We start from the raw sequence: 71454 nt of genomic DNA, 5'->3' as shown, positions 1-71454 counted from the left end.
AAGACTCAGCGCAGCCAAAACAACAACCTTCAAAAGTTTCTAATTTAAAAAATTTTTAAAAAGAAAACTGAAGATTTAGGAATGAGATCATTAGTTGTATCCTTCTCCTTTTCTATAAATAATCTGCGTAAATTGTACTATTCTATTTAGTAAAATCAATCAGTACTCCTCTGTGGCATCGGAAACTTCCAGAGTCTCCCTTTTCCCCAGGCATGCCCGGGTCCTCATCTGTTATCTTTGATGACATACACGGAGAGGCTGCTGGCTGATGCCCGTGTCCTCCGTGCTGTGACGATCTCCCGGCGCCCGAGACAAGCACGGCGGGAAGGCAGGCACCCGAACACCGTGGGGAGCCTACAGCCACTGAGGCGGGCTCAGGCCTGTTTCTGCTTCACACAGCCACCAAGCTGTATTTTAGGGGATCAAGGCAGACACCTGGAGGTGTAAACACAGGAGGTTAAGGGCAGAACCACTGCCAAGAGTGAATGCAGCTGGCCAGTGGATCCACACTGGAGGGAAAAGGATCATTCTCAGGGGTACACTCTGGGGCTGGTGGAGACGCAGGCTAGAAGCACGGTACCTGATCTAACATATGTGCTGAAAACCTCAGAAATGCTACTAAGGAAATGGCAACCCACTCCAGTATTCTTGCCTGGAGAATCCCATGGACGAGGAACCTGGCAGGCAATAGTCCATGGGGTCGCACAGAGTCGGACACGACTGAGCTACTTCACTTCAAGTGTACTTTGAGGCATTCCTGAATTTGGGAAACACACTAAGAGGCCCTATGATAGCTGGAGCCCAAGTGACGACTTGTCTTATGTAATTCTCCTTAGATCAGTGAAACAGCTATACTTTTCCAAACCCCCCAAAATATAAGTACTTTAAAGACAAGCTAACAGTACAACATTCCTAAAAATATATATTTAAAATACTGTACTCAGCAAAGTGTAATACTCTACAAGGTGATACATTTTGGGTTGGAATTTTACAGTAATTAAAACTCTCCGGGATTTCCTTGGTGGTTCAAAGGTTAAGACTCATGCTTCCAATGCAGGGGGTGTGGGTTTGATCCTTGGTTGGAGAACTAAGATCCTACAAGCCACAAGGCGCAGCCAAAAAAAAAATTTTTTTTAATTTAAAAAACAAAACCAAGTAACTTCTTCCCTCAAAAGACAGAGTGAAATGATTACATTTATATAAAGAGCCCCAGTACAGGTCAAAACTTTAAAATTTCATGGATGTGTCCAAATCATAAGTTTTTTACACAGACCGTGGCTGTGAGCTTTATTCCCAGATACCAGGTTCAGATGCCCCTAGGTCCTCTCCACGGCCGTCATCTGCGCAGGCCGACGGCTCTGTTCCCCGCATCCCGCCCCCACTGACGCACGGTCTGGGCTGCGGAGCGCCGGGAAGGGCAGCGGCACCAGCGGGGCGTCCTGCGTCGTGTACGCGATTATACAGGAAACGTTTCCACACTTCCTCACTGAGAAGGATGCCTCTCTAGGTTTTCCGCAGACATTCTTTATTGGTGAAGCACATTTCCTGCTACTTGACATCTAAGATCATGGACACAGCTCGGTCACCTGTGTCCAGAACGAGCGAGCAAAGATCCTTTCCTCCCTAGAACAGAAGCTGTGGTTTTCTTTCAGCAACAGAAGCAGCTCATGCTTACTGAAGCCTTACCATCTAAGTGTTCCCCTTTTTTACAGACGAGGAAACTGAAACTCAGGAAATGAATTTCCCCAAACAGAAAGAAAAGAAGAAGAGCTGGGATTCGAAAGCAGGCTGAGCTGACGCCAGAGTCGAGCTCCTCCCCGTTGCAGACCCTCCCATAACGACTCACAACCACCCAGAAGGGTCCTTCTGGGCCCAAAGGGGGCGACCTTAGCGGCCCCGGTCTGCATCTAAGTCTGGCTTTCCAGGAACTCCGCCCTGCTTCAGCACAGCACAACTGTACCACAGATTCTGTAAGAGACCCTATGGTCATCAGAGCGGGATGAATCAGCAGGGGAAAGAGAGAGGCAGGATTAAAGGAGATGAGAATTTAATTCACATTATACAGGGTTTCAAGTTTTTGAGAAGCTGTGGCTCCAAGGATCTCCACGTGACTGATAAATATTTGAAAACACGCAGAAAATCAAGGAAGTCTAGACCACACCAAGAAAACAGCAGGTCAGCATAGATAACACGTGAAATAATGTAAGTTCCAGAAAGCCAGTGCGTTTAATCTGGGAAAGAAAAGCTTAACGTGCATCATCACTCTGCTCACCACCCAACCTCCCCACATGTGCACACTACACACGTGGTGGTGGGAGTCACCCCACACACATGCACATGCTATACACACGGTGAGGGGAGTCACCCCCACACACGTGCACATTTTACACACGTGGTGGGGGGAGTCACCTCACATGTACATGTTACATACACGGGGGGAGTCACCCCACACATACATGTTACACACATGGGGTTGTCTACCCCCCGACACACGTACATGTAACATACACAGTGGGGGTGTCAACGCCCCCCACATGTGCACATTACACACATGGTGGGGGGAGTCACCACACACATGTACATGTTACACACATGGGGGCTGTCTCCCCATACACATATGTACACGTTACATACATGGTGAGGGGAGTCACCCCCCACATTACATACACGGTGGGGGTGTCACCCAGACATACATGTACATGTTACATACATGGTAGGGTGTGCAGCCCCTCACACATGTACATGTTACAGTGTACATATGTACGTGTTACATATACAGTGGGGGTATCACCCTTGCACACACCTATGTACACATTACATGCACAAGAGGTGTCACCCCCTACACACATATGTACATATTACATAGACGGTGAGGGGGGTGTTGAGTGGAGTCAGAGACAAAGGGGAACAGCCCTATCCTGTATTTCTCCAGAAGGTCAACTGGTAAACCAAGTCACTCAAAAGCATTCTAAGAAAAATGCCGCCCTACTGGCCGCACTGTGCCCCTTCCCAGGACTGCCCCACATGCAGTGACTGACTGGCACGCATACGCGGCTCCAATCTGGGGCAACTGGAGCTCTGCAGCTCCCTGTGGCGGGAGGGGAGCAAGGCTGGGCTGGACCTGCCAGGCAGCCTGACGGCCCAACGGCCCGACGGCTCCCTTCCGCGTGCAGGTGCGGCGCCCTCGGGCAGGTCCGAATCCCCACTCTGCATGCTAACCTGTCTGCAGCTGCTTTCCAGAGCACCCGCCCACCAAAGGACTCACAAAGGAACCGAAGGCCCCATCAGTCACAGGCCCCTCAGCTGAAACATCAGAAACAGCTGCCACTTGGGGTAAGCTACTTCGTGCAAGACACCATGGGGGCACAGGCACCTTCAGCTGGAAGGCAGTGGTGGTGTGCTATCCAGTAATTTAAACAGCTATGAGAACGTGACTTCAGTACATGCATGAAATGATCATGCTCGCACATCATTCGCTCTGCAGAAAAGGCAGAATCCACGATTCCGCTCTATGGAAATGCTGTTTTATGTTTAAGAACACGAGTATGCTAACCAAAGTTCTAGGCAATGTAATCACTTTCAGTTAGTAACTCCTCTTCATTCTCTTACAACCACTATTCGTTTTTCTATCTACCTCTGTTTAGACGCTGTGTCAGTGACTGATGTCCTCAGAAGGAAGAGGAAATCTGGGCAGAGACACTCAAGGACATCACATGAAGGCAGAGGCAGAGACCAGACTGGTGTGCTTGCAGACCGAGAAACGCAGTCCCAGAGGTTGGAAGAGGGGCATGCAGCGGCTCCTCCCGCAGAATCTCCAGGAGCCAGCCCTGCCGAAGACAGGGGACTGCTGACCCCAGGACCGAGCAGGAGCATCTGTGGCTCGCAGCCGCCGGGGCGGTGGCGCCCTATTTCAGCTGCGCCAGGAAACACAGCCCGTCTGCGGCACGGCACCCCCTACGTGTGACACCAACTGCGCTTCTTCTCCTGCAGCTTTTATCCCGGTAAAAGGTGTCCAGGGAGGTGACAGGGGAAGCCTTGGAAGCACCCCATCTTCACGTTCAGAGAGCGGTCACCTGATCTAGGGCTGTTCAAACATTTCTCCAAGTGGTAGAAAGTGAAAGAGTCGCTCAATTATGCCCGACTCTTTGCAACTCCACAGACTATACAGTCCATGGGATTCTCCAGGTCAGAATACTGGAGTGGGGGACCCTTTCCCTTCTTCAGGGGATCTTCCCAACCCAGGGATCGAACCCAGGTCTCCTGCATTGTGGGCGGATTCTTTACCAGCTGAGCCACCAGGGAAGCCCAAGAATACTGGAGTGGGTAGCCTAGCCCCTCTCCAGGGGAATCTTCCCAACCCAGGAATCGAACTGGAGTCGCCTGCATTGCAGGTGGATTCTTTACCACATGAGCTATCAAGCGGTAGATCCCAGGACTAAATCTGACAGGGGCTGAAGGGGCACCGCCGAGGGAGGGGTGGGGGGCCTGCCCATCACCCCAGCCCTGGCCTCACACAGTAAGTCACCTGGGCTAAGAATTCTACCCATTCATTCATTCAGCAAACGTTTGAGCCCCTAAGTTGTACAGATCCTGCCTTCACAGCACCAACAAGCACCGAGTTCAGCCCAACCTCCTTGTCTTATGGGTTAAGAAACTCAAGTGAGCACTCAAGGTCCCAGGTTAGGACTGGGGTCACTATGGGCCTAGGTCCAAAGCTGTGTCTCTCCGCAGCACCGTTCGCCCCTCATTTGACTTGCAGCCTTGCCGGCGTAAGATTTTGGAGAGTCAAAGACAAGCCATTTCACTTCGCATCTAGCACGTCCTTCTTTATTAGCCTCTTATCTGGTTGTGCTGGGTCTTCACTGCTGCGCCCAGGCTTCCTCTAAGGTGAGGCCAGCAAGGGCACCTCTCTAGCTCCAGCGCCCAGGTTCCCCGCTGCAGCGGCTTCTCCCGTCGCAGGGCACAGGCTCTGGGGCTGCGGCTTAGGCAGTGGCGGTGAACAGGCTTGCTTGCTTCAAGGCATGTGCACCTTCCCGGACCAGGCATCGAGGCTGTGGCACCTGTGTTGGTAGCCAATGCTCACCCCACCCCACCCCACCCTCCAGCACATCTTTCTTAATCGTGGTTTCCGAATACGCTTCACTGTCCCCACAGGTCTGGAGGCATCTTGAGAAGCTGGGCGACCTGAGGCCGAGCCAGAAAGAAAGCGAGATGGGCCCTGCTCCAGTGCAGCCATACAGACGGCAGGGCGCTCCCTGAGCCCTTTCAAGGCTACGGCCCGCCTGCACAGGCAGGGCCTGAATATGTTCCACTTAAGATGCATTTCACTTCTGTGACAGTGTCTATCGCATGGTCAGTGAAAAAGCTTAGAAACACTGTTCTTTGATTTGCACATGTGCTTTTCTGGAAACAAGAGAATGAAATGAAGGGGGAAAAGTATAACATCTAAGAGCAAAAACACTCGCCTGATGTAAGTTGTTGTTTACTTGCTAAGCCGTGTCTGACTCTTGGTGACCCCATGGACTGCAGTACACCAGGCCTCTCTGTCTTTCACCAATCTCCCTGAGCTTGCTCAAACTCATGTTAATTCAGTTGGTGATGCCACCCAACCATCTCATCCTCTGTCGCCCCCTTCTCCTCCTGACCTCAATCTTTCCCCAAACCGGGATCTTTTCCAATGAACTGGCTCTTTGCACCAGGTGGCCAAAATATTGGAGCTGAAACATCAGTCCTTCTAATGAATATTCAGAGTTGATTTCTTCTGGATTGACTGGTTTTGATCTCCTTGCAGTCCAAGGGGCTTTCAAGAGTCTTCTCTAGCACCACAGTTTGAAAGCATCAATTTTTCGGCTCTCAGCCTTCTTTAAGATCCAACTCTCACATCCATACATGACTACTGGTAAAACCACAGCTTTGACTATACGGCTGTCTCGGTTTGTCAATAACTTTCCTTCCAAGGAGCAAGTGTCTTTTAATCTCATGGCTGAAGTCACCGTTCACAGTGATTCTGGAGCTCAAGAAAATAAAATCTGTCACTGCTTCTCCTTTTTCCCCATCTATCTGCCACGAATTTATGGGACCAGATGCCATCATCTTCGTTTTTTGAATGTTGAGTTTTAAGCCAGCTTTTTCTCTCCCCTTTCATCCTCATCAGGAGGCTCTTTAGTCTCTCTTCACTTGCTGCCATTAGAGTGGTATCATCTGTATATCTGAAGTTGTAGACATTTCTCCAGGCAATCTTGATTCCTGCTTGTGAGTCATCTAGCCGGGCATTTTGCATGATGTACTCTGTATAGAAGTTACATAAACAGGCTGCCAGTACACAGCTTTGACGTACTTCTCTCCCAATTCTGAACCAGTCCATTGTTCCATGTCCAGTTCTAACTGTTGCTTCTTATCCTGCATACAGGTTTCTCAGTAGACAGGTAAAGTGGTCTAGTATTCCCATCTTTAAGAATTTTCCACAGTTTGTCATGATCTACACAGTCAAAGGCTTTAGCGCAGTCAGTGAAGCAGATGTTTTCCTGGAATTCCCTTGCTTTCTCTATGAACCAGTGGATGTTGGCAATTTGATCTCTGGTTCCTCTGCCTTTTCTAAACCCAGCCTGTTCATATGGAAGCTCTCGGTCTACAAACTGTTGAAACCTAGCTTGAAGGATTTTGAACATAACCTTACTAACACGTGAAATGAGTGCAGTTGTGCGGCAGTTTGAACATCCTTTGGCACTGCCCTTCTTTGGGACTGGGATGAAAACTGACCTTTTCCAGTCCTTGTGGCCACTGCTGAGTTTTCCAAATTTGCTGGCATAGTGAGTGCAGTACTTTCAAAGCATCATCTTTTAGGATTTGAAATAGCTCAGCTGGAATTCTATCACTTCCACTAGCTGTGTTTGTAGTGATGCTTCCTAAGGCTCACTTGACTTCACAATCCAGGATGTCTGGCTCTAGGTGAGTGACCACACCATCGTGGTTATCTGGGTCACTAAGACATTTTTTGTATAACTCTTCATGTATTCTTGCCACCTCTTCTTCACCTCTTCTGTTTCTGTTAGGTCCTTACTGTTTCTGTCCTTTATTATACCCATCTTTGCATGAACTTCCCTTGATACCATCAATTTTCTTGAAAGGATCTCTAGTCTTTCCATTCTATTGTCTTCCTCTATTTCTTTGCACTGTTCACTTAAGAAGGCTTTCTTATCTCTCCTTGCTCTTCTCTAGAACTCTGCATTTGGTTGGGTATATCTTTCCCTTTCTCCCTTGCTTTTTGCTTCTCTTTTCTCAACTATTTGTAAAGCCTCCTCACTGTAGTCCAGTTGCTCAGTTGTGCCCGACTCCTCAGAACACCACTTTACCTTCTTGTGTGTTTTTCTTCCTTCCGGATGGTTTTGGTTACTGCCTCCTGTACAATGTTACAAGCCAGGCTCCTCCGTCCATGGGATTCTCCAGGCAGCAACACTGGAGTGGGTTGCCATTCCCTTCTCCAGGGCATCTACCTGACACAAGGATTGAACAGGTCTCCTGCATTTGCAGGCAGATTCTTTACTCTCTGAGTCACCAGGGAAGCCTGGTACACTTACTGACATATTGAAAAGAAGCCCCCAAGTGGCACCAGGAAATCCTCAGACCGCCTGCTGCCAGTGAAGGCCCAGGCATGCTCCTCAGCTCCAGAGCCCTGGGCAGGCCAGAAGTGGACTTGGGGGTGGGTGGAAATCACGCCAAGGAGGTACCAACCACCTGAGCTACCTGTAAACCAGAAAACCAAATTAGAGGTTTAGGCAGCAGATGGTAACATGGTAGCGAGGTTCACTCCGGGGCTGAGAACGGGAAAAGGAAGGCAACGAATTCTCACGGTCGTTTCATCAGGGGAAGATTGCAAGATGAGAGGAAGCCTCGGGAGCAAGGCTTTGAGGGTTACAGCCACTTGCCTGCGTGAACTGCGTCCAGTCCTCTGAATGTGGGCTCCTCCCTACTGCCAAGGGCTGCATCCGCAGAGGCTATGTTATAATTCTTGTGGGAAAGGCTGCCTTCTTCTCCTGATGAGATGCACTTAAAACACGAAAGCAAAACAGGGTAGGGAGAGAGCCCACTCGACAGCCCAGCTCCAAGCCTTGCTCACTCCTGGAATCACGCCCATCTGGGAGAGGGGCTCAGGGCGCCCTGCTCTTTGGCACTTTTCTTTCCCTCAAGCTGCAGAGACTACCACCATGCCCGCCCCCATGCCGCTCCTCCTCTGCCCTGGCCTCACTGGGGCTTCTCTATTTACACTCACTTCCTCCTATGGCACGATCCAGCAGCAAAACCCAAGTCACACCAATGTAATCTGAAAGTTCCTAGCAGCCATATTAAAGAACAAAAACAGATGAAATTCATTTTAGTAATATATTTATAACTCGAGAGACCCCAAATATTATCACTCCAATTATAATCAAGGTAAAAGTCATTAGTGACCTATTTTACGTTGTTTCCCCCCATACTAAGTCTTTGAAATCTGGTGCATACTTGACACAGAACATCTCAAGTCAGTCTAGCCCCATTTCACGCACTCCAAAGCTGCATGTGGCTCAGGCGGCTGGCTTACTGAACAGCCAGGCTGAGCTGATCTCCACTCCCGTGACTGTAAATATGTCTACACAGAGGCCACTCCACACTTCCTCTCACCTCCTCCTCTCTCTTGAATCCCAATATTATAAAGCCATCAAGCTACCAGACAGGTGTCTAATCGGTATCTCAACTCACAACATCTCTTAAAAAAAAAAAAGCCACAAATTCTTCACCACCACCACCAGCGTCCTTGCCATGACCTTCCCACCGTCAATCAAGGGCAAGTCCATATGTTCCTGCTACTCAAGCCAAAGGCTCTGGAATCAGCCTTGACTCCTCCGGTCCCTCTGCCATTCCACATCACCCAACCCATCAGCAAGTCCTCCCAGTCCTGCCTTCACGATGACCTAGGATGGGGGTCTCCCGCTTGCTCTGCCCTCCCGAGCGCTGCTCTGCCTCTCAGGTGGCTCCTCATCTGTCTCCCTGGTTTCCTCCAGGCTTCTGCTCGAGGGTCTTCTCACCAGGGAGCTGTTCCCTGTCCACCCTAAACCCACAGCAGCCCTCTGGCCTTACGTCTTCACGTGGCCTGTGTGTCTATCTGCTGACTCTCCCCCACCCCCAGCCACCGGCACAGGACGGTGTGGGGGGGCCATGGGTGGTCAGACAGCCCCCCGAGACCACCTGCCGTGGGGAGCCCAGCTGACCAGAGCCTGCGGCCGCTGCACAAGCAGTGTCACGAGGGCCAAGACATGAGGCCACGTGTCCCTCGCGCTGCTTGCTCCCAGCAGTGCTGACCAGGAGGGGGTGCCAGCCCTCGTCTTCCAACAGAGCCTGAAGCCTGGCCAAGGCTGACTCCAGACTGCCCAGCCCTCCGCCACCTCTCCTTCCTTCGTGAGCAGGATTGCACCGTGGGGAAGCCGAGGGCTCCTCCCAGCACCCCTGCTCCCTCCCTCGTCCCCTCGTGGAAGTCTCCCACACGTCTAACCATCTTGGCATCTACGCCTGGGACATTGTGAGTGCAGCCAAGTGCTGTGGAAACGAATGACTCTCCAGGAAGAGCCAGGCCGTGGAGAGGGCGTCCATTTTTAAGTTACAAAGACAGACGCTGGGGCTCCTGCTCTGCCATGCATCATGTGCTAACTTTAGGGAAGTGTCCTGAGACCTCCGTGCTCCAGCTTCCTCATCTGTAAAATGAAGACACCACCACCTCTCTCAAGAGCTGTCAGGAGGAGTACAACGGACAGTTCACCTAAGGTCCCCAACAAGAGGCCTCACGTGGAGGAAGTGTTTTAACAAGCGTGAGCTCACTCTCCTCTGTAGCTGCTTCTAAGAATCCCTTGCCTTCCTCCACCACCAACTCTGACCACTTGTCAACTAAATAAAGCCCCAAATGACCCTAAGCACCCTAAGGACTGTCACCCTCAGTGACAGACTTTATTTTCTTGGGCTCCAAAATCACTGCAGATGGTGACTACAGCCATGAAATAAAAAGATGCTTGCTGCTTGGAAGAAAAGCTATGACCAACCTAAACAGCATAATAAAAAGCAGAGACGTTACTTTGCCAACAAAAGTCCATCTACTCGAAGCTATGGTTTTTCCAGTAGTCATGCATGGATGTGAGAGTTGGACTCTAAAGAAAGCTGAGCGCCAAAGAATTGATGCTTTTGAACTGTGGTTTTACAAAAGACTCTTGAGAGTCCCTCAGACTGCAAGGAGATCCAACCAGTCCATCCTAAAGGAAATCAGTCCTGAATATTCACTGGAAGGACTGATGCTGAAGCTGAAGGTCCAATACTCTGGCCACCTGATGGGAAGAGCTGACTCACTGGAAAAGACCCTGATGCTGGGAAAGATGGAAGGTGGGAGGAGAAGGGGGCGACAGAGGATGAGATGGTTGGATGGCATCACCGACTCAATGGACATGAGTTTGAGCAAGCTCCGGAAGTTGGTGATGGATAGGGAAGCCTGGCATGCTGCAGTCCCTGGGATTGCAAAGAGTCAGACACCACTGACAGAATGAACTGAATTGAATCCTCACAACTACTTCAAAGAAGAAAATGCCCAGGCTGATGTCTAAAATTATTAAAACTAATAAAGCCACCAAGAAAATGTTTAATATGATAATTTAATTGATCATATTATTTATTAATGATCACAATCATTAATACTATAATTATGATTATGACAATTAACATGATCATAATCATTAATATTATCAATGATAATTTAAAGAAATTAGAAGCTTACTGGTTTGTTTTTCTTTTTTTAGGCTGCCTAGAGTAAGGGGGGTTTTTCAAGAAAGTTCACCAAAACATTATGTACAAAAATGTTCGCTGTGTTACAGTAACAACTTGGAAGTCCACTCCATCAACTAAATTCTGGCACATCCACAGCACAGAAAACCAGGCACAGCAAAGAAACCACAGTGAAGTGGATCTACACAGGCGGAAAGATACAGATGCTGACACGGAAAGCACTCCAGATGCCAGTGCACGTCACACTCTGCACGACGACTCCACAAGTCACACGTACAGACGCAATTTTTTTTCTATGACATCCAAGAAGTTTATCAATCGTTTTTCAAGATGAGTACAGGATGGGCAGGGAGTGAAAGAGGAGATTTTTCTAATCAACTTAAACTTACTGCTTTTTTAGATTTAACATGTACTTAAAAAAAAAAGGCTTAAAAAAATAAATAAACAGGTTTTAAAAGAGTTGTCTGTATTCAAAACAGGGGCTTCCCAGGTGGCTCAGTGATTAAAGAATCCACCTGCAAGGCAGGATAAGCAGGAGACTTAGGTTCAATCCCTGAGTCGGGAAGATCTGGAGGAGGGCATGGCAATCCACTCCAGTACTCTTGCCTGCAGAATCCCATGGACACGGGAGCCTGGCAGGCTACAGTCACGGGGTCGCAAAGAGTCGGACACGACTTAGCGACTGAGCACGTACGCATATTCAAAAAATGTTTTGGTAAATCACACAAAATACAGTTTTAATAAATTAAGTTTTATATTTTACAAAAATAAGAAACAGCTCTGATGATACTAACAAAAAATTAAAGTATGATCAGTAATCATTATCTAGGGTGGTGATCAAAGGAAGTAGTGCCAAGTCACCACCACCACCACCACCGGCCCAGAAATGCGTCTCTTCAATTTCAGCTTTCTCCTGGTGACATTCTGTTGATGTGTAAAAATAACTGAACCTCTAGTCATGCGACCAAACCTAATCCAGTTTTCTAAGTCGACTATACTTCAATGAAGTACTGTTTTCAACTTTTTCACCATTAATATCTTCAAGGAAGATGCTAACGAGGAGCAAAAGGTTATCAGACACCTAAGAAAAGGCTAGTAGCTGAAGGAAAAATGAATAAAGAGCTTGACCAAATGCCCAAACCTGGGCAAACAATTTTGCAGTAGTCCTGCGTCCTGGCTCTTAAGACGCCACAGGCACTTTGGGGAATGTGCTAGGGCTAGAAGCGGACTCCTGGCTGGAGGGGAGACAAATCCCTGCCCGCCTTCCACCTCTCCCCGGTACTGAGGTGAGCAACCGTTATCACCGGAAAGGAAATCTGAAGACATGCCGAGGCCGCCGCCTCCACACACGACTGGCTCAGGCGTGCACTGGGCACTGAGTGACCACTCCCGGTGCCGCACTACAGAGACCACACACACGCGCACCCACCCACCCACACACACACACACACACAGTGCCTGGCCTTGCTTCCTGTCACATAACCACATACAGACACGCACACGCGCACACACACAGAGCCCGCACTCCCAGGACGCACATTCTCTCATCACTCCGTTGACGAAGGACACAGACACAAAGCCACATGCCTGCAGTTCTGCAATTACGCGTCTTCTAAACTGTCCCACCGCTTTCAGTTCTAACTCATACCAGGCTCGTCCCCTGGGATAGACCTATCGCCCTCAGTTCTCTGGGTGGGTTTTAAGAGAGACTGATTAGGAATATATAGATTTCCAATGATTTTTTTTTTAAGTTCATAATCAGAAGTAAGGTCGAAGTAAGTAAAGTAGCAATCGACACACACACTTATGCTGCTGCAAGTTTAGGGAATTTCTTATTACAGAATCAAAGATACCACAGTGGATACAACCTGTCAAGCAGTAATGTGGATAATCTTAAAAATAGTAACTAAATGTTTAATTAAAAGTTTCAGAGTTACAGCTGGCTTTCAGCACCAAGCTTCTCCCTCTCCAGCCTGGGAGCAAGACTGCTGAGCAGACACGGGAAGAGACAGAGAGCTACGGAGAAGGCCAGGGGACAGGAAGGAGCTTCGGAGATGATGTCACAAACAGCTGTGATGACAGATACTGCATGAGGGTGGCCCTCTGGCTCAGTGGTTAAGAAGCTGCCCGTCAGTGCAGGGGCCGTGGGTTCAACCCCTGGTCTGCGAAGAGTGCGCACGCTGAGGGGCAGATAAACCCGGGCGCTCCACAGGCCGAAGCCGCAGTCCTCAAGCCCACACTCCGCAGCAGGAGGAGCCCCCCCGGTGATGCGCCTGGGCACTGCGACCGGAGCGGCCCCCACGCGCTGCAACCAGACCCCGTGCAGCCGGAAAGGAAAGCAGAAACATAGATCTAAGATTCTACTGCCAGACTACAACAAAAACACGTGCTCTACTAAAAAACAACAGAGGAGAAAACATGGCAATCCCTTTTCCACTTTCTTAAGCTCACTTACAGAAAGACTTACTCGGTCTTCAGAGTAATTCTGTGCAAAAGCTCCTTCCAACCCAACACTCGCTTTTTCGCTTATTCCCAAAACCAATGGAAGAGTGAAGGTGGGGAGACCAGATGATTATTTTTCCTTTACACAGGAGCCAGAAATAAATCTGGGAACACTAGTACAGTGACCAACGTATACACTCAATCGACATACCTACCCAACCACTAGTGGTCTCTACACCTGCTGCAATTAACAGGTGGAGGCTGCCACTCCCTGAGCACTGACTGCGCGCTGGGCCCTGCTCTGAGTGTCCCGTGGATTCATGAAGCTCGCACACACAGCCATCCCAACCCTACTCCCCTTCTGCCTAGTTCAGAGAACGGAGATTGCTCGAGTTCACTCAGCCCAGCATGTACACCGGTAAGAAGTGTGTGAGAGACCGTATGACACACTAGAGGGAGGCCAAGAACCTCCTCTCTCCCCTTAAGGAGTTTATGATCCATGGAACGAATAAACTAAAAAGTCAGAAAGAAAAAGCAGCCGAGTGGGGGCAGCCTCAAGCACCGTGTGGGCGGATACTGAGGAGTTGATTCTGAAAGTCAGAGGAAGCTTCTTTCATAGACGCAGCGGCACTGAAGTCAAGCCTTCGGTATTAAGGATTCTGCTAAGAAGGAAAAAAAGGCAAAAAAAAACATTCCAGAGTAAAGTAAAAGCCATTCCAAATAACCATGGAAGTGGCCAGAGGTCTAAGTGTCGAAATACCAGGTGGTGAGAGATGAAGCTAAAAGTTACAGTGATGCCAGATGGCATAGGTCTCAATGATTTCCTAGCCCTTTAACACTAATTCCCAGCTGGCCAGGTGGTGATGCCTCCGAGGTGAAAATCTTTGTGGGAGTAAGGCTACCAACAGAACTAGGTCATACCCCTCAGGTGTGATGGAGTGGAGGGAGATGTTGAGAACCTCTGCTATACACCTGGGGCGGGGGGGGGGGGCAGGTGTGCTATGACCTGATTTTACATATTGAATACTTCTGCTAACAGAACACAGGAGGACTCAGGAAAGGGAGGGCGGTCAGCAGGCCTACCTACAGGAACAACCTCCACAAGGACAGACAAGAGCCAGGGAGGGCAGGGACGGAGGGACTGCTGGGGGAAGGAAACAAACAAAAAAGAGGCTGATGGAAAAGACACACGGAGGCAGACTCGGTAAAAATCTCGTCGAGAAAAAGAAGACTCAAGAAAGTTTCCAGCCCGGGGGACGAGGAGGACGAACGTTCTGAGAAGTTATGCAATCCTTCTTACCTTTTATCTGAACGAGGCCACACAGTACACAAAGAACAGCCACTTTAAGTGACACCGCAAAGCAAAAATAGCACAGACTTCTCACAAAATAAAGAAACAGAAGTTCAAGAGAGATTTAGCTAACTTGCCCACAGTGACCCAGGGGTGAGGGATGAGCCGAGACACAAACCTGAGTCTTCCAAATCCGGACCTGACGGACTCTAAACAGGCACCCTCAAAAGCAGTTTACTTTTTATGAGTATAAAAATCTCCAAAAAATAAACCCACCAAAAACATTTTAAACAAAAAGCTGGTAATCTGCTGGGAATGTAATTATATTTCAAAGGTAAGGAATGTTTTAAAACGTGTGCTCCAATCCCCTCTCCCAAGAGACTGACTTCAGTCAGCAGTGCTGGCTTTGTGAACCCTGAAACTTTCAACACACAGGGCAGAGGTGGTTGTTTGTTATTTTTGTATAAAAATACCACTTGGTGTTTTATGAGGGGTCAAAAATAATTGAAAAGAAATATGCTCAGTATCTTTAACATCCTAAAACCTCATTCCCAGATTCCCAGTGCTGTGGTTGGTACTGATATTTGTTATTAAAATACTTTATAATAATAATATTCTTCATAAGGTGGATTACAGACTTTGGCTTCATTCAGCAAACATTTAGACATTCTCATGTTGGGGATAAAACAACGACATGGTCACCACAGCCAGAGTTTAACAAGCACAACGCGTGATACAGGCAATAATGAAAGTAAAAATAGAGGACTGTGACTGCAGAAATGAATAATTCACTTTGATAGGGTTTCCAAAGGGCTCCAGAGAGGACCTAAAATCAGATGTGGACTTTTAAAAAAGTGGAGTGGGTGGAAGTGAGACAGGGCATTCCAACTGGAGAAAAAGATTACAAAAGGGATGAAGCAGCTAGGCTGATCCAAGAACCGAGAGCCCTCGCGCAGGGCAGTGTGAGAAGGGAACCAGGACGACAGGTGAGGTTCAGAGCGGCTGGGGCCAGACTGCAGGGGGCCTTAAACGCGATGCTGCCGGCTCTGGATTCCGGTCTCCACACAACAGGCAGGCTTAGAAGCTTTCTGAGCCAGTGACTGACAAGATCCAATCTGTGTTTAGGAAAGATGGCCTGACAGCCGGGCAAAGTGCAGGTAGGAAGGGTCGGGGAGGAGCCTAGGAAAGCTGTAAGCCAGGAGAGGAATGGGAAGCTTTGACACATTAGCACTAGCTAATATTTTAAACAGGACTAAATCTTGACAGAACAACTTCACATCTCCCCTCACCTAATCATTCCAACCATCCTGTGAAACAGGTATCATTACTCTCCCCATTTTACAGATGAGAAAACTGGCTCAGAGGGCCATTAACTGCTCCAAGTCAAATGCTGCTACAACAGGGAGAACCTAGGCTCCGCAATGCTCCACACAAAGCAAAATAAAAACAATCTTACTGCTTTTGAAACTGCTACTGCAAAATAAAGCACAGAGTGATCTTTGACATCTTTAAAAGAGTTGCTAAAATTCCATTTACTTTTCTTAAAGTTGCAACTTGTGTAGCAAATAAGCTAATTATCCTTAAAATAGTTACAGATTTGCCTTGTGTTAGCCTCACAGTAAAGACCTGTACTTTTCCTGAAAAACAAGGCATCTGTACCTCTACTTCCATCTTCTGCAATGTTAAATATTTAAGAGTAATATTCTCTACTTCCTTCAATGTTTCAGTGGCCAAACTAGATGACACAGGCTTATGTAGAAACTTACATGTGCCCAAACTGAAACAGTAAATATTTTTTGAATTACTAAAAATTAATTATTTAGCAAGTACAGTAGCTTAATATAGAACACAATAAGTATTCATTGCAAGAAGCTTACATGTAAGTATAAATGTTAGTCGTTCAATCGGGTCCAACTCTTGGGGACCTCAAGGACTGTAGCCCACCATGCTCCTCTTGTCCATGGGATTCTCCAGGCAAGAATACTGGAGTGAGTAGCCATTACCTTCTTCAGGGGATCTTCCCAACCCAGGGATCAAACCAGATCTCCTGCATTGCAGGCAGATTCTTTACCACTGAGCCACCAGGGAAACCCCAATAGTGTATACCTACACACACATACAGGTATGTAAAGACACAATTTCAGGAATCATTTCTGTCACTAAGAAATGTCATCAAGAACCTAAAAACCACTTATGAATGGATTAACCCAAAATAACCGATGGAAGAATATGTGACCTTCAGGCTGCAAAGTGGGAGAACTCCCCATGTCGGATTCAGGCTTATGAAATGGTCAAGGTGCTCTGGCACCTAGCTAGCTCTAGAATTTGACTGTATAGTTAGTTTTACCCAGGACATTACCTATTATCAAAACTGCTTGCACCCAACTAACTCTTCACCGATTTTCTACCACTGTTTTGTTGTTATGTTTTGTTTTGTTAACAAGCAAAGACCCAGACACGTAAAGCTCCCTCTTAGGAACCTGGACGGAGTATCAAATATCTAAGTATCCTAGACATCCAGGGGGATTCGCTGGTGGCTCAGTCGGTAAAGAATCGCCCTGCAATGCGGGAGACCCGGGTTCGATCCCTGAGTCGGGAAGGTCTCCTGGAGGAGGGCATGTCAACGCCACCCCAGCATTCTCGCCTGCAAAATCCCCATGGACAGAAGAGCCTGGAGGGCTACAGTCCACGGGGGGGTCGCAAAGAGTCGGACACACGGCTGAGCACAGCACACACGCACGGGCTAGACATCCAAGCATCCACTCGCAAGTGATGAGCAGAAACCATATTTAGTTCTGTCCCCCCAACCCGCTAAATCTCCTACAGTTTTGTTTTTTTTTTGCTAGGTTGGCTTTCCTGAGCTTGTCTCTAAAGGACAAAAACTGAAAGGCGGCCAAGTAGAGAAATCGGAAACCCGGGTTCTGCCACGATTTTGGTGGTCTGCCCCAGGAGCCGGGGCAGGCCCGCCCCAGGAGCCGGGGCAGGCCCGAGTACCAGCGCGCGCCGCCCCGCTCCGTCCCGAGGCTCAGGCATCTATCTCTCCGGTGACCATCCCGCTGCTCGGGGCGCCGGGGTTCCCGGGGCGCAGGCATCGCTCCCCGGCGACCACCCCGCTCCTCGGTGGCCCCGGGGGGTACGCTCGCGCTGGCGGCCAGCGCAGGAGGCCGGCTCCGGCCCTCCGGAGCGCGCGCGCGCGCGGCCGTATAACCTTCGCCGGACCTGGCGCCGCAGGGCCCGCCCCGCACGCGCAGAGAGCCACAGGCCCGCGCGCCCGCCCCCGCCGGCCGCTTCCCTTCCCCGGGGTCGGCGGGGAGCCCCTAAAGAACAATGCAGGACGGGAGGGGGCCAGCGCCGCCGCGAGCGCCCACCCCGGCGGCCCGGCCCGGCCCTCGGGGCCCCGCGCGCCCCGCCTCGCCTCCCCGGAGAGCCGCTCCCAGCGCGGCCCATTGTGCGCACTCATCGTCCGGCCCGCGCGCCGCCGCCGCCCGCGCCCCCCCAGGCGCCGGGGTCCCGCGCCCGGAGCGCACCGCACGCTGGGGGCCTGGCCCCGCCCGCCCCGGCCCAACCCCGGCCCAGCCCCGGCCCAGCCCGCGGTACCTGCCGAGCGAGCGGCCGGGCGGCGCGGCGGCCGCGGCGGGGGCGCCTCCTCGCTCCGCGGGCTCCGAGCGGCTGCCGAGGGCCGGGCGGGCCGGGGCGGGCGCCTGACGTAAAGCAGCGGCGGCGGCGGCAGCGGCGGCGGCGGCGGCAGCGGCGCCACTCGGCGGAGGGCGGGGGGGGCGGTGCACCGCGGCCGCTCCGCTCCGTTACCCGGCAACCGGCCTCAGCGCCCCGCCAGCCGGCCGCGCTCCATATCCTTCCGCCCAGGCGCCGGGATTACATCAGCGCCGCCGCCCCGCCCCGGCCCCGCCCCTCCGGCCGACTCCGGGGCGCCTCCGGGGGCGCGCGCGCGCACGCCGGGGAGGCCTGCTGCTTGGTGGGAGCGATGCGGCCGCGGGTGGGTACTGGGGTCGCAGGCGGGGAGGGGGTTGGGGGACTGCAGGCGGGAGCCCCACCACCACCATCCCCGGTGTACGAGGCGTCGGAGCGGAGATGCACACCCCCTCCCCCGCCCCCGGGTGCAGGGGCGCGTGGGGCTCCTGAACTCCGTCACCGCCCCTCCGCGCCCCCGGGCCACCGCCGCCGCCCGGGTCCCCGCCTTCGCGGGCACACGCTCCACCTGTCTGGGCACCGCCCGCTCTTCCCCACCTCCTCGCCGCGTCCTGGGATGGCTGCAGTGGGCGGTTTAAAATACCGCTTAAAAAAAAAGAAAAAATCCAGAAGACAAGCTAAGGAAATGCGACAGGGCTCTTTTTATTAAGGAGGCAAAAATAAATTCTGGAAGATTCGGAAGTGGGAACCAAAAATAGGCACTAACCTTTGAAGCAGAGTCTCTTCACACCCACCTACTTTTCCTAAATGTGATTCCTAGACCTGTCCTGAAAAAAGGCACCAGACAGGAAGGAGCTCGAGAGGTTACCTGCTTAACTTCGGAGGGAGGGTGACCTGCCTAGACGTTATGGTGCCATGTTGGATTTGTTGAGCGCCTACTGGGTGCCGGGCTCTGAGCTTTGCTGTTCAGAACTTGCAAGGGCAGTTTCCCGAAGCAGCTCCTGGTGGGGGAGAAGCTGACCTGCGGGCTGAGATGGGGAAAACTGGACACTATGAGCTGCAGGTGCTGGAGAAACGACCATGAGCTATTGATACCTGCACAGTCTCTGCCAAGTCCTTCTCTGTCCACCTGGGTGTGCTCTTGAGAAGAATGCTGGATCAAGGCATGATCATCCCTCCACCTGAGGCTCTGAGAAAGCAAAGGATTCCACCTCAACCTCTGGCTTCCCTGATAGCGCAATTGGTAAAGAGTCTGCCTGCAGTGCAGGAGACCCCGGTTGCGTTTCCTGGATTGGGAAGATCCGCTGGAGAAGGGATGGGTTACCCACTCCAGGTTCTTGGGCTTTCTTGGTGGCTCAGCTGGTAACCAATCCGCCAGCAATGTGGGAGAGCTGGGTTCGATCCCTGGGTTGGGAAGATCCCCTGGAGAAGGGAAAGCCTACCCACTACAGTATTCTGGCCTGGAGAGTTCCATGGACTGTATAATCCATGGGGTCGCAAAGAGTCAGACACGGCTGAGCAACTCTCACTTTTACTGTTCCTGACTAGGTGAGGTTTTCTGGCTCCCCTGAACTGCACTCTCTTACAGGATTTGAACCCAGGCATCTGGCTCTAAGGTCTGGGGTCTGTCTGCTCCTTTACACAGCTCTCTCCCTTCATCAGCTTGCTCCCCCTTTTATTTCAGTTGAGTGTGTCAACGTGAATCGCAGTGCATTCAGCCAGTATCTTCTGAGCACCTATTCTGGGTCTGGCTGGAGGCCAACCCCGGGTGGCTCTGCCCTCTTGGAAATCAAACTCTGGAAAGAGGGAGAGGATGAAAGGGTGTGGGAAATCCAGGATGACTTGGGTGCAAAGAAGGGGCAAATAATGGAGTCTAGTTTTTAGGTGTCCCCAGACCCGGGATTTCACAGACCTCTGAAATTTCCTACCAATATAAGGGATTGGCAAAGAGTGGTCAGCTTTTAATTTTTGCCACACTGTTAACTTTGTTGTCATCTATACTGATTATCATCAACTCAGTGGACATGAATCTGAGCATACTCTGGGAGATAGTGGAGAACAGGGGAGCCTGGCATGCTGCAGTCCATGGGGTCGCAGAATTGGACATGACTCAGCAACTGAACAACAACGACATGCTCAGTATTTAGTGAAAAGGACTTGTTAACAGTAAAAAATAAAAATACAGTCGGCCCTCTGTATCCATGGGTCTGCCTCTACAGATTTAACCAGCCATGGGTCAAAAATATTGGGGGGAAAAAAATTCCAAAAAGTTTTATAAAGCAAGATTTGAATTTGCCACAACGATTTACATAACATTTACATTGTAATAACTATTTACATTGCATTAAGGATTATAGGTAATCTAGAGATTTAAAGTATGGAGGAGGGGAATATGCACGGGTTATATGCAAATACTGTGCCATTTTGTATAAGGAACTTGAGTATCCTCCAGTTTGGGTATCAAAAGGGTCCTGGAACCAACTGTGGCTGAACAGAGGGATGACTGTAGTAACAATAAATCTCAGAGATTCTCAGAAGAGAGAGAACATGGTTGGCAACTTTGTACACACACACACAGGGTTTACTGACGTTTTTCTCGTTTTGCCACAGAAAAGTTTTTATAAACCATGAGCTAGTAGAACCAGAAGTCTTCTTTGGTGGAAGAGGTATTTAAGCTGAGTAGGAAAGAACTAGGACCAAGTATGATTTTGAGGTGGCAGGGGAAGATTACAGGTGAGAGAATGAAAGCATCTTGTTTACTGTTTCCTTAATAGAAGTGCCCCCTTGCCTTCAGATTATTTGTTTTAAAAAAAGTTGTAGAAGACTTGGGTGACTCCAGCCTCGGACCTTAACACTTGCTGATTCCTCTTCACAGAACCCTCTCTCCCCAGATGTTTGCACAGCTGGCTCCTCCTTGCTCAAGGCTCAGCTACAGTGTCACGTGGGCCTTTATACTTGCTGATTCCTCTTCAAAAATCTGTCCTCTCTCCTCCTTGCTCAAGGCTCAGCTACAATGTCACCTGCTCAGAAACACCTTCCCTGTTCCCCACTTTAGAGAACCCAGCTCCCCAGTCACAATGTTTCATTTCGGCTTTTTTTCACAGCACTGGTCAGTATCTGAAACTATCTTGGTTCTATGTGTGTTTAGTCCTTAGGCTCAGCCTCCCTTCCACCCAAGACCCGTATCCTCGGAGAGCAGTCAGCTTGTACTTGATGCTCACCGACCCACCACTGGCTCTGCCAGTTTGTAGACGAAGGACTGAACGATCATCTGTAAAGTGGTCCAAGCGGACAAGATTGAGAAAACAGCTCTGTGTTCGTGGACGTGGTCGGGAACGGCGTTCCCAAGCACTAACCCACATCTTTTAGTGTGCCAGCCCGCCCTGGACATTCCTTACAGCCCCTGGGTAGAAATCAGCCTGGACAGTCTGGGGATTACCGTGGCTTCTCTGCTCTTGTGGGGCTGAGGTTCCCAGGGAGTGCAGAGGGGGCCCAAGAACTCTGGTATTAATGCACAGTTGGTGTGGAGTCAGAGGGGTCCCACTGCAGGCCTCTGTGTCTGGCTGCCATCATTCATTTCACCAGCCTCAAAACCTCCAGCCTGGGCTCTCTGACCCCTGTGTGAGGACAACGCAGCAAGAGTGCAATGTGACAACTCCAAGTGCCCTCTGACTTGGATGTTCGGGATGCCAGCGAGGATTCCCGCGGATGCCAGCTGGGGCGGCGCTTCTGCAGCCTGCGTGGGGACCAGGCTGAGTGCAGAATACTTGGTGATGCTCCGCTGCCCCACGCTGACAGAGAGCAGGGGCCGGTCCTCCTTGGCTCTGTGACCTTGGGTGTGTAATCTCCTGCTCTGGGCCTCAGTTTCCCCTTCCCAAGGGACTTACGCAAGATTTCAAAAGTCTCCTTTTTTTTTTTTTTTTTTTTTTTACTTTTTCCTTTGAACTTTGGAAACAAGGGCTTCCCTCATGGCTCAGCTGGTAAAGAATCCACCTGCAACACGGGAGACCTGGGTTCAATTCCTGGGTTGGGGAGATTCCCCTGGAGAAGGGAAAGCCTACCCACTCCAGTATTCTGGCCTGGAGAAGTCCACGGACTGTATAGTCCACGGGGTTGCAAAGAGTCGAACAGGACTGAGCGACTTTCACTTTTGGAAACAAAATTTCATTGAAGCTACCCTTTGATGAAAGCGGGAGGCTGGGGAGGGGTAACTGGAGGTGTGTGGGGTATTTCTGACCTTCCCACTGAATTTTGCTCTGAACCTTAAATTGCTCTAGGAAATAAACCCTGGTTTGAAAAGTAAAAGACTGTGTACACTCTTCAACTGGGTGCAACCCTGACACCACCGGTCCCTTTGCTAACACGCCTCCCCACCCCCAGCCGAGTGTCAGGTACCTTTCTCACAGCATTCCGACCCCCACCCCAGCCAGCAGAGGAAGACACAGCTAGAGCCACGCGGGCTGTGGAGGGGTTAGGTGGCCCCAGGCCACGCTGCTGCTATGTGGTGGGCACTGGAATTTGACTAGCCTGGTCTTTGCCTTGTGCTTCACTCTGTCCTGTGAGTCCATCCCAAGCCAGCTTTTATTAATTTTTTAAAGTCAATTTCTTAGTTGCAACATCCAGGATCTAGTTCCCTGACGAGGGATCAAACCTGGGGCCTCCTGCATTGGGAGTGCAGAGTCTTAGCCACTGGACCACTAGGGAAGTCTGAAGAGTCCGCTTTTGACTGAATGATCTCTGACCAGAGAAGCTCCCCGTGGACTCCCCCTTGTGTTCCTTCGCTTCCTATAAGATTCTCAGCTCGGACGCTGTCAGTCAAGGAGGCCCGCTGGGCCTACAGCCCCTCCCCACCAGCCATCCCTCCTCTAAGTGGCCCTGCATTCCTCTTAGGGGTGGCAGACACGCTTCCAGCCTCTGAAGAGTTGAGATTAAGCCCCTGATGCAGCTTCCTGGTACGATCTTGAGGAGCCCACAGATTTCACAGGGCTGCCCTTTCTGTGAGAAGATGGAGGGGTCGTGGACCTGCCCTGCTCAGCTGTTGGTTGTGTTCAAAGCCAAACAGAATCCGTGATGTGGTGTCCTCTACAGACTCTTAAGATACCGTACACATGTCAAGTCCATTATGCTTCCAAATTTGGTCCGATAGCTGCTGGCTTTTCCCTCATTCCCGCCCCTCTGCCCCAATCCACAGGGAACCTCAGCAGCGGTACCAGGGACCGTCCAGTGTAGATGTCAGGGACCACAATGGTTAAGCTGACTGGGTTGAAGCCGTGCTCCATCGCTCCACTGTGGAGTTTTCTGACATGCATGAGCTGTTTAGCCTCACCAGTTTGCTCACCTGCAAAATGGTCTCGTAATAAAATACCCAGTTGAGAGGGCTGTCGTGTGGGGGATGTGCGAATCCATGGAGAGGGTCAGGATAGTGCCCGGAGCACAGGAAACACTCTGTCCACACCAGCCCTTTTACTTGCTGCCAGCCCGTCCCAGCTCTGGCCTCTTCTTTCTCTGCCCTCCCTGCCCCCCCCCCCGCCCCACCTACTGCTTCACCCCATTGCTCAGCACACCCCTGGGGCAGTTTTATGCAGATGAAGGACTCGTGTGGCTCTCTCCTCACCCTGATCTCTGCCTGAGGCCTCAGACTTGCACCCTGCACTTGTCACCTTGCTGGTGGGGCCCCCACCCCAGCATGTCCACGGCTGACTCATCGCCTTCCCCAGTCAGCCAGTGCCTCTTCCCCTCGCCCGTCATGGTCCTATTAAATTTGCTCTGGCAATGCCCTTGCAGTCCAGCTCCAAGGTCCAGCAGACCAGAGTGGGAGCCCAATGCTGCTGTTTGGCCACGGTGCAACCCTGAGCAAGTTACTTCCTCTCTCCGAGCTGGCTTTCAAACCTCAAAAATAGAAGCACCCTCCAGGAGCAAGCACCGGTCTCTTGATGGGGCTGCCTAGGATCTGAAGCCCGTCTGAGATTGCGGAACCCCCCAGCCTTGTGAGTCTGGGTGGAAAAAAAGGCTGATATCCCTCTCCAGCCACCTAGAGGCTGGACATTGACTGCACTCCCAGCCTCAGCGCTGACAGTGTATTGTTATTAATGATGGGGGCTTCCTCTGCACCGGTTAGCTCTTCCATGCTCAGCAGGACCCTGCATCTGGGCGACTGAGACGCGAAGAGCTTGGGGGTGATTCTTAATCAAGGGATTATCTCAGCAGTTAGGAATCTGCCTGCAATGCAGAAGACCTGAGTTTGATCCCTGCGTCAAGAAGCTCCCCAGGGAAATTGGCCACCCCCTTCAGCATTCACGCCTGAATTCCATGGACAGAGGAGCCTGGCAGGCTACAGGCCATGATGTTGCAGAGAATCAGACACGACTTACCGACTAAACAGCAATTAAACTGTGAGTATAGCCTACCAGCGGAGAAGGCAATGGCACCCCACTCCAGTACTCTTGCCTGGAAAGTCCCATGGACGGAGGAGCCTGGTGGGCTGCAGTCCATGGGGTCTCGTGAGTCGGACACGGCTTGAGCTACTTCACTTTCACTTTTCACTTTCATGCATTGGAGAAGGCAATGGCAACCCACTCCAGTGTTCTTGCCTGGAGAATCCCAGGGACAGGATTCTCCTGGTGGGCTGCCCTCTATGGGGTCGCACAGAGTCAGACACGACTGAAGCGACTTAGCAGCAACAGCAGCAGCCTAGCCCTACCAGCAGCTTGCCAGCACCCAGGCTTTCTATAGGAGAGGATGCTCCATCCAGGTGATATTTAAGAGCCTGGAGCAGGTGAGCAGGAAAGTAGTCATCTCATCAGAGGGGCTCCCCAGCTGCTGTCCCAGAGGGAGAGGATGGGAAGTCATAAAGAGGACGCTGTTCAGAAGAGCAGGTCCCAGCCCTGGGAAGTCTGGGCAAACCCAAATTTTCCCCGTTTACCTCCAGGTCTTGGGCCGGCCCAGCTCTGCCCCATTCTTGTCAGTGCACAACAGGGAGGTGGTTCCCAGCCAGGCAAGCCCGACAGGATGTGGGCCCTTGACCTCCCAGTGCTCAGGGCACAGGGCCCTTACGAGGGCACCCTTGTGCTTGACTCCCACTTCCTGACTCTGGGGTCAGAGCCTCGCGACGAGGATCAGACCCTAAGGCGCTTTGAGGACTGCACCCTCCCCCTGGGCCTCCGTGTATGTAACAGAATGCGACAGAGTGGAAAAGGAGGAAGGCACGCTGACCTGACACTGGGTGAGCGCCTACTGCATCCACTGCCTAGCGCTGCTGTAAAAAGGACAGCAGAGATCTGTGGTCTGAAATCGAGGTGTCAGCAGGCCTGTGTCCCTCCAAAGTCCCTGGGGGAGAATCCTCTCTTGCCTCCTGCAGCCGCTGTTGTTTTCCAGCCATCGTTGGTGTTCCATGGCTTGCAGACCCATCAGTCCAGTGTCTGCTTTGGACATCACACGGCCATCTTCTCCACGTCTCTCTCTTCTTATAAGGATGCCAATTGTATTAGAGTAGGGCCCCAGCCTGCTCCAGTATGAGCTCATCTTTACTAATTATATCTGCAAAGACTGCCTCCAAATAAGGTCACTGAGGGGCTGAGGATTAGGGTCTCGACCTGTCTTTTTTAGGGAACACACTTCAACCCGTAACATGGGTTTGCATATTCCACACACTGGGCACATGTGCACGCTCAGTCGAGTCCGACTCTTTGCGACCCCGTGGACTGTAGCCCACGAGGCTCCTCTGTCCATGGGATTTCCCAGGCAAGAATACTGGAATGGGTTGCCATTTCCTTCTCCAGGGGATCTTCCCGACCAGGGATGGAACCCACATCTCCTGTGGCCCCTGCATTGCAGGCGAATTCTCTACCACTGGGCCCCCTGGAAAGCCCATTACACACACTATCTCATTTAATTCTCATAAGAAAGGAGAAACTATTATTATCTTTGTTTTATAGATGGGGAAACTGAGGCTCAGGGAACTGAAGTAATTCTCACAAGTTTACTGGTCCGCTGGTTCAGATTCAGGGCCAGGAAACAGTAGGTCCTTATCCACCCAAATCTAGTTCTCTTCCTTTTCATCTTTCTGTCTACTGAGTCAGCAAACCTGGCAGGCACTGATGGTAGTCACTGGTAAGTAAAGCGAGCATGGCTCCATGAAGCCTGCAATCTAAGGATGGAGATAAACCAACTATAAAAAAGAATACATAAATATACCATTACTAACTTGGACAATAGAAAAGGCTGAGGGCTGAAGAATTGATGCCTTCTAACTGTGGTGCTGGAGAAGACTCTTGAAAGTCCCTTGAACTGCAAGGAGATCAAACCAGTCTGTCCTAAAGGAAATCAATCCTGAATGTTCATTGGAAGGACTGATGCTGAAGCCAAAGCTCCAATACTTTGTTTGGCCACTTGATGTGAAGAGCCAACTCATTGGAAAAGACACTGATGCTGGAAAGATTGAGGGCAGGAGGAGAAGGGGACGACAGAGGATGGGACGGTTAGATAGCATCACCGACTCAATGGACATGAGTTTAAGCAAGCTCTGGGAGATGGTGGAAGGACAGGGAAGTCTGGTGTGCTGCAGTCCATGAGGTCACAAAGAGTCAGACACGACTAAGTGACTGAATAACAGCAACAACATGATAAACGCGACAAGAAGACCTCGATAGGGGGAGTCTACTTAGCCTTTTCTCAGCAAAAGGCTTCTGTGAGGAAGTGATATATGCCTTGAGGTTTGGAAAATGAAGAGAACCCAGGTCTTTCTTTGCAATCAGTATGGGAAGGTAGGTTGAAGAGAGCATTCCAGGAAGAGGAATAGCAAATACAAAGGTCATGAAGCAGGGCAGGTCATAGTGCAATGAGAGAGTGAAAGCAGTTTGGCACGGCTGGAGGATTCCAGAAGCCACTGGAGGTGTGTGTGTGTGTATGTGTGTGTGTGTGTGTGTGTGTGTGTGCCTGTGTGTGTATGAAGGGAGTGCAGGTCAAACCTGGCCTTGTAAGCTATGGCAAAGAGTTTGGAATTTATTCATAGTGCATGACTCTGTGATGAGTGTGCTAGGGAATAATTCATTCACCTTTTCAGTGCATTTAGATTGAGCCCATATTATATGCTTCATGCTATGGTTGGTTTAAAGCAGAGAAAAACTAGTTCTTGGGTTTGTGAGGAGTTTCTGGTCTCCCAGATGCCAGTTCAAGTATCAGTTCAAAAATGCCCCCATAACAAGGCCACCATTCAGGAGCTGTGCAGAGAAGAAATCTGGAGAAAGAGCCAGGTTTCCGAGTCTCACCAGCTGGCGATCCTGGGTGAGTTATGTCGCTTCCTGGGGCTCCTGTCTCCTCCCTTGCAGAGCTGTTTGTGGGGTGTGTTCCTAGAACCTCTGAAAGAGACAGAAAAGCTTCCTCTCAGTGATCCTCTGCCCTTGACTTCTAACCGTATCTCAGACTCCTGTGACGTGGCAAGTGTGTATCGTGCCAAGGGCCAGAATGTGGCCAATGCTGTCTTGGTGACCACTGAGCCTCAGTTTCCTCTTCTGTAAGAGAGGCTTAATAATATGTGCCTGGTGCAGAGAATGAGCATTCAGAACGCTTGCTACGCCTGGAATTACCTCCAGGAAGGCTGTACATATTTGGACTGTTGGCAATGGATGCTTTTACTGAGCACCTACTATGTGCACAGTCTGTGCAAAGACCGTTTGACTATACTATTTCCCTTCAGTCTCACCCACTGCCCCATGAAAGCCCCATTTTGCAGGAGAGGACACTGAGGCTCAGAAAGATGAAGTGACTGGTCCCAGGTGACTGGACCAAGCATCATAACCCATCTTCCCCTTCCTGGCGCTCCATTCACTTAAAATAGCCACGGGGGACTTCCCTGGTGGTCCGATGGCTAAAACTCCACGCTCCCAGTGCAGGGGGCCCAGGTTTGATCCCTGGTCAGGGAACTAGATTCTGCGTACCACACCCAAAGATCCTGCATGCTGCGCCTCAGACCCAGCACAGCCAAAAAACAAAACACAGAAAAAACAGAGTGGGTGTCCCAAGATGGGCCTGAGCTTCTGAGGGTTGGTGAGAAGCTTCTAAGTGGAGTGTCTGTATGCGGTCTGATCATCCAGCTGAGATCCTACAGGAGGAGCTACTGAAGCACTTGGTATGGGGTCTGGGCTGAATGAGCCCCAAGAGCTCCTTCAGTCCTGCAAGTTTGGGACAATAGGGTTGAAGACTGGCTAAAGAGAGCACCAATTAAGCTACAGCCTGGGGAGGAGGCAGAGAGGGTGGTGGTTACAGCTGGAGTCTGGAGGCCTGGGTCCCAATCAGTTAGGATATAGCCAGAGGCCTGGAAACTTCTGACACCAGAGAGGACACTGTCGAGTCTCCCGGATGTACCTGGTCACTTCCAAGGCCACGTGAAAACTCAGTGCAAAGGGTAATGGGCAGACGCCTTTGCCAGCTCACGCCTGTGCAAATACGTATCGACGCTTCCCCACCTCTGTCCAGTCGAAGCTAAATTGACACTCTCGCCCAAGTTCAAAGGACTGACTCCTCTCTTTGTCAGGTGCATGGCCTTGGGCAGAGTCCCTGCCCCTCTCCGAGCCTTAGCTTTCTCGTAAAACAGGTGTGAGGGTTGTCGTTTCCACTTCCTAAGATGTTATGAGTTTGGAGGGAGACAGATAATCTACCTAACTGCCTGCTCACGGTCTGGCTCCCGTGACAAGCAGATAACGTGGACAATGATAAGCAGGAAGGCTGGAGTCATTTCCCAGGGTTTGCAGGAGGCTTTGTTTGGCCGTAAGAGACTTTGGAGAGAAGGAGATCCAGTAGTCTGTCAGGGAAGCTCAGAAAGGAACTGAGAAGCATAAGGAGGAAAGCAGGGGCCTTGCTGGGCGCTGTGCCGCGTAACTGCCCTCTGTTTTCCCGTCAAAACTTCCATAAACCATAAGGCCTTGCGATGCTTTTGGAGTTGTGTTTGACTCGGAGCTCATGTCAAGGGGGCTTCCACAGCCCCACTCCCTCAGTCTACTCTCATCTCAGCTGCCAGAGTGGTCTGATGACAAATCACACCAGCTCATGTTACCCCTCCTACCCCGAACTCCCCAGCAGCTTCTCACGTCACACAGTATATCTCAGTCCTTTCCCCACCAGGCCGCTTCTGACCGTCTCTGACGTCTCCCCCCGCACCCCCCACACCCTCTGCTGTGGCCGTATCAGCTTTTTGCTGTTCCCTGATTCTGCACAGTCAGCCTCAGGGCCTTTGCGCTTGCTATTCCTTTGACCTGTAATACTTTTCTTCCACACACTTGCATGATTACTTCCTCATTGCTTCTGAGCCTCAGTCAGAAATGATGCGTGTCCCTCTGCTGTGTTTGAAGTGGATAACCAACAAGGTCCTACTGTACAGCACCGGGAACTCTGCTCAGTGTCATAGCCTGGATGGGAGGGGAGTTTGGGGTAGAATGGATGCATGTATGTGTATGGCTGAGACCCTTTGCTGTTCACCTGAAGCTATCACAACACGATTAATCAGATCAATGCCAATATTAAATAAAAGGTTTAAAAAAAGGGAGCTAATTACATCAAGAACATACGCACATACACACAAGTGTATATAGCTGAATCGCTTTGCTCTGCACCGGAAACTAACACAACTTTACAAATCAGCTACAGCTCAATAAAGAGAAAAATTTTAAGGAGAAGAAAAGAAATGATGTGTGTTTATTTCCTGTGGCTGCTGTGACAAATGATCACAAACGGGATGGCTTTAAACTGCAGAAATTGGTTCTCCCACAGTTCCGGAAGCCAGAAGTCCAAAGTCAAGGTGTCATCAGGGGCCATGCCCCCTTCAAGGCCTCTGAGGACAAGTGCCTTGTCTCTTCAGCTTCTGGGGGCTCCAGGCATCCCTTGGCCTGTGGCCACATTGCTCCAATCTCTGCCTTTGTGGTCACATGGGGCCTTTACATGGCCTTCTCTGTCTTCTCTTCTTCTTATAAGGACACTTGTCATTAGCTTTAGGGCCCACCTGGATAAGCCAGGATGAACTCATCTTGAGATTTGTATTACCAATTTAATTCCATTGGCAAAGACCCTTTTTCCAAATACGGTCGTATTCACAGTTTCCAGATGGACGTATCTTTGGGGGGCACCATCAGACTCACTACACTATGGCCCTAAAATCCTTCATGGTCACAAAATGGCACAGCCGCTTTTCCTCCCAGATGTGTCGTCTGGTTTCGTTCTTCACCTTGCTAATCATATGTGCTTTCCCGCACATGGATACGTGCATCTCTTGTTTTTTTTCTTTGTTTTGTTTTTAAATTTTTGGCTGGCTCGTGGGGATCTTAGTTCCCTGACCAGGGGTTGAACCCATGCCCCTGCAGGGGCCACGTGAAGCCCTTACCACGGTACCTCCAGGGAAGTCCCCAGGGCTCTGTCTATGCTGAGCACGGCTGCGTTCCCTAGCAAAGGGCCCTCCCACACAGCAGGTGCTCACAATAAATACCAGTTGAGCAAATAAATAAAGATTAGAGGATGCCAAAGATTTACAGTCCAGTTCAGGTCAATCCTAAGAGACAGAGCTGTCCCTCACAGCCCATGTGTTTACAGGGGAAATGAGTGTAATTGATGCCTGTTAAAATGGATATGATATTACAGCTTGTGTGCCATAATTATGTCACAGTCTGATGACAATGCTTAAGTACCCTTAGCAGAAGCTGGCGTCTTCCAGAAAGTGGTGACCTGAGGTGAGAAGATACGTCAGGTTAGGCGCTTGGCACACAGCCTGCTGCAGAGCAAGCCGCCAGAGGCAGGGGTCTCCGCGTCTCAGAGCCTCTGCTTCCCACGTGGACAAGTTGGACCGGGCGGCAGATCCCCGAGGCCCCTTCCACTCAGCCTGGGAGACCTCGGTAGCAGGAGGTCCACCGGCCCTGCCTGTCCTGACCCCAAGCGTTTGGGGGGGCGGGCACTTCTCAGCTCTGATGAGCACATCCATCCTCCAAACCTCGGCTCACGTGTCTGTTTGCCCAGGAAGCTCTCCCATCAGACGGTCTGCCGCCTCCCCCGTTCCCGCCCGCAGTTCTGCAGCAATGCGTTTGTTGCCATGTCTGTCTGCCCCGCAAGACTGGGCCCCCGACGTCTTTATCTCTCGCACGTCCGGTTGGCTGGCACAGTCTGTGCTCAGTACGGGCTTGCGGAACCAGGTTTAAAGTTGGGGGCTCAAACGCCATCTCCTCCTGAATGCCTCCCTGGGGCCCCAGGGAGGGCCGCTTCCCTCCCTAGGAGCTCTGCTGGCCCTACCAATGAAGACACCCTGCCGTCTTATTCATCTTTGTTTTTCATAGACCTGATTTCTGTTTATTTGTTTATCTAGCATCTGTTCTCCCCAATAGGACACCAGCCCCAGGGCAGGGACCTGGCCCAGAATGGTGCTTGGTATTAATGGATGGCAGGTTCCCCCGGGGGGAAGGCAGTCTCCGGCACCCAGCAAGGACCTTCAGGTGGGGTGGGCACTCAGGCCTGCTGTATCTGTCAGCATGTCCCTGGGTGTCTCACCTCACTCCTCCCTAGACCTTAGAGCTGGACCCATCCGGATGCCCTGTGACCTAACCCTCATCCAGAAGTGCAGATAGGGTGAGTGGTGTGCCCAAGCTCACGCAGAAGTTGGCTGACACCCACCCTCCTCATGTCATGCCCCCTGACTGCTCCTCTCTCCCAGGTCACCTTTTTTGTGTCTTTCCTCAGTAATATATTCAGCAGTCTGTCTTGGCCCCACCCTCTTCCCCTGAGTTGTACCCACTGATCAGACATACGGCAGGGAGGTTTTGTGTTGGGGAGCCACTGGCTGGGTAGGGTGTCACTCTGTCCTGAGTCCAAACCCTGCCTCTCACACTTCTCAGCAGAGGAAGGGACCTGGGCAAGTTGGGTCATTTCTTTTTCCTTTTTTTAAAGTCTGGAGGCTCAGATGGTAAAGAATTTGCTTGCAATGTGGGAGACCTGGGTTCAATCCCTGGGTCGGGGAGGTCCTCTGGAGGAGGGAATGGCAACCCACTCCAGTATTAGTGCCAGAGAAATCCCATGGACAGAGGAGTCAGGCGAGCTACAGTTTTACAAATATTTTAACTGTAGTAAAATACACATAACATACTGTCTTACCCATTTCTAAATTCACAGTTTGGTAGTATTAAACACATTCATAATGTTGTGCAACCATCACCACCAACCATCTCCATAATCTTCACCTTGCAAAACCGAAACTGTATGCATTAAACAATAACTTCCATCCCCCGCCCCTGGCCCCTGAGCCCTTGGCAACCATCCCACTTTCTGTTTCTATGAGGGTGACTACTCTAGGGACCTCGTGGAAGTGAAATCATACAAAGTTTCTCTTTGGGGGACTGGATTATTTCAGTTAGCAAAATGGTCTCAAGGTCCATCCGTGGAGCTAGTGTCAGAATTTCCCTCCTTTTTAAGGTTCTGTAGCATTCCATTATACGGATCCACTTTGTTTAACCATTCTTCCTCAACGGACTGTTGATGGGGTTCTCCTTGACAGGAAAGTTATGACAATTCTAGAGAGCCTATTAAAAGACAAAGACATCACTCTGCTGACAAAGGTCCGTACAGTCAACGCTATGGTTTTTCCAGTAGTCATGTACAGATGTGAGAGTTGGACCATAGAGAAGGCTGAGAGCTGAAGAATTGATGCTTTTGAACTGTGGTGTTAGAGAAGACCTTTGAGAGTCCCTTGGACTGCAAGGAGATCCAACCAGTCCATCCTAAAGGAAATCAACCCTGAATATTCATTGGAAGGACTGATGTTGAAGCTCCACTATTTTGCCCTCCTAATGCGAAGAACTGATTCATTGGAAAAGACCCTGATGCTGGGAAAGATTGAAGGCTGGAGGAGAAGGGGAGGACAGAGGATGAGATGGTTGGATGGCATCAACAACTCAATGGACATGAGCTTGAGCAAATTCTGGGAGACAGTGAAGGACAGGGAAGCCTGGCGTGCTGCAGTCCATGGGGTCGCAAAGAGTCAGACACAACTGAGCAACTGAACAACAAGCAACTCAATGGACCCTTGGGTTGCTCCCCACTTTTGGTTACTATGAGTAGCGGTTCATTTCTTTTTAAGCCTCTTTCCTCATTTGGAAAATGGTGTCCCTGTCCTGATATTTTAGATGAATTAATTTCCTTGACATTTGCTTAATAAGCCACGGAAGTCTCATAAACAGGGTAAAAATACTTGTATTTTCCGAGTACTCTCTGCCTGCCCAGTGCCCTTCTGGACTTCACGTGTGTTGACTCATCAAATTCACACAACCCTGCAAGGCAGGTGCCATTGTTATCCCATTTTACTGAAGCAGAGAGAAGCAGTGACCTTGCCCAAGGTCGCAGCAGGGAAGTGGCAGAACTGAGACAGAAAGTCACAGGCTCCAAAATCCAGTATATGTCAATTACATATTCTCCCACGTGATTAAGTTTTTCCTGTCCACGGTGCCTAAAGGCAGTGTGTCCACAAATTCACAGGGAACTGTCCTTATGACCCCTGGCTGCTGACTCCCTGGCTCATCCCAAGCATTCCTGGTGGTGGGGAGCAAGTCACTGAGGGGGTCAGTCCTGGGAAGGAAGATGGAGAAAAGCACCAGGGGTCTCTGTGGACAATCTAGTCGGCAGAAACGTACCGAGATGTTCCGAAAAGTAGAAGTGGTATGGAGCTAACAGAAGCAGCAGATATTAAGATATTCCTTTAACCCAACTTTTCTTTTAATTTAAAATTAAAAAGAATTTTTTTTTGCCATGCCACATGGCATGTGGGATCTCAATTCCCCCACGAGGGACTGAACCTTCCCCCCTTGTGTTGGAAGTGCAGGGTCTTAGCCACTGGACCACCAGGAAAGTCCCTCAACCCAGCTTTTGGAAAGCAAAAGAACAACAAAACGCATTCCAGAATCCTGTAGAAACTCCTATTTCACACATCTCCTTTGAATAAGAGGCTAAAAACCACATTCCATCTAGTTGACATCATCAAGGGGAATATCTAAGAATATTCTTAGGGAATAGCACATTAATTTAATGCCAAGAAACATAATACTCCATCATCTAACTTTATTTCCACTGTCAAATGGGGGGAAGAGTACACGTTTCCAGGGACGACTCACCTGAAGGGGAAAGTTGATGTACAGTCAGACATCCTTCCCATCTGGGGCTTCAAGAAGAGGCTTGGTATTTCTCCTTCAACACCATCTGGCCTAATTACCCTGCTGGCTGGCACAGGGCCCACTTTTAGGACAAAGGTGCCTGTGAGTCCTCTGAAGAGCCCTCTCCTTCTCCTGCGTTGGCCCAACATTTCAGCTACCTTCTGACCTGTTCTGGGATAACTGTCAGTTGCACCAAGCTTGGAGAAATCAGCTGGTTCTTGGCATCCAGGAAACTAGCATGCTTCTTCTTCCCTGGTGGCTCAGAGGTTAAAGCGTCTGCCTGGAATGCTGGAGACCCGGGTTCAATCCCTGGGTAGGGAAGATCCCCTGGAGAAGGAAATGGCAACCCACTCCAGTACTCTTGCCTGGAGAATCCCATGGAGAGAGGAGCACGGTAGGCTTCAGTCCATGGGGTCGCAAAGAGTCGGACAGGACTGAGCGACTTCACTTTCACTTTCAGCCCCCTAATCGGATTGGCAGTTCAGGGTGGTAGCAAAGCAGTTGTTTATTTATCATTGCTATTTTCTGGAGAGGAGATAGTAACCACCTAGGGCTAGAACCACCTGGTCCCTGACAACAGCTCCTGTTTCCTGAGAGCCCTCTGTGCCCTAGGCACTTTCCACTCCCTAATCTACTTAGTGACCCCTTGAGACTCCTCCCTCCTTTGCCTGGTGAGGACAGGCAAAGGGCAAGGAAGCTGCAGAGGCAGGATTTGAACCCAGCTCTGGCAGTGGGAAAGAATCCACCGGCAATTCAGGGGACATGGGTTTAAGCCCTGGGTCGGGAAGACCCCCTGGAGGAGGAAATAGCAACCCCGCTCCAGTATTCTTGCCAGGGAAATCCCATGGACAGAGGAGCCTGGAGGACTACAGACCATGGGGTTGCAAAAGAGTGGGGCACGACTTAGCCACTACACAACAGCTGGCAGTGACCAACCCTGAGCCCTTTTCTCACCCCGGGTGTGACTCCAATTCTCTGCCTGGCTTTTCACCTTGGTTGTCCTAGATTAAGAGAGACTTCAAGGGCTGTGGGCAAGGCCTTGGTCAGGCGGTGTGGACTTGGAGGAGGCAATTCATGGTGAAAGGTCAGCTAAACCCAGTGTCTGCTGGAGCTGAACTGCCAAGATTCTCAGAGAAGGGGGAGCAATGCCGACTAGAGCTGGGGTATGAAGAAGGGGGCCAGATGCCCTCAAGTAAAGTTTGGCATCTTTAGTTTAGGGCCCCCATTTCAGACCTTGGGACAGGGGTTTAAGTGCAAGTGGCTTAGTATCGAGATGGGTCAGTAGAATAATGGCTCCCAAAGGTGTCTACTTGCTCCTCCCGGGAACCTGAGAATGTGTTAGGTTACAGGACAAAAGGGACTTTGCAGATGTGAATAAAGTGTGGACCTTGAGAGGGGGAGATTATCCTGAATTATCTGGCCAATAACCTAATCACATGAGTCCTAATATAGTGCTAGAGGGAGGGGGCTTCCCTGGTGGTCCTGTGTTTAAGACTCCCGAGCTCCCAATGCAGGGGGCCTGGGTTCAATCCCTGGTCAGGGAACTAGATCCCACGTGCCACAACCAAGCATTTGCATGCTACAAAGAAAGATCCCGTGTGCTGCAACGAAGCTGGAAGATTCTGCATGCTGCAGCTAGGACCCCGCGGCAGCCAAAGAAATAAATAAAAATGAATCTTTCCTTTAAAAAGTGGAAGAGGGAGGACAGAAGAGTGGGTCAGTGAGAGGAACTTGACCTGCTGGCTTTGAAGATGGAGGGAGGGGCCACGAGGCAAGGATTCAGGAAGCCTCTGGAAGAAAGTGAAAGTGTTAGTGGGTCAGTTGTGTCAGACTCTTTGCGTCCCCATGGACTGCAGTCCGCCAGGCTCCTCTGTCCGTGGCATTTCCCGGCAAGAACACTGGAGGGGTTTGCCATGCCCTCCTCCAGGGGATCTTCCCAACCCAGGGACTGAACCCGCGTCTGTCTCTTGCATTGGCAGGTGGGTTCTTTACGGCTGGTCCCACCCGGGAAGCCTCAAGAGCTGCAGGTGCTGAGAACCAGAAGAGGCCTCCGCAGCGCCTGGGGCAGGTACACCAGGGACGGGTAGGGGACGGTGGAGTCTCAGCCTCCGAGAGGCTGCCTCACGGAACGCGGGAGCCCACAGCCCTTCTAAGATGCTGATCTGACGTCTCCTCCCCTAGCTGCACGTCCTCCCGAGGCTCCCTACTCCCCACAGTCCCGTTTGGCCCCTGTCGTGGGGCCCCACCCCCAGCAGGCCCCGGGCCCCACCCCCAGCAGGCCCCCCACCCTCTAGATCTCGTGGCTGAGAGCACTTCTGGCCTTTGCAGACGCTGTTCCCGCTGCCGGGAACGTGCCCCCACCCGCCTCCCCGCCTCCCCGTCCACACACCTCTCCTTAATCCCCGCGTTCACCCACATGACCTACTTCTGGAAGCCTTCCCGCCCCACCCTCGGGGCTGGGCCAGAGGCCTCTCTTGCACAGTCTGCTGCACCCGGCCAATGCGGCCCCTCCCGGCCCCCGCCCCACCGCAGGGCGCTGCCCCGGACGTGGCCCGCCCCCGGGCAGCTGGGCCTGACTCAGCGCGGGCCCTGGGGCCTGGCACGCAGCAGCCTCGGGGAAGGACTCTGCTCTGCAGAACCCAAGTCACGGGAAAGGCATGCCTTGCTGCCCGCAGCCCGGGGGCTGGCCGCTCGGCCCGGCTATTTTTACTTCTTTCCCTGCAGAGCTGAGGCCGGCGGGGCAGGTTCTCAAACAGAACCCGCGAGACCTGCCAGACCCAGCGAAGACACTGCCCCCTCCACCGGGGAGGCCCCTCCCTGGGACGGAGCGACCGCAAGCAACCCGGAGAGCTGAAGGCTCCGGGCCGCCAACCCGAGGCCCCAGGAGAGTCCTGTAATATGGAGCTGGGTTCGGGGCCTGGATTAGCCATGTCTTCCCTGAGTGACCTTGAGCAAGTCATGGCACCGCCCTCCTCTGCCAGGTGGGCGGGAGCCTAGCCCGTGCTCTCTCTCTCTCTCTTGCAGGTCATCCCGAGGACAGAATGATCAGAATGATAAACAGATCCGTCTAATTTGAATGAGACTTTAAATAAGCAAGTAGAGTCTTCCCTGGAGGCTCCGATGGTAAAGCGTCTGCCTGCAATGTGGGAGACCTGGGTTCAACCCCTGGGCTGGGAAGATCTCCTGGAGAAGGAAATGGCAACCCACTCCAATACTGTTGCCTGGAGAATCCCACGGACGGAGGAGCCTGGTAGGCTACAGTCCATGGGGTCACAAAGAGTCGGACACGACTGAGCGACTTCACTTTAAATAGGCAAAATGGTCACGATTCAAAATTCAAAATATAGAAGGGCTATTTACTCCCAAGTCCAGACCTTGTGCCCAGACACACAGCTACCCGCCCTAAAGTCCTCTTTCCCTGGCTCCCTCTCTCCTTTTCTCTCTGTCTCTCTATAGATATACAGATGTAGTTAGAGAAATATAGATAGGTACATAGATAGAAAGGCGCAGAGAGGGGCTTCCTTGGTGGTCCAGTGGTTAAGACTCTGCACTTCCACTGCAGGGTTCAAGGGTTCGATCCTCGGTTGCGGAAATAAGATCCCACATGTTGCACCATGTGGCCTAAAAGAGGAGAAAAAAGGGACAGAGAGAGTCTGTCAGAGGTTGTTATGAGAATCCGTGTGTTTATGTTTATACACAGGTAAACAAGCCCCAACTGGGGTGCTAGAGAAGACTCTTAAGAGTCCCTTGGAATGCAAGGAGATCCAACCAGTCAGTCCTAAAGGAAATCAATCCTGAGTATTCATTGGAAGGACTGATGCTGAAGCTGAAGCTCCAATACTTTGGCCACCTGATGCGAAGAACTGACTCCTTAGAAAAGACCCTGATGCTGGGAAGGATTGAGGGCAGGAGGAGAAGGGGACGACAGAGGATGATGTGGTTGGATGGCATCACTGACTTCATGCACATGTGTTTGAGCAAGCTCTGAGAGATGGTGAAGGTCTGGGAAGTCTGGTGTGCTGCAGTCCTTGGGGTCACAGAGTTGAACACGACTGATTGGCTGAACAACAGCGACGCGCACGCCTCGTTACTGGGGCAGCTATTCTGTGCCACACGCTTTGGCACGTAGTTGTGCTCATAAATGTCAGCTTTGATGCTTCACCCTCTGACATCACCAGCTCGTAACTGTCAGTGTCAACTACTGTTTATTTACTGAGCACCTACCAGACACTGTGCTGGGTTCCCTGAAAATATTCCCATTTTATGGATGAGGAAACGGAGGTTCAGGGAGGCTGGGTGACTTGACAGAGTCACATAGCTGGCTGATGGCAGAGCCAGGAATCAGCCCTGGTTTTTGATTCCAAAACCTAGTGCTCAGAGCCACTTGGCTTCTGATGACCCGGCTCCAGGCAAGTGTCCCAGGCTCCAAGAGTGTCAGGCACACCCAGGCTGTCCCTGTGAGGGCCCCATGTCTCTGGACAAGCTTTAGGGAGGAATGTGTCTGCCCAGCCACCCACACATCCAGTGGGGCCCCACCTTCCTCCTGAAGTCACCAGGGTCAGGCTGGAGGGCCCCGTGCCAGGCAGCCCACACCCTTGTGGTGCCCAAAAGTCCAGAGATGACAAAGCCTCGCCCCAAGTCACATAGCAAGGGAATGACAAGCCCAGAACTAGGTTGCAGGGCAGGCCCTGAACAGCCCTGTCATACGGAAAGTGTTTAATCAACACCAGTATGGAAAGGTGTTCACCCATGCCTTATCAGAGCACCCCCAAAGCATCACTGGGACTCTGGTTCCCATCTAAGGTGCCCTCATTAAACCCTGAACTTCTGGAAGGCAGGGCCACCCACAGCTTATTCCTCATGGTGGGTGCCCATCTCCACCCTGCCCATGCCAGGACTCCTGGGACGGGGCCTAGAACCAGGCTGGATGGGTGCACGAAAAAATTCTACTCCCCAGACATTAGGTATCGCTGATTTGAATCTTAAACTCAAAAAATAAGAACTCTCAGCATGTTTAAATCCTGTAACATCGTGTTCCCTCCACAATAGGATGTCCCAGACTTCTATGAATTCAAGTTGTCCCATTTACCAGCTGTGTGACATTGGGCAAGCTGCTTAACTTCTCTGAGTCTCAGTTCCTCACCTGCAAGATGCAGTTAATAAAACCTACTATACGGGTTGTGGGGAGGGCAAAATCAGATGGTACAGGTAAAAGCACCTGGCAGATAAGGCTAAAATCATATTAACCACAACAACCCTAATACACATTGGGCCCCATTTCTGAGCAGATATTGTGGTGGGCTCTCGATATCCTTTCTGTGGAGGATGAGGTCATTCATAGAAACTTTGCGGTTTGCTCTGATGCTTTCTAACTGTGGTGCTGTAGAAGACTCTTGAGAGTGCCTTGGGCAGCAAGGAGATCAAACCAGTCAGTCCTGAAGGAAGCCAACCCTGAACGTTCATTGGAAGGACTGAAGCTCCAATATTTTGGCCACCTAATGTGGAGAGCCAGACTCATTGGAAAAGACCCTGATGCTGGGAAAGACTGAAGCCAGGAGGAGAAGGGGGTTGACAGAGGATGGGATGGTGGGATGACATCCTGGACTCAGTGGAGGTGAATTTGTGCAAATTCCAGGAGATGGTGAAGGACAGGGGAGCCCGGAGTGCTGCAGTCCATGGGAGTCACAAAGAGTCAGACGCGGCTTATTGACTGAACAACAACAATGAGTATTTGCACCACAGACATTATCAGATGCTGCAAATCAGGGCTTCTCCCACCCGGCCCCTGTCCTGCCTGCTCACTGGTGCACCGCTGGCTCTAAGAATACAACAAGGGACCAACTTAGATTAGGGGCTGAGGGGACTCAAGGAAGGCTTCTCAGAGTGACTGGCATCTGCGTGAGGCCCCAAGACGAATTGGGACTGAACTAGGTGGGGAGTGAAGGGAAGGGCAACTGGGCAGAGGGGACAGCATGTGAGGAGACCCTGAGACGAGAAAGAGCTTCCTTGTCTCGTCACCATCTCTCATCTGCATTTCCCTCCAGACTGGAGGCTCCTGGCAGGGGCAGGGAACCTGTGGTGCCCGGCGGAGCTATGCTAAGCTAGGTGACCTTGGTCTCATCATCACACCCAGCTTCCTCGTCTGAAACCTGGAGGAGAGTGGCAGGAGCTGAGGGTGGAAAGATCAGCTTGAAAGAAGGAAAGTGAAAGTCGCTCAGTCATGTCTGACTCTTTGTGACTCCATGAACTATACAGTCCATGAAATTCTGCAGGCCAGAACACTGGAGTGGGTAGCCATTCTCCAGAGGATCTTCCCAACCCAGGGACTGAACCCAGGTCTCCCGCATTGTGGGAGGATTCTTTACCAGCTGAGCCACCAGGGAAGCCCGAGGTCAGCTTGAGGTCAAGGAAAGCATGCAGGTTCTTTCCCAAGGTCAGCGGGAAGTCACAAGGCAGAGACACGATCTGATTAATGTTTGTAAAGCAGCACTGAGGCTGCTGGGAGGGAAGCGGAAGCCAGGTGAGCTGCTAAGAGACCTGTCGCATCCCAGGGGGAGGAGCAGTGACTTGGTCAGATGAACATTGACGGGAAAGAGAAGTGGTTGCATCAGGGATTTATTAACAGGACTGCTTGTGGGGCTCACAGATGAGAAAGAGCAGGTGGAGGATGCCACCCGTTTCTGGCATAAGAAACTGAGGGATGATGGTACATTAACAGAGATGGGGAGGGTATGAGGGGATATGGGATTGACATCAAGAGTTCTGAATAAGCTGGGCAAAGCTGAATGCTTTATGCTTGAGGTAGATAAAGGTTAAGCCACCAGTCTGCCTGACAGCCTTGGACTGCTGGCCACTGGCTTGGGATCAGGAACAACTGACCTGTCTCTTTGCTCTGCTTGCCTGAGTCCTGGCCTCTAGCCTGGGTGTCACTTCAGGGTCCAAAATAGCTGTTGGAGCGCCAACCATCATGTCTTCATCCCAAGTGTGAAGCAGAAGAAAGAGGAGATGGGCAAAATAAGCCTTTACCAGCTCTCTGTCCCCTTTTCAATGAGCTTTCTGCAGAGTCCTACCAAATTCTTCTATGGCTCACTGGTCAGAACTAGGTCACAGGCTACATACCTGGATGCAAGGGAGGCTGGGAAATGTAGTCTTTGGTGGGACAGATTTAAATCAGGGTTTCATTGGAAGGGAGAAGAAGGATGCAGCCATCTCTGCAACATTGTCTTTCTCCCACTGCCCTCCCACTTCCTGGCTGAAGCATCCCCTCTGCCCCTCATGTGGACACGTAAAATTCAGACTTCTTGCTCAGAGCAGCAAGCTCTTCACTATCGAGCTTCTACTGCCACGCCGCTCCTCTCCCTAGGACTTTCCTTTCCTTGTCCCTGGGCCTGATTTTCATCCCCAGGTAAAAGTCCCCTGGCGGTCACTCCATGTTATCTTCAGCGTCCTGACCCGGCACTGGCAGCAGGCCAAGGCCAAGGTATACAGAAGGAACAGTGTGGAGGCGCTTTCCAGGGCAGTGCGTGCTCCCAGGGTTATTGGTGACATGGAAGAAGCTGTTCTGTTCACTGTGGGGGAGTTGTCACCACGGTCCCCTAGGGGTCCTGCCCCCAACCCTTGCAGATGGAAGCAGCCCGAGGACTCTGAGAGATGGGAATGCAAGACCGAGCCACAAGCCCTGGAGCGAGGAGGAGCTGCCAACTGCACAGTCCCAGGAGCTGAACACGGCTCAGCTGCGGATAGCTGTGAACTGCAACGCGCACGTGGAGCGCAAACAAGGCACGTTCTCCGGGTTGATGTGGCCGGGGCAGGCGGCGCAATCCGAGGCTGGTTTGGGGCAGATGATCCTTGTGGAGCCCACGGGGGCCTCTCTAAGCTGCCATCAGCCCCTCGTCCCCATTCACCGTGAGGAGGGTGTGGTTCAGAGAGGAGGGGAGGGAGAGGCCAGAAGGGCCCGGGAAGAGCCCCTGGGCACCAGGCTCTGTGCAGGGATCAGGTCTTACGGATGTAGCAGCTGGGGTTCAGAGAGACTAAACGGCCTAGCTGAGGTCACTTGAGGCTGACTCCTTCCATTTCTTTCTCTTTTATTTGTTTTTCTATTTTTGGCTGTGCTGGGTCTTTGTTGCTGCCTGAACCGTCCTCTAGCTGGAGAGAAGCGGGGCTGCGGTGCGCAGGCTTCTCACCGTGGTGGCCTCTCTTGCTGTGGCGCGCAGGCTCTAGGCTCTCAGGCGTTAGCAGTCGGGGTGCGTGGACTCGGTATCTGAGGCTCCCGGGCTCTAGGACGCGGGCTCAATAGTTGTGGCCCACGGGCTTAGGTGCTCCATTATCTCACTGCCTTTTTCTTCCCTCCCTCCCACTTTCCGTCTCTCTTTCCTTTCTCTCTCCCATCCTTCGCCCTCTCCCCTCCCATCGCTCTCCCTTTTATTTTGCTTTTAATTAATTCATTTTTACTTGGAGGAGAGTTGCTTTATATTACTGTGTTGATTTCTGCCATACAGCAACATGATTCAGCCATAGGTGCACATGTGGCCCCTCCCTCCTGAACCTCCTCCCCACCTCCTACCCCGTGTTCCTTTTTGTAGGAATAATTTTATGCAGTAAAATGCACAGAACTTAGCTATTTGACAAGTCTCTCCAAACATATGCACTCTGTACCCTCCGCTCCCAAGAGAAAGAGTGTTTCCACCACCCGAATGACTCCATTGCCCTCACACCCCTTCTAGTGGACTCCCCTCCTTTTCCAAAAGCCACCCCTGTTCTGATTCCTGCCCCATGGGTTTGGTTTTCTCTGTTTCTGAGCTTCATACGCATGGATGCAGGCTGGCTCTTCTCTTGTTTCCTGGCCAAAGCCGTGGGGAATAGCAGGGTTTCTGCAGAAGGGCTGGGGTCAGGGATGGTCAGCTAAGGGCACCGTGCGGTCTGCCCAGAGCATCCTTCAGGCCCAGCTCCCCCAGGACTGCGCGTCCACATCACGTCTCTGCCTCCCTGCCCGCTGGGCTCCTGGCCTCCACAAACACACCGCCCCACTTTCTCTCTGGGAAGCTTCCCTGACCGCCCGCCGGCTGCTGTTTGCTCCCCTCACCCAGAAATTTCCTTCAGGGCCCTCGGCACAATCGTGATAATATCACTGTGTTCATTTTTTTTTTTTTGAACACCTGTGTCCCCCACGCGAGGTCAGATGTGTGCTGGTCAGATGTGCCTAGGTGGAGTTGCCCCAGTGCTCACACACGCTCAGTGAAGATTCATCGAGCAGTTGATTGTAGGAGAAGGTGTGTCTGTGTGTAAGGGGCGTTCCCGTGTTGTTGTCGTTGTTCAGTCACTCGGTCGTGTCTGTCTGTGACCCCACGGACTGCAGCCTGCCAGGCCTCCCTGTCCATCACCAACTCCCAGAGTCTACTCAAACTCATGTCTATTGAGTCGGTGATGCCATCCAACCATCTCATCCTCTATCGTCCCCTTCTCCTCCCACCGCCAATACACTTTACCCTCTGAGCCACCAGGGAGGCCCTACTGTATATCAGATTGCTGAAAAAATATCTAAAACTGTATTGCCTGCTCACTCAGAGGCAGCCTCTGGGCTAAATCTACTTGCACAGATCATGTGATATAAAATGTACATTTATATTTGACATTTAAAGTAAATAAATGCAATTAGGGTAAAATCTGCAAAAATACTGAATCACTACGCTGCACCCCTGAAATTAATATTGCTGTACCCTTGAAATTAGTATAATACTGTAAATCAACTACACTTTAAAAAAAGTAAACAAATATGGAAGTAAAATCACGCATGTAACACTTACAGGAGCTGGGCTTCCCTGGTGGCTCGGTGGTAAAGAATCCACCTGCCGATGCAGGCGCCTCAGGAGACGTGGACTCCCTGGGTTGGGAGGATGCCACGTGCGGAGGAGCCGCTAAGCTCGTGAGCCACAACTTCTGAGCCTGTGCTCCCCAGCAGGAGCAGCCACTGCAGTGAGCAGCCAGCTCAGCACCACCAGAGAGTAGGCCCCGCTCCCCACGGCCAGGGAGAAGCCCGGGAAGCAGCGAAGACCCAGCGGCGCAGCCAGAAATCCATAAACGAGTACAGTTACTTCTGAAAAATGACAGGAACTGCGCTTCCTCTACTGGACATGCTGGTCATGGGGACATAGTGTTTGGGGAACCTTCTGGTCCCCACATGTGCCTGTGTCCGGGGCGGCCCAGCTCAGCCCAGCCCAGCCCAGCCCTGCCCTGCAGAACACTCTATTTCAGGTGGGCTGCCCAGCTCTGGATGAATCAGAGCCTCAAGCCCCAGCCTGCATGTCCCCCTCCTGGCCCCTCTCCCCGCTGACTGCCAGGCCCGGCTTGGGAAAACTCTGAAGGCTCTTGGTGCATTCCTGATGCTGGAAATGGATCAGCTGCCTGAGTTCGAGGCTCAGCCCAGCCTCGAGGCCCAGAGGTGGGAACCGGGGGCTGGGTGGTGAGAGGTCAGGGCTGCACAGTGAAGCCGAGTAGCCACTGGGCTGGGGGACAGAGCTGCCTGTGTCCTTGGCCTGCCAGGAGGTGCCGCCCCTTGGAGGCTGGAGGACAGGGTGCATCTCAGGGTGGAGTTTCCCTGTCCCAAAAGTGGAGAGGGTGGGGACAGTGGGGTGGCAAGAACCACAGGGAGGTTACAGGCCACCAACACTAGCCACAGGGAGTTACCTAGTCACAGGCAGGTCAGTGAGTAGAAGGTGTCACGGCCATCTGGGCGTCCCTAGGAGTGGGTGTGGGTAGAGAACACTTGAGCCATACTTAGGTATATCCAGCATCATCTACCCCAGCCTCCCTACTTAGCCGTGAAATTTAAAGACGCTTGCCTTTTGGAAGAAAAGCAATGACAAACCTAGAGAGCATATTAAAAAGCAGAGACATTACTTTGCCAACAAAGGTCTGTCTCATCAAGGCTATGGTTTTTCCAGTCGCCATGTATGGATGTGAGAGTTGGACTATAAAGAAAGCTGAGTGCCAAAGAATTGATGCTTTTGAACTGTGGTGTTGGAGAAGACTCTTGAGGCTCCCTTGAACTGCAAGGAGATCAAACCAGTTAATCCTAAAGGAATTCAGTCCTGAATATTCATTGGAAAGACTGATGCTGAAGCGCCAATATTTTGGCCACCTGATGCGAAGGGCTGACTCATTAGAAAAGACCCTGACGCTGGAAAAGATTGAGGGCAGGAGGAGAAAGGGGCGACAGAGGATGAGATGGTTGGATGGCATCACTGACTCAATGGACATGGGTTTGAGCAAAGTCTGGGAGTTAGTAAAGGACAAGGAAGCCTGGCATGCTGCAGTTCATGGTGTTGAAGAGTCAGGCACAACTGAGTGACTGAACCGCAATAATTCTGCTTTTGAAAAGGGGAAGCTGAGGTCCCCCGAGAGAAAGTCTTTTCTGGGCTCACACACCAGTGGTTTCCGGGATCCAGTCCAGGCTGCCGTACACTGGGTCTGGTCTACCCCCTCAGCGACCCTGTGCTGTGTGAATTGCCTCCCTTTTTACCAGCCCACCCCTTCAAGGCTCCAAGCAGGGGTTGGTAGGGTGGGGAGGAGGAAGTGAACTCTGACCAGGGGGTTCTTTGTCTCCCAGCACTCTGAGAAGTGAAAGTGAACGTGGAAGTCGCTCAGTCGTGTCCGACTCTGCGACCCCGTGGACTATAGAGTCCATAGAATTCTCCAGGCCAGAATACTGGAGTGGGTAGCCGTTTCCTTCTCCAGGGGATCTTCCCAACCCAGGGACCGAACCCAGGTCTCCCACATTGCAGGCGGATTCTTTAGCAGCTGAGCCACCAGGGAAGCCCAAGAACACTGGAGTGGGTAGCCTATCCCTTCTCCAGTGGATCTTCCTGATCCAGGAATCAAACCGAGGTCCCCTGCATTGCAGGCAGACTCCTTACCAGGTGAGCTACCGGGGAAGCACTGTGGGCATGTACTCAATTCTTTAGAAAGGAAAAATATATACATTTATTTGGCTGCACCGGGTCTTAGTTGAGGCACTGGGATCTTTGGTTGCAACATGCAGAATTCCTAGTTGTGGCACTTGAGATCTAGTTCCCTGACCAGGGATCGAACCCAGGCCCCTTGCATTGGGAGCACAGAGTCTTAGTTGCTGGACCACCAGGGAGGTCCCACTTACTCAGCTCTAACGGCAACCTGACGATGGAATGGACGCATGTGCTCTCACCCCATTTTACAGATGCAGCCTGAGGGTGAGCTGGGATCACCCAGGGACAGGGAGTGTGCAGCGCGGGGCAGGAGCTGGGGGCAGGCAGGACCAGAGCGCAGATGGAGGCTGCTGTTCAGTCGCTCAGTCGTGTCCGACTCTCTGCGACCCCATGGACTGCAGCACGCCAGTCCATCTCCCGACTTTCCTCACACTCATGTCCATTGAGCTAGTGATGCCACCCAACCATCTCATCCTCTGTCGCCCCCTTCTCCTCCTGCCCTCAATCTTTCACCGCATCAGGGTCTTTTCCAATAAGCTGACTCTTCCCAACAGGTGGCCAAAGTATTGGAGCTCCAGCTCCAGCATCAGTCTTCCCAATGAATATTCAGGACTGATTTCTTTTAGGATTGACTGGTTTGATTTCCTTGCAGTTCAAGGGATTCTCAAGAGTCTTCTCCAACACCACAGTTTGAAAGCACCAAGTCTTTGGCGCTCAGCTTTCTTTGCAGTCCAGCTCTCACATCCATACACGACTACTGGAAAGACCATAATTATGACTCTATGGGCCTTTGTTGGCAAAGTGATGTCTTTGCTTTTTAATACACTGTCTAGATTTGCCACAGCTTTCCCCAATTCCAGGCTTTTATCTCTAAATTCAAAAAAGAGAAATAAAACCTACCTTGAACCATGTCTCACTTTAACTGTAAACAATATTCACCCATGGATATCATGAGCTAATTCAGCCTTAGCAAATTTAAAGCAAAATTTTACTTTTATATTCAGTAATTATTTATCAAAATGTATCACATATGACATTTTTATTAAGCATTTTGGTGTTAATAACTCAACCCATAAGTAAGTTTTTTTTTAAGTCCGTAGAGTTTTGAAGTGAAAGGAAATTAATTTCAATTTATATAAGGATTTTTTGTTAGAGAAAAAATAATGATTGGATAACTGTAAATTACTCTAAACATGCAAATATCTTCTATTACATTAGAATAAAATTCTGGAGGGAATAGGATGAAAATATAAAGTTACAGAGGAAAAGAAACAAAGCTATATATTTGATTGTCAAAGAGCTTGTCGCAAATTTTTAAGTGGATGATAAGTGGGTATCAAAGAGCTATGGAATTTAGAGTGCATGGATTATATTTGAGTGATGTAACAATTTTATTTTAAAATGTCAATATTGTCAATACTTTGGAAGTTACATTATTTGTAAATTGAGGACTAGAAAATTGAGAAAGTTATGTTTACAAAGGAGGACACTGAAGGGAGCGGGGTCCCTCCTCCAAATTTTTTAAGGCTTTATATGAGCAAAAAGAAAAAAAATTGAATCACGACTCGAAGGATAACTCTTCAAAAGTCAACCACAGAAGGATGAGCTTATTTCCTTGAAATCTCTTCAGTCCAGACTGTGATCTGTGCTTCGTGGGTCTCTGTTTTAAAGCACCCAGATGAGGGACTTCCCTGGCGGTCCAGTGGCTAAAACTCTATGCTCCCAATGCAGGGGACCCGGGTTTGATCCCTGATCAGGGAACTAAACCCCATACACGGCAACTGAGTTCTCATGCCACCAACTAAAAATCTGAATGCCTTAACTTAGACCCGGAGCAGCCAAACAAAAAAAAGTCGGGGCGGTCAGGGGAGACAGTCAGCTGAAAACACGTTTGCTAAGCCCAGTGGGAGGCTGAAGTCAGCCTGCTCTGGATAGGCCTGGCTCTCCGGCAGCGCTGATGGACCAGGGGCCAGCTGTTGGCCTTTGGGCAGGCAGGCCAGTTGCCAGGAGGACCAAAGTGCAGCAGCCAGGCCAGGTGCTGCTCCTGAGATGGGCAGAGCTCCTGGAGGCCCCCGGCCCTTCTGGGCAGAGTTGGAGGCTGGTGTGGCTTAGCTGGTCAAGAATCTGCCTGCAATTCAGGAGACCTGGGTTCGACCCCTGGGTTTGGGAAGATCCCCTGGAGAAGGGAAGGGCTACCCACTCCAGTATTCTGGCCTGGAGAATTCCATGGACTGTACAGTCCTTGGGGTCGAAAAGAGTCGGACATGACTGAGTGACTTTCACTTTCCCAACTCTTTCTGCGATGGGGGGGTGAGAGGGCAATTTTCCCACAGGGCAGCTGAGCAGATGCTGCGAAGATCACCAGGAAGAACACACGGACTCCAAGCTCCTGTCTCTGCGCCCACAGCCACCGGCTTCCTCTGAGCCGGGCACTGGGTGGGGTGGCTGTGCCAAATCCTCCCACAGCCTGTAAGTGAGAAGTGATTGGAGACCCAGGCAGCCCAACTCCAGGAACATTGTGTATCAGGTGCCAGCGTGAACCCAGACATGTTCTGGACTCCGAAGGGTCTTTTCTCCTCTGCTTACAACTCTGTGATCTGCAAGTGAGGCATTAACCCTCTCTGCCTCGGTTTCCTCATCAGCAGAATGGTCCAGGCTAGGGCAACGTCTCTGCCTGGGAAGTGAAAGGGAAAAAGTGAGGTGAAAATGTTGGTTGCTCAGTCATGTCTGACTCTGTGATCCCATGGACTGTAGCCCGCCAGTGTCATCTGTTCATGGGGATTCTCCAGGCAAGAATACTGGAGTGAGTTGCCATTCCCTTCTCCAGGGGGATCTTCCTGGCTCAGGGATCAGACCCAGGGATCAATCCCAGGTCTTCTGTGTTGCAGTCCGATGTTTTACCAACTGAGCCACCAGGGAAACCCAAGGAAGGACTCTGCCAAGTCAGGAAAGCTTGAGCTGAGACTTCCCTGGTGGTCCAGTGGCTAAGACTCTGCACTCCAGTGCAGGGGGCCTGGGTCCGATCCCTGGTTGGGATCCCACGTGCCACACCTAAGAGTTCGTAGGCCACCACCAAAGATCTACATTGCCATAAGCAAAGATCCTGCATGCTGCAACTAAGACCCAGCACAGCCAGGTAAACAAACACAAATAAACATAAAAAAATAAAAGAATGAAAAGTTTGTGCCTAAATTTAGAAGGCTGAAATCTCAGTTTTGAAGTGTCAGATAATACAACATAGGAGGACAGACCACCCTTGTTCCTGTGGCTTTTCTACTCGGCTCTGCTGGAAGCAAAGTCTGGCATTTTCCATGCCCGGGGCATCCCCAGGTGCCTCTCAGGGCCTGAGCAACCTTTCCTCCCAAATCCCAAATCCTGTAGCAGCTGCACCAGGGCTGGCAGCCATTTGGACAATTCCCAGGCGTCCTCTTTGGGAAATTTATGGTGAGTGGGCAGGAACTGTGTTCCTACAACCTAGAGGTTGAGGCCTGTCCCAGAGACATGAAGGTGTGTGTGTGTGTGGGCGGTGGAACCCAAGTCCAGAGACCTGGGTCTCATCTGACAAAACCACTCTCTGTGTCATCTTGGGCAGATGCCTTAACCTTTCAGAGCCTCATCCCTTCACTCAGCTGTACTCAAGGCTGGGCCCTGGGGATGCAGGCATGAGTCACACAGGCCCTCCCCCGCAGGTCCTCCTAGTCTCACGGGAGAGGCTGCCAAGGAAATAGACAGTGACAGGCAGTGGGTTCCTGCCTCCTGAGAGGCAGCGTGCCTGGACACCAGGAGGACTTCTTGGAGGAGGTGAGTTTGGGGCACCATTTTCCTCTTCTGTTAATTGAGAAGGCTAAAATAACTAACATTTTTAAAATTTGGAGAATTTTAAAATTTTAAACTATTGTATCATAAATGTCATGCGTGGACTTCCCTGGTGGCCCAGCGGTAAAGAATCCACCTCACAGTGCAGGCAGTGTGGGCTCGGTCCCTGATCAGGGAAGGTCCCACATGCCTCGGGGCAACTAAGCCTGAGCACCACAGCAGTGAGCCTGTGCACCCTAGGGCCCATGGTCCCCAGCAGGAGAGGCCACTGCAGGGAGAAGCCCGAGCACCACACTGGAGAGCAGCCCCTGCTCGCTGCAACCTGAGAAAGCCGGAGCACCGCAATGAAAACCCGGTGCAGCAAAAAACAAACAAACAGAAAAACACAATACAAGCTCCTGATGAAAACTTTCCAGAGAACAGAAAGATGCAAAGCCTCCTTCTCGGCTCGCTCTAGAAGGAAGTAAGTAGCGTCCACAGCTTCTTGTGTAGCCGTCCAGAAATGCTCTATGTGCATGGAAACCTGTGTGGGCAAAACATTAAAAGCCCAAAATTGCTCAGTGGTAAAGAGTCCGCTTGCCGATGAAGGAGACACAAGAGATGCGGGTTTGATCCTCGGGACAGGAAGATCTTCCGGAGAAGGAAATGGCAACCCACTCCAGTATTCCTGCCCGGGAAATTCCATGGACAGAGGAGCCTGGCGGGCTACAGTCCCTGGGGTCACAGAGTCAGACATGACTGCACAGGCACAGATGATAACAATAGCTCCCACTTGTGTGTATTTCTCAGGCGCCAGGCTCAACAAGGAAGCTTGCTTACTCCTATCAATTAACATCTCTCAGACATATTCCCTCATCCATAACCAGCTCTTCAAGACATTGCAAAAGTATGGGACTCCAGGCTTCACACTACAGGGGGCGTGGGTTTGATCTCTGGTCAGGGGTCAGGGAACTGAGACGGTACACGAAGAGTGGTATAGCCAACAACAACAACAAAAGAGCACATTTTTCAGGACCTTTTCCAGAACTGTCTGAATCCCACTGAAACCTTCCTATGGTTGAGTTACTGTTACCTCGATTTTCAGAGGGGGAAGCTATGCCCAGCAAAGTACAGTGAGGATTTGAGTTCTCATGGCGACCAGAGGCAACTTCATGTCCTGATTAACCACGTGGGCCTCTGGGGGCAGTGGGAAGCCACCCTGTCCTCACTTCCTGGTTTCTGGATGAGAGCAGGGTTAGAGACAACCCTGGCAGGTAGGAGTCGAGTGTCCAGAGCCCTGGCTTCATCGGAAAGTGCAAGCCAGACGGCCGGCCCATCCTCCACCCTCCCGGCTCTAGGACTACCTGCACTGGCCGAGCTCTCGGGGTCCAGGCTGGTGGCCCTCACTCCGGCCCACCCAGGTGCCCACATAGGGTGAGGCTCCGTCCCCAAATGCGTCAGTCTGCAGCTGTGACCCCGTGACTCTGCTTCTGGAAATTGGGGTCAGGGTGATGGGAGTAAATCTTGATAAACCAAGGGCTCTGCAGCGTGGACTGAAAGTGGGGCCCGCAGGAGAATCGTCTTGGCTACTTCGATCGTCACTGGCTGCGTGACCCCGATGACCCTGAGCCTGGGTGTGTCACTGGCTTTTCTTGTTTTCCTTTTTTCCCTTTGTTTTTAAAAATGGCAGTCCAGTGGTTAGGACACCGGGCTTACACTGCAGAGGGCAGGTGTTCAATCCCTGGGCAGGAAACTAAGATCCGCACGTCTCTTGGTGTGCCAAAAAAAAAAGTTGAGGTGAAATTCTTCCAACACCAAATTCACTGTTTTCAAGTGTCCAATTCAGTGGAATTCAGCTCATTCACAATATGCAGCTGCCCCTCTATCTGCTTCCAGAACATTTTTGTCCCCAAGGGAGACGAGCTTGTGGAGCAGTCACTCCTTGCCCCCCACCCCAGCCCCTGTCTGTGTCTGTGGCTTTGCCTGTCCTGGTTGTTTCCTATGAATGGAACCACAGGGCTTCCCAGAGGGCTCAGTGGAGAAGAATCCACCTGCCAAGCAGGAGACCCAGGGGATCCTCTGGAGAAGGAAATGGCAACCCGCTCCAGTACTGTTGCCTGGGAAACCCCATGGACAGAGAAGCCTGGTGGGCCCTGGTGGGTCCATGGGGTCACAAAAGAGCTGGACACGACTTAGAGACTAAACAACACAGGTACATTCTATGAGTGGACTCACACGATACACGGCCATTTGTGATGGGCTTCTGGCACTAAGCTTCATGTTCTCCAAGTTCATCCACATCGAAGTGCGTGTCAGTGGTTCATTCCTTACAAGGGAGGAATATTGTTCCACTGCACCAATAGATGGAGAAGGCAATGGCCCCCCACTCAAGCACTCTTGCCTGGAAAATCCCACGCACGGAGGAGCCTGGCAGGCTGCAGTCCATGGGGTCACTGAGGGTCGGACACGACTGAGCGATTTCACTTTCACTTTTCACTTTCATGCATTGGAGAAGGAAATGGCAACCCACTCCAATGTTCTTGCCTGGAGAATCCCATGGATGGAGGAGCCTGGTGGGCTGCCGTCTATGGGGTTGCACAGAGTCGGACACAATTGAAGCGACTTAGCAGCAGATGACACGGCCCTTTCTCAGCCTCTGTTCCCACATCTAGAAAATTCAGGTAATGAGAGCCCACCCCACGGCGTCCCTCTCCCCACGGGGGGGAGGGGCCGTACAGGGGTAGGGAGGTAACAGGTACAAAGTATTAGGTATGAAATAGCTATAAGCTGGGGCTTCCCTGATAACTCAGAGGGTAAAGAATCCGCCGCAATACAGGAAACTGGGGTTCGATCTCTAGGTCAGGAAGATCCCCAGAAGAAGGAAATGGTGGTGGTGGTTTAGTCACTCAATCGTGTCTGACTCTTGCAACCCTGTGGACTGTAGCCCACCAGGCTCCTCTGTCCATGGGATTCTTCAGGCAAAGATACTGGAGTGAGTTGCCATTTCCTTCTCCAGGGGATCTTCCTGACCCAGGAATCGAACTCGGGCCTCCTGCACTGCAGGCAGATTCTTTACAGACTGAGCTACGCGGGAAGCCCCTGAAGAAGGAAACGACTCTCCAGTGTTCTTGCCTGGAGAATTCCACGGACAGAGGAGCCTGTCGGGCTACAGTCCATGGGGCTGCCAAGAGTCAGACACGACCGAGCGACTAACACAGACACACACACAAGGTATAAGCTACACAGTATATTGTGCAACACAAGGAATGTAGGCAGTAGTTTACAATAACTATAAATGCAGTATCATGTTTGAAAATTGTGAGTCACTGCACTGCACACCTGAAACTTATATAATATTCTACAGCAACTGTATTTCAATTAAAAACTTTTTTTAAAAAATGTATGTACTGTGTGGGGGTTCTGGGAAGATAAATTGAGTTATGGCTGTAAAGCTATTACCTGGCATGCCGTGGCAGTGCACCGCAGCGTCTGCTGGGTGTTTGCTGCACAAGCTGACATTGATTGAGCACTTACTGTGTACTCTTCTAAGCACTTACCTGTTTTCAGTCACTTATGGAAATACTTTTCATTCATTCGTTAATTCCTCCAGCAACCTTATGGGGTAGGTCTCTCTGATCAAGCCTGCTTTACAAAACAGCGCGCCCAGAGGGGTCAGTAACGAGCTGCCTGTGGCAGAGGGATCTGAAGCCAGCCGCCGTGATCCTGAAGCCAGCACTGGTCTGCGCTGGTGGGGGGAGTGTACGCAGCTATCCGTTGTGACCTTCCAGGTAGTTGCCTTCTGGCTGGAGACTGTGGGGGCACTTTCACTTTCTCTTTTCCCATGGACTTTCTCTGTTGCACATGACTGATGGTGCCTGATTTGTTTCTTTTTGCCATGAGCAGATTGCAATTTTGTGATCGGGAAGAAGTTGTAATGATTTTAGATGCTAGCATGTTAGATGTTATGTGAGAAGAGCTGAACACAAAATTCCAGGTACAGCTTGATCCCAACTACGGTGAAAATTGTACAGGAAATGCCCAAGGTGGGCTGACTGTCCACATAGTCATATGGCTTGTCACTAGAGGGCCGGATCAAGTGGTTACATGATTTTTTGGATGAGTTTGGTGTCTTTCTAGCTTTTCCAACTTAAGTTTGACATCAAACAAGTGTCCCCCTTTTAAACGAGTGTGTGTCTGCTCAGTCGCGTCTGACTGTGACCCTATGGACTGTAGCCTGCTAGGCTCCTCGGTCCTTGGAATTCTCCAGGCAAGAACACTGGAGTCAGTTGCCATTTCCTTCTCCAGGGGACCTTCCCCACCCAGAGATTGAAACTGATTCCCCTGTGTCTCCTGTCTTGTAGGTGGACTCTTTACTGTTGAGCCACCCTGGAAACCCTTCTTTGAAAAATATTTATTTTCATGGATTTAGCTGGGCGTGCCAGGTCTCCATTCTGGCACTCGGGATCTTCGAGCTCCATTGCAGCATGTGGGGTCTTCAGCTGTGGCATGGGGGATCTAGTTTCCTGATCAGGGATGGAACTCAGGCCCCCTGCATTGGGAACGCGGAGCCTCTGCTGCTCATGAGACCACCAGGGAAGTCCCCAGTGTATCACTCTTATATTTAGAGAGAAAGTGATTCTAAAAGCAAAGGACAGAAGTTCTCAGCTGGGACCCATGGCTGTTTCTGCTTTGGACCTGTGCAGCCAGGTGGGTTTGACCGGCTGACAGGCCAGGGAACTCCTGGGACAGCCGTCAGATCGGGGTTCCTGCACCGAGCATCATGCCCAGGGCTTGCCAGCCTGACTGCCATCTGTCACCTCCTCGCCTCCCCCCGCCCAGGGACGCAGTGAGGACACGCCCAGCCCAGGGCTCCCAGCACAGCCCCCAGAGGAGGGCCACCTCGGCCCTGGGCTGTCCCTGTGCTGCCCACTGTCCAGCCGCCTTCCTTTGCTTCCGCGCCACCTCCCACCTGGAGTCCCCCTGCCCCTGGGGTGCACCGTCCTCAGGCACAATCAGCAGGGCCCTGTGGAGTCTCGATGGGCGCCGGTGGTGAAGAATCCACCTGCCATGCAGGAGACACCAGGGACGGGGGTTCCATCCTTGGGTGGGGAGGATCCCCTGGAGAAGAGAGTGGCTACCCACTCCAGTATTCCTGCCTGGAGAATCCCACGGATGGGGGAGCCTGGTGGGCTACAGTCCATGGGGTCGCAAAGAGTTGGACACGGCTGAGCACATCCACTTCTGTGGAGCGTTAAACAGGGCTGTGTGCCTCCAAAAGTATGTGTCCTGGCTGGGGTGGACAGGGCCGTCTGCTGCCCTCGGGTGGTCCCCCCCACCTCCCTGGGGGGCAGGCCTGCCCTCATCCCACCCGTGTTCCTGGTGCCGGAACAGGGCCTGGCACAAAAGAGGTGCTCGGTACAAGCTGAATGCATGGTACCACCTCCTTCTTACTCTAGAATGCAGACAGCTGAGGCCCAGAGAGGTTAAGCAACTTGCCTAGAGCCACACAGCCAGCAGGATGCTGGACCATGGAGGCCGGACTGTCAGCTTCGACCCCAGTGCTCCAGGCCCCATGCCAGCCCTCCCTGCTCTGGGTTCTGATTCTAGGCTGAGTTGGTCCTCTGTGATGAGCAAAGGGCTTGGTGAAGGAGCCGGGCAGCAGTACATAGACTTGGCACTGGATGGCCTGTTTCCACCTCAGTTCTGCCAAACCAGCAGGGTGACTTTGAGGAAGCTTCCTTACCTCTCTGTGCCCCAAGTTGCCGAATCTATAAAATGGGCTTCACTGGTTTGTTGTTAAGTCACTAAGTTGTGTCTGACTCTTTTGTGACCCCAGGGACTGTAGCCCATCAGGCTCCTTTGTCCATGGGGTTTCCCAGGCAAGAATACTAGAATGGGTTGTGATTCCCTTCTCCAGAGATCTCCCCTGACCCAAGGATCGAACCCAGGTCTCCTACATTGCAGGGAAGCCCTGGGGTGGGGGGGTCACTTTAAATCAGGACATGTGAGGCATGGGGATTCCAGACTCGTGTGGGTCAGGCAGAGAGAGGGGCCTCTGGAGAGGTCCAGTGAGGGGGCCCAGTGGTCAATTCAAGATGGGAGGAGGCCTGGCTGCCACCACACGGCCCAAATCCAACAGCCTCAGCTGCGATTGCTCAGGGTGCCCTGTTCCTCCCAGCAGCTCAGCTGACCCCTCAGAAGCTCAGTTTCCTTTCATCAGCAAACAGCAGACTTACCCTGGACCAGGCACTGTTGGAGTGCTCCTCATGGCAGTCGCGTAAGGAGGGTGATGCCACTGTGCCCACTTTACAGGCCTCCCTGGTGGCCTCGTCTCTTGCGTCTCCTGCTTTGGCAGGCAGGTTCTTTACCGCTGGTGCCACTGAAAAGTCGAGGGGCAGGCTCCATCCCTGGGTTGGGAAGGTCCTCTGGAGTGAAAAATGGCAAACAGATTCAGGATTCTTGCCTGGAAAATTCTGTGGATGGAGGAGCCTGGCGGGCCACAGTTCATGGGGTCACAAAAGAGTCAGACACGACTGAGCTGCACCTGCCTGCTTGCCTGATGGCGCGAGTGGTAAAGAACCCGCCTGCCAAGGCAGGAGACACAAGAGACGAGGCCACCAGGGAGGCCTGTAAAATGGGTACAGGGGCATCTGGGAAGACCCCTTGACCATTCACGGGATCATAGAAGAGTCGGACAGGACTGGGGGACCAGCACTTGAACTTCACTGTTTCACTTTCCCCTCTCCTAGGAGAAAGCCTCCCTGAAAGGGCAAAACAAAGCCTGCCCAGGGTTGGGGGCCTCGTTGTAGCCAGGATGGCCAGAGACGGGGCTAACCCATAATGACCATCCAGCAGGGGCTGAGTGGCCAGACTGATCCGGTCTGGGGGGCAGTCCAGAAGATTCCTGAGGGCTGTGCCGCTCCCTCAGGGTCCTGCCAGCTGGGTGGGGAGCTTGACAAGAGAGACCAGGATGGGAGACTTCTCAGCTGCCGAAGGGGCCGGTGTGCGCCCTGGCCAGGAGGGCAGAGGACCGCAGCTCTGACCCCTGGGCCACCTCCGCTCTGGCAGGACACCCAGGGCTGGCCTGACCCAGCCCTGCCGGCGGCTGCCAGGAAAACAGGTCAGAGCGGGTCGGACCCTGGCGGCTTCACACGCGAGCGAGCTCGGCGGGGACACACACAGCCCGAGCGGGGAGGAGGGGGCGGGCCGGGCAGGGAGGGTGGGCCCGGGCTGCCCCGCCGGCGCTCCCGCCTCCCTGGGGCTGTCGCTCCCACCCTGCTGTCCAGCCCACCCAGGGAGCCGTGGCTGGCCGGCCGGCCGGCCCAGGAGGGGCGGAAAGGGCCCCGGCAGCGTGGGTGGGAGCTGGTTCCCACGCTGGAAGCCGGCCCAGCCTCGCGGAGGGCTGGGTCCGCCCCCTCCCACGGGCGGGACCTGGCCAAGCGCGCAGCCCCGCGGGTCCGCGCCGCTCTGCACTGGGCTTGCAGGGAGGCAGCTGTCTCCAAGCGGGGGAGCGTGGCTGCGGCTGCTCCTCTGACTACAAGGAGGTGGCTCCCGTCACTGGGAGGTCAGCCGCAGCTGGATTCCACGTCCCCGCGGCTCCTGAGAAGCTGCGGATCTGCACGGATTTCTTCTTTGAACCTGTCTCCCCCGTCTCTGAACACCTCCCGGGGCAGGGGAGGGGCTGGGGTGCGTCCCTAGGCTCTGCCGGTGGGGGGTGGGGTGGCCGGCCTCCAGGAAAGGCCAAGGTCATCCCCGGAGGGCAGGGCCCCCCGCTGGGGCTGCTCCCAACCCAGGCCACCGCCCAGGCCTCCTAACGCCACCCCTCCCGCCCCCACCCATCTGCAGTGCCTCACAACCGGTCACCCCTGCGTGAACCCTCCCTGTTTACCAGGCGGTTCACCTAAAAGACGCTGTCGTCACTTCTTACACAAACAGCGCTGCTGAGCTGCTGCTGGGGGCAGGCCCTCTTGCTGTGCCCGCAAGGCCATGGGCCAGGGGACACAGACAGACAGTGAGAGCCGGTGCCCTCGGCCAGAAGGAAGGCCCGAGGGGTGGGGGCTTCCGGAGGAGTGAGGCAAGGGATTTAGAAAGCAGCGGCCTTGGGCTGGGCCTTGGAGGGCCATGCCCAGGGCTTCTTCCCCTGGGACCATTTCATTAGTCCAGGCTCCCTTACTGGCACCCAGGGCCCAGCGCATGCCTGGGGATTGGGAAGGTCCAATGAGTGTTCCCTGGTGGCTCAGACGATAAAGCGTCTATCCGCAATTCAGGAGACTCGGGTTCGATCCCTGGGGTGGGAAGATCTCCTGGAGAAGGAAATGGTACCCCACTCCAATACTCTTGCCCGGAGAATCCCACGGACAGAGGAGGCTGGTGGGCTACAGTCCATGGGGTGGCAAAGAGTTGGAAACGACTGAGCGACTTCGCTTTCATTTTCTAGTGAGTGTTCACGCAGGGAATGAATGAATGAGTGAATGAGAATGTTTTAGTGTCTTTATGTCAGACTCAAGAGTTCTTCTCAGGGAGAGAACTCAGCTCCGGGAGGTTACTTGGTCGAGCCTCTTAGGTGGTAATGCGAGTGTCAGGGGACGTGGTGTCTGAAGGGTGGACAGCCCCTCCACCCCCAGCTACCAGGCCTTCTTCTCACTTGAGAGGCGAGTAGGGCCCTCCGCCGCCCAGACAACCCATGGGCAGGGGAGTCCTGGCAGCCAGCCAGAGCTCTTACTGGGCCGTGTGGCCTCAGTCTTCCCATCAGTGAGATGGGTTGTGACTGCAATGTTGCGCCCCGCAGTGCTGGGTGCGGCTGCGAGCAGTCAGCAAGGCTCCGCTCCTGCAGAAGGTTGGTCTGGGCTCTCTGGAGCCCCAGGTTCCATGGGCAGGCTCGCGGGGGTGTCCAGAGCAGGCAGCTCCTCTCTGCATTCCTGCTCCCGGGGCACCCTGGTGCCAGCCATGCTGGCTGCTGGCACCCTCTGTAATTATCCCATCAGTCCCCAACCCAGTCCACCTGAATGCATGCATTGAGGCCCCGGAAAATTGATGCAGACAATCAGCGGCATCGGACGGGAGGAGAGACAGCTCCCCAGAGAACAGGCACTGGGAGGGGAGGCTAGGCTCCCAGGTTGTGGCTGCCAGAAAGCCCAAGCCCTTCCTTCCAGGGGGAGGTGAGTGAGAGAGGCAGAGAGAGACAGAGAGACAGACAGAGGGCGGGGGAGGGAGAGATGGAAGCCCGCAGATGGAGCTGGAGACAGAGACGCGAGGACTCAGCGTCCAGAGGGTGCGGGGAGAGGCGGGAGGGGAGGGGGGGTGCGGGCGATCTTGAGAGAGGCAGCCTGGACTGAGCCTCCTGGCCGCCGAGGGTTGGGCGGCCCTGCAGAGCTGGCAGAAGCCTGGGCGGCGGCTGGAGAGGGGAAGGGCCCCCTGCAGCCCGCCAGCAGGCCTGCCGGCTCTGTTCCCAGCCCTGGACGAGTTGGACCCTCTCCCCCTCCCCACGACTCTGCTTTGTGCACCCCTGGCAGTCACCCACTCACACGCACTCAGCATCACTCACGATTGCACGTGTCCCCATGCTCAACTCAGCCTGGTGCACACAATGGCTGGCAGGACCCAGGGGCTCCCGGTCTGCCAGGGAGGCGAGACCAGACCGGGGGCAGCTCCATGCCTGGGACCCTGTCCCCTGCGGCTGCTGGGGCCACGGCCACCACACCCCTGTAGCACCTGGACCTTCAGCAGGATGGACGTTTCCCTGGAGCCGCTGCTTCAGAGCGGGTCCTCTCTCTCACCCCTGCTGTTCTTTCCCTACTGCAGACAGCAGCCAGGGCCCCGCCCCTCAGAGAGCCTCTCCGCGGGGTTTCCTTTTTGTGGGTCCACTGCTGGGTTCAACCGACTGCTCCCCGCTGGTCCCAGGGTGACATGCAGCTTCCGGTTCACACTGGACCCCAGGAATGCACTCCCACCGGCACTGTGGACAGAGCAGGACTCAAGGGATCTAGGGAGGGGCAGGCAGAACGGCCTCCCAGGACAGCAGGACTGACATGCCAAGCCAGCTCCGCCCAGCAGCCACGCTACATGCAGATGCAGACGGCCAGCTGAGCGCACAGCCAACGTGGTCTGTGCCTGGCCCACCCCGTCGGCCCTTCGCCCGAGGGCAGGGCAGGCCACATGCGCTGGGTCCACCCCACCCTAGCAGTCCTTGGTCCCTGACAGAATGTTCTGCCTTCAGTGGACAAGTGAGCTCTCTCGCTTCTTTTATATATATATAAATATATAATATATATAATATTATATATATATATATATATATTTGGTCACAGCATGCAGCATGTGGGACCTTAGTTTCCTGACCAGGGATCAAACCCATGTCCTTTGCATTGGAAGCTCGGTGTCTTAACCACTGGATGGCCAGGGAAGTTCCCTCAGTTCTCTTTTGATAAAGTCATCTCTGTGAAAATGGATTTGTAACAGAAAATCCACGCAGCAGAACGACTCAAGACGCAGTCAGTGAAGAGGGTTTCCATGGGTTGGAAAAAGTGATGAAAATGAAAGTCGCTCAGTTGTGCCCGACTCTTTGCAACCCGTGAACTACACAGTCCATGGAACTCTCCAGGCCAGGATACTGGAGTGGGGAGCCTTTCCCTTCTCCAGGGGATCTTCCCAACCCAGGGGTTGAACCCAGGCAGGTCTCCCAAATTGCAGGCGGATTCTTTACCAGCTGAGCCACCAGGGAAGCCCAAGAACACCGGAGTGGGTCCCCTGGCCTGGAGGATCACAATAACTCAAGGTGGTCATCTCGGTGCATTCACAAACTGTTTTCCTACATTCACTCCTTTCAGTTGTACTTTTACAGTCCATGGGGTTGCAAAGAGTGGACACGACTGCGCTTTCATGATCTATTAATAGTTCTGGAACCTTTTCCTCACGCTCAGGAGAAACCTTGTACCCATTAGCAGTCACTCCCCATCCCTTCCTCCCCCAGCCCTGGGCAAAGTCTACTTTCTGCTGCTACTGATTTGCTCCTTCGGACATTGCTGATAAATGGAGTCCTGCAGTTACGTGGCCCTTGGTGTCTGACCTCTTTCACTGACCATTAGTCCCTTCTTTTGAGGGCTTCTCCGGTGGCCCAGATGGTAAAGAATGCATCTGCAATGTAGGAGACCTGGGTTCGATCCCTGGGTCGGGAAGATCCCCTGGAGGTGGGCATGGCAACCCACTCTAGTATTCCTGCCTGGAGAATCCCCAGGGACAGAGGAACCTGGGTGGCTACAGGTCACGGGGTCACAAAAAGTCGGACACGACTGAGCACATTAGCACACATCTTCATATATATCAGGGTTTCGACAGAATAATGTTCCATGGTATGGCTATGCTGCATTTTGTTACCCATTCATCTGGCAGTGACTACTTGGGTTGTTTCAAACAAACTTTTTTTTTTTTTTTTTTTACTTTTGTGAAGGATAATTGCTTTACAATGTTGTGTTGGTTTCTGCCATACATCAACATGGATCGGCCATAGGAATACCTATGTCCCCTCCCTCTTCAACCTCCGTCCCACCCCATCCCTCCCTTCTTGGTTTGTCACGGACCACCAGTTTGAGCTCCCAAGTCATACAGTAAATGCCCCCTGGCTGTCTATTTTACGTACACTTTGGCCATCTGATACAAAGAGCTGACTCCCTGGGAAAGTCCCTGATGCTGGGAAAGATTAGAGGCGGGAGGAGAAGGGGAGGACAGAGGACGAGATGGTTGGATGGCATCACCGGCTCGATGGACGAGTCTGAGCAAGCTCGGGGAGTTGGTGACGGACACGGAGGCCTAGTGTGCTGCAGTCCACGGGGTCGCAAAGAGTCGGACATGACTGAGCGACTGAACCGAAGTGAATGTGTAAATTTCAATGCTGCTCTCTCTGTTCATCCCAGCGTCTCCTCTGCTTCCTCCACTGAGTCCGCAGGTCTGTTCTCTTCATCTGTGTCTCCACTGAGGCCCTGCAAATAGGTCCATCAGTACCATTTTTCAAGATTCTATATATACGCTTTAACATTCAAGACGTGTTTTTCTCTTTGTGACTTACTTCACGCTGTATTATAGGCTTTAGGTTCATCCACCTCATTAGAACCGACTCAGATGCGTTCTTTTTTATGGTGAATATTATCCATTCATCTGTCGATGGACATCCAGGGTTCCTCCATGTCCTAGTTATTGTAAATGGTGCTGTAGCGAACACTGGGGTGTATGTGTCTTTTTCAATTATGGCTTTCTCTGGGTATGTGCCCAGTAGTGGCATTGTTGGGTCATATGGTAGTTTTATTCCTAACTCTTAAAGGAATTTCCACACTGTGTTCCACAGTGGCTATATTAATTCACATTCCCACCAATAGTGCAAGAGGGTTCCCTTTTCTCCACACTCTCTCCAGCATTTATTGTTTTTAGGTGTTTTGATGATGGCCATTCTGACCAGTTCAAACAAACTTTTAAGGTACTTTGTTCCAAAATTATTTTGGAAACAGCAGTGTGCAGTTGACAACTCTTTCCTATTATTTTCCCTTTTCTGAGGTTCAGTCACTCAGTCATGTACGACTCTTTTCAACCCCATGGACTGTAGCAGGCCAGGCTTCCCTGTCCATCACCAACTCCCGGACTTTACTCAAACTCATGTCCATTGAGTGCGTGATACCATCCAACGATCTCCTCCTCTGTCATCCCCTTCTCCTCCTGCCTTCAATCTTTCCCAGCATCGGGGACTTTTCCAGTGAGTCAGTTCTTTGCATCAGGTGGCCAAAGTGTTGGAGTTTCAGCTTCTGCATCAGTCTGAGGTTAAATCCCTCCTATGTATAAATGCTTTTTTCTTTTGGGAAATGGGGGTGAATCTAGACGAAAGTTGTTTCTTTTTTGTTTTGGTTTTATTTTGACCTCACCACATGGCAAGGTGGCCTGTGGGGTCTTAGTTCCCTGACCAGGAACTGAACCCATGTACCCTACGGTGGAAGCACAGAGTCCTAATCACCGGACTGCCAGGGAAGTTCCTAGAGGAAAATCTTTAACAGAATGTCTTTGGTGGGGAGAAACATGGTGAGAGCTCTAAATGGATTCCCAAGCCTTTTCTCCTCCCCTGATCTGGAAGCCGTGGGTCTGATAAGCCGGTAGGTCTTGCTGGGCTGTGACATTAGCTGGGGTGCACACCGGGTTTCATCAGGGTGGCCTGGATCTGCATCTGGGTGGAGGAGGCGACTTGGAGCCTATGAGGAAACAGGCATTCTTTGCGCTCTTCCTCCCCACCCTGAGGGCAGCTCTGCACAGGGCAGGGGGTGGGAGGAGGCATGGGATCATAGCCACTGAGTCACCAAGATGTGGGGTGGGGGTGTGTGTCAAGCCTGCCGGTTTCACCTGTGTGCCCTGTTCCCTGCCTTGACTCAGAATAACAGGAAGAGACAGCTGTCAATTGCAAGCTATGGTCCCCAGATAAGTGTAGGTCCCAGGCATCTGGGCTTGGGGTGGATAGTGGGAAGGTGATAGGGAAAGGGGCTTCATTGGATGCTACAATTACGTGCACATGGAGTTTATTGTAACAATAATACAATGAAGCACATCAATGTTTTTAAAACAGGAAAAAAGTCACCTCTAATCTCACCCCCAACAGGAGCACACTGACTTGCATTCTGATGAACTTTCAATTTGCCTGAAAGAAAAACAAGATTTAAGAAAACACCATAGGGAGTTCCCTGGTAGTCCCGTGGTTAAGAACCTGCCTTGCAATACAGAGGACATGGGTTCGATCCCTGGTCTGAGAAGATTCCACGTGCCACAGGGCAACTAGACCATGCACCACAGCTACCAAGCCTGCGCTCTAGCGCCTGTGAGCCGAAGCAAGAGGAGCCGCTGCAATGAGAAGCCCTGGCCCTGAAACTGGAGAGTAGGCCCTGCTGGCTGCAACGGGAGAAAGCGCAGGTGCAGCAATGAAGACTTAGCACAGCCAAAAAGAAATACAATTATTATTTTTTAAAAGTTAAAAATCATAATAGCTGTACAGGCTATGCTGTGTAACCATCACCATTATTGATTTCTGAAACTTTTTTCATCATCCCAAACACAAACTCTGACCCACTGGATAACAAGTCCCCACTCCTCTCTGCCCCCCACCCATGTAACCTCTATTCTACTTTCCGCCTCTGTGATTTTCTCTATTACAGGTGCTTCGTATAAGTAGGACTGTGCAGTGTTTATTCTTTTGAATCTGGCTTATTTCACATGGCAGGATGTTTTCAAGATGCGTTCATGTTGTAGCATGTATCAGCAGCTCATTCCTTTCTTTGCATAGATAATATTCCATCATACACCTTTCCCAGTTTGCAGCCAGTCCTGAATATTCATTGCAAGGACTGATGCTGAAGCAGAAACTCCAATACTTTGGCCACCTGATGTGAAGAGCCGACTCGTTTGAAAAGACCCTGATGCTGGGAAAGATTGAAGGCAGGAGGAGAAGGGGATGACAGAGGATGAGATGGTTGGGTGGCATCACCGACTCAATGGACATGAGTTTGAGTAAACTGTGGGAGTTGGTGATGGACAGGGAGGCCTGGCAGGCTGCAGTCCATGGGGTCACAAAGAGTCAGACATGACTGAGCGACTGAACTGAGCTGAATATTCCATCATGTGGATAGGTCATGTTTCATTTACCTGCTCATCTGTGGATGCACAGTTGGGCTGCTTCCATCTTTTTAACCATTGTCAATAATGCTGAACACTGGAATACAAGTATCTGAGTCATGCTTTCAGTTTTCTGGGTACATACCTAGGGGTGGAATTGCTGCGTCACCTGGCAATTCTATGTCTCACCTTCTGAGGAACTGCCAAACTCTTTCCCACCACAGATGCATGATTAAGTTAAGTTAGTTAAGTCACTCAGTCGTGTCCGACTCTTTGCGACCCCATGGACTGTAGCCCACCAGGCTCCTCCGTCCATCGGATTCTCCAGGCAAGAATACTGGAGTGGGTTGCCATTCCCTTCTCCAGGGGATCTTCCTGACCCAGGGATCGAACCCAGGTCTCCTGCATTAAAGGCAGATGCTTTAACCTCTTAGCCACCAGGGAAGGTTAAGGACTATTGATTAAGGACTATTCAAAAATTTTATCTTTAATATTGTTAAGATGTCAATACTGAAAAAAAAAAAGATAATGTTGGCCTTGCCTGGTGGTCCAGTGGTCGAGAATCCTCCTGCCAATGCAGGGGATGTGGGTTCAATCCCTTGTTCCGGGAAGACTCCACATGCTGTGGGGTAATTGAGGCCATGTGCCTGGAGCCTGTGTTCTGTAACAAGAGAAGCCACTGCAATGAGAAGCTCGCGTGTGGCAACTAGAGAGGAGCCCCCACTTGCCACAGTGGGAGAAAGCCTCCGTGCAGCAACAAAGACCCAGTGCAGGCAAAAATAACTAGCCAAGTAAATAAACATGTTAGGAAGTCAATACTACCTAAAGTGATTTACAGGTTCAGTGGGATCCCCATAAAAATCCCAATGACATTTATTGTAGAAATAGAAAAAAATCCTAAAATTCTTATAGAATCTCAAGGGACCCTGAATAGTGAAAACAATCTTGAAAGAGAACAAAGAAGTCTCACCCTTCCTGATTTCAAAACTTTCATAAAGTTACAGTTATCAAAACAGTGTGGTAACGGCTTGAAGACAGGCATGTAGACCAGTCAAGAGAACAGAGCGCCTAGAAATAAAGTCTCTCCTGCTGCTGCTGCTGCTGCCAAGTCGCTTCAGTCGTGTCCAACTCTGTGCAACCCCAGAGACGGCAGCCCACCAGGCTCCCCTGTGTCTGGGATTCTCCAGGCAAGAACACTGGAGTGGGTTGCCATTGCCTTCTCCAATGCATGAAAGTGAGAAGTGAAAGTGAAGTCGCTCAGTCATGTCCGACTCTGTGCGACCCCATGGACTGCAGCCCACCAGGCTCCTCCGTCCATAGGATTTTCCAGGCAAGAGTACTGGAGTGGGGTGCCATTGCCGTCTCCAAAGTCTCTCACACATGGGCAAATATTTTCAATACGGGTCAAGATCATTTAAAGGGGAAAGGACAGTCATTTTAAGAAATGGTGTTGGGGAAACTGACTATCCACATACAAATGAATTAAGCTGGACCCTTACTAATACCATATACGAAGTCTAACTAAAAATGGATCTCAACATAAGGCCTGAAAGTGTAAAACGCTCAGAAGAAAACTTGGGAAAAGCTCTATGACGTTGGATTTGGCAATTATTTCTTAGATATGACACCAAAAGCACAGGAGACAAAAAGAAAAAATAGATACACTGGATTTAACGAAGATGAAGAACTTTTACGCATTGAAGAACACCGTCAACAGAGGGAAAAGCAACCCGAGGAATGGCAGAAAATATCTGGAGAACACACATCTAATAGGAGGTGGAGGTCCAGACTATGTAAAGAGCTCCTACAACTCAACAACCACATCCCCAAACAACAAGATTTAAAAATAGACAAAGGGCTTGAATTGAAATCGGTAAGTCTCATCTTCTGGTCCCACCTGGCTCTGTGCACCCTGGATTTTCCAGTGATGGAAGTTTCCTCCCAGGAGCGAGAAGCTGGCAAGAAGCAGCCCTGAGCACACCTTGCCCCCCGGGTGATGGGCTGGAGGCTTTGAACGAAAAGCAAGAACCTGGAGAGAGCTCGTGGGCTCCTCTGTCTGCCTCCTCTTGATGGGGTTGGCACCAGATGCTCCTAGAGGACTCTGCCCAGCCCCAGCTGCGGGAATGGCTCACCCGCAGGGGGTGCACCCCCAGCAGCAGCCACGCTGCTGGGGGAACCAGCCCTGGGATCTGAGCTGGGTGCAGTGGACCCCGGTGGGTGGCCACCCCAGCCTCCCTCCACATGGGGTGCCAGCTCCCTGGGAAGCTGCTTCCTCAAGAGCAGGGACACCAAGTCAGGGCGAACGAGGAGCTTATGAAGGTGAGAGAGATGCAGGGTCTTTCTTGAGGTCCCTTCTGATCACCAGCACTTCAGTTTAAGCCAACAGGAGAGCCTGTCTCTTGGATTTGATGTCAAGAAAGTGGCAGGCGGCTTTGGAGAGGAGCCTTGGGATGGCGGTCCTCAGGGTGGCCGGAGAGAAGCTGCAGCAGGAGCAGGAGTGATGATGAGAAATAATAGCGCTGATGCTCACCGGCCTGCAGGCACGGCGCCTTCGACACCATCTGTTGCTAGTCTCCTTCCCAGACTTCTGCAGGGTACTGTTGCCAAAATCTTGGCTGCCTGACCACCGGTGCCAATTAAAAAAAAAAAAAATTGGGAGAAAGCTTGGAGGAAGTATCTTTATTTCCTTTGCCTTGTCTTTGCTTGGCAAAGGGGAATACACAGCAGGCTAGTGCCTTAAGAACTGTGCCCCCTCCCCAGGGGAATGGTGGCGGTGGCGGTTTAGTCGCTCAGTCATGTTCGACTCTGCAACACGATGGACTGTAGCCCGCCAGGCTCCTCTGTCCATGGCATTCTCCAGGGAAGAACACTGGAGTGAGTTGCCATTTCCTTCTCAGGGGATCTTCCCGACCCAGGAATCAAACCCAGTTCTCCTGCACTGCAGGCAGATTCTTTACCAACTGAGCTATGAGGGAAGCCCAGGGGAATAGGGACACATTTCATATCCTCATGAAGGTCTTGTACTTTTTTTTTTTTTTCCCTGTAAGTTTACGGCCCAAACTCGGGGGTCAGGCGGCTCAGCAACCCGGGCTGGTGTCCCTGAAGTTATCCGCTGTGTCTCCCTTCTGAGATGCCAGCATCCGACAGGAGTGGGGGTGGGGGGTGTTGTGGGTGAGGTGGTGGAGAATGCCAGGTGCAGAGTAGAAACCGTACGGACTCAGAGAGTAGTTAGCCTTGTGCAGGGCGAGTCCAGCTACAAGTGTCTGCCAGTTGTAGCAGCTGAGGAATAACCAAGATTGTTCAACGCTTGCAGGCCTGTGTGGCTGGTATGCACCAAAGGCTTTTTACTCATTTCTGTGTTGGCTGCAACAGGCGCCCCCTGCACAGAGACCACCCTGACCGCCTGCTGGCATTCCCCCGCTTCCCGTGTGTCCTTCGCGAGGGTGATAGATCTGTTCCCTGCCCTGTCCTCAGTACCTACAGCAGCGCCTGGCACCTTGAAGGTGCTCCAGAAATATTCAGCGGAGGAATACACGCGTCCTGGGAAGAAAGTTCGCTTCCAACAACTTTCAACATTTTTTTTTTTTTTCCAGAGAGGTTGTGTAACTTCTCCAAGAGCACACAGCCAGAAAGAGGGAGGGCTGGGATTTGAACTGGGCCTTCTCATGGCTCAGATGGTAAAGAACCTACCTGTTAATGCTGGGGACGCGCGTTCGATCCCTGGGTCAGAAAGATTCCCTGGAGAAGGAAAGGGCAACCCACTCCAGTATACTTGGCTGGAGAATCCCATGGACAGAGCTGGTGGGAGCTGCCAGGACGCCCACACAGGCACATGCTCCCCGGAGTCGAGCCCTGGGACTGGCAGGTCCTGTTTTGTTCTCGAGGGTGGTGGTCTGCTCCTCTCCCCTGTGAGGGTTGACCACCCTTCCAAGCTCTGGCTTAAGCTAGGCCTCCTCTAGGTAGGGGCTTCTCACATAGCTCAGCTGGTAAAGAATCTGCCCGCAATGCAGGAGACCTGGATTTGATCCCTGGGTCGGGAAGCTCCCCTGGAGGAGGGCATGGCAACCTATCCAGTATTCTTGCTGGAGAACCCCATGGACAGAGGATCCTGGTGGGGTACTGTCCATGGGGTCACACAGACTTAGCAACAAAACCACCACCACCACCACCACCTCTAGGAAGGCTTCCCTGGGTCCCCCCTTCCTCTAGAATCTTGTACAAATGACTACCCGGTGACCATCATGGCAAACTGTAGGTCCGGTGGGAAGGCTTGGGGCAGGCCCGCCTGGACTGGAATCTGGACTTGCTGGTGTCGATGGGACCCTGGGAGTTTCCCTTCGCCCCTCTGAGTGCGGCTTTCTCACCAGAACAGCTGAGACACTGGCACCCACCGTGCCAGGGCTGCCATAACAGAGGGCCAGAGACGGAGCTTACGCAGAGGAACCTATGTTCTCGGAGTTCTGGAGGCTGGAAGTCCGAGGTCAGGGCGAGGGCGGCTTGGTCTCCTGCAGCCTCTCTGCTTGGCTTGCAATGGCTGTCTTCTCCTTGGTGTCCATGTCACCTTCTCTGTGTACATCTGCGTCCTGATCTGACCTTTTCATGAGGACACCAGACCTGGTGGATTTAGGGCCCAGCTCAGTGACCTCATCTTAACTTGATCACCTCCTTAAAGGCACATTTCCAAATACAGTCACATTCTGGGGTACGGGGGCTAGGGCTCCAACACGTGGGTTTGTTGTTTGGTCACTAAGTCATGTCTGACTCTTTGTGACCCCATGAACTTCAGCACGCCAGGCTTCCCTGTCCTTCCCCATCTCCTGGAGTTTGCTCAAACTCATGACCATTGAGTCATGATGCCATCCAACCGTCTCATCCTCTGTCATCCCCTTCTCCTCCTGCCCTCAGTTTTTCCCAGCATCAGGGTCTTTTCCAATGAGTTGGCTCTTCACATGAGGTGGCCAAAGTATTGGAGTTTCAGCTTTAGCATCAGTCCTTCCAATGACTATTCAGGGTTGATTCTCTTTAGAATTGACTGGTTTGATCTCCTCACTGTCCAGGGGGCTCTCAATATGGATTTTGGGGGAACACTATTCAGTCCTTGGCACTGCCCCTAACATGACCCTCGAATTCCCCACATAATGCCCCCAACAAGGGGTTTCCCTGTCTTGCTTCACACGTACAGTGTCAAAGAGTTACCTTCCCGGTGATAAACGGTAATGATGATTTCCAGTGGGTGGCCACCATTCTGAAGAGCAGCCCTGCAGTGAAGGCTAACTCCCTTTGGACATGGAGAAATGGAGAGGTCCATCTCACAGTCTTAAACAATTCAAAACAGGCTTGTTTCTCCCCAGCAGTGAGAGAGCTTGCTTGTTCTGGAAGACAAATTCAAAGGCAGAGTCCTGTCAGTGGAGTTATCTGTGTTTTGTTATCTCCCTTGAGTAGAAGTGCTTGGGAACACCCAAAGAGCCTGGACGCCTCGTTTGCACAGATAAATGTCAAGTCTGCACCCAAAGGAGGTTATGGAAAAGCCACCCCGAGAGGAGGGGGTGGCTTTAGGGCTGGCCACCACAGAACCGAAATTTATTTCTTTTCCCACCCTGCAGAGTTGGGCTGTTCCTGTGTCATCCTAGCCAGATGGCAAAAGGCTGCCACTGGGGACCTTCTGATAGTCTCACATGATTCAGTTTGCCTTTAAAAATCCATTCTCAGAGTTCAGCAAATCAAGCTCCTTCCCTCTCCCTCTCTCCTTCTTTTTAACCCTGATGTCATTCTATTTTTTCTTGAAAAATTTTCACACTCGAAGCATAATACATTTTTTTTAATATTTATTTTTATTTATTCGGCTGCACTGGGTCTCAGTTGTGGCATGCAGGATCTAGTTCCTTGGCCAGGGATTGAACCCAGGCCCCCTGCATTGGGGGTGTGGAGTCTTAGCCACTGGACCACCAGGGAGCTCCCATAATACGTTTTTTATAGATAGTACAACACAGAAGAAAATAAACATTACCTTTAGTTCCATCTCCCAGAAACAGTTACTGTTAACATGGATGTATCTCTTGCATTTCTCTAGACTCTCCCCATTCTTGTTATTAAAAAATGCAAGACAGATGTGTCCTGTATTTGATTTGCCCACTAGATCTGGCAGATAGAGCAGTGAAGAGGGTAGACAAGGGCCTGTCCTCTTGGAGCTCAACTTACAGGGAGCCAGAAAGTAAACATATAAATGAACTTCCAGGCCGTCTCCAATTTTTCTCTCTGTTACAAATAACATTGCGTTGAGCATTCTTACAGGTGAGGGAGAAATATCAACAATCTCAGATATGCAGATTATGGCTATTGTTTTTCAGTCCTACAACGTGTCCAACTCTTTGCAACCCCATGAACTACAGCACCCCAGGCTTCCCTGTCCTTCACTGTCACCCAGAGTTTGCTCAAACTCATGTCCATTGAGTCAGTAATGCCATCCAACCATCTCATCCTCTGTTGCCCTCTTCTCCCGCCTTCCATCTTTCCCAGCATCAGGGTCTTTTCCAATGAGTCAGCTCTTCGCATCATGTGGCCAAAGTATTGGAGCTTCAGCTTCAGCATGAGTCCTCCCAATGAATATTCAGGGTGGATTTCCTTTAAGATTGACTGGTTTGATCTGCTTGTAGTCTAAGGGACACTCAAGAGTTTCCTCCTGCACCACAGTTCGAAAGCATCAATTCTTTGGCCCTCA

At 51.8% G+C, this 71454-nt stretch overlaps 1 non-coding gene across 1 annotated transcript; it reads left to right on the top strand.

The window, feature by feature from the left end:
• Positions 1 to 34596: 34596 nt before the first annotated feature.
• TRNAS-GGA (transfer RNA serine (anticodon GGA)) lies at positions 34597 to 34668 on the top strand. Its single transcript has one exon. It is a non-coding gene; the product is annotated as a tRNA-Ser (tRNA).
• The last annotated feature ends 36786 nt before the right edge of the window (positions 34669 to 71454 follow it).

This window comes from Capricornis sumatraensis, chromosome 7 (genome assembly GCF_032405125.1).
Source record: "Capricornis sumatraensis isolate serow.1 chromosome 7, serow.2, whole genome shotgun sequence".
NCBI classification, from domain to species: Eukaryota; Metazoa; Chordata; class Mammalia; order Artiodactyla; family Bovidae; genus Capricornis; species Capricornis sumatraensis.
This window is presented reverse-complemented; position numbering and strand designations above follow the sequence as displayed.